Source organism: Hydra vulgaris, chromosome 13 (assembly GCF_038396675.1).
Source record: "Hydra vulgaris chromosome 13, alternate assembly HydraT2T_AEP".
In the NCBI taxonomy this organism is placed as follows: domain Eukaryota; kingdom Metazoa; phylum Cnidaria; class Hydrozoa; order Anthoathecata; family Hydridae; genus Hydra; species Hydra vulgaris.
In genome coordinates, this window is record NC_088932.1 from 24,215,508 (window position 1) to 24,287,596 (window position 72,089).

At 27.7% G+C, this 72,089-nt stretch overlaps 1 protein-coding gene across 2 annotated transcripts; it reads right to left on the reverse strand.

Moving 5' to 3' along the window:
- Positions 1–21,346: 21,346 nt before the first annotated feature.
- On the reverse strand, positions 21,347–49,601 carry LOC100199224 (proto-oncogene tyrosine-protein kinase receptor Ret). 2 transcript variants are annotated; one of them, XM_065816874.1, is made up of 12 exons: positions 49,354–49,601; positions 48,466–48,535; positions 37,636–37,705; positions 33,740–33,866; positions 32,684–32,895; positions 32,121–32,305; positions 30,800–30,859; positions 30,603–30,695; positions 30,310–30,524; positions 22,455–22,495; positions 22,264–22,360; positions 21,347–22,182 (listed from the first exon to the last, which is right to left on the reverse strand). In XM_065816874.1, exons 2-12 carry the CDS (start codon positions 48,478–48,480, stop codon positions 21,957–21,959), a joined length of 1,341 nt encoding a protein of 446 aa, XP_065672946.1. In that variant the 5' UTR covers positions 48,481–48,535; positions 49,354–49,601; the 3' UTR covers positions 21,347–21,956. The 2 variants fall into 2 exon arrangements, with proteins under 2 accessions (XP_065672946.1, XP_065672947.1); XM_065816875.1 differs by lacking the exons at positions 37,636–37,705; positions 49,354–49,601.
- Between the last annotated feature and the right edge of the window lie 22,488 nt (positions 49,602–72,089).

The window sequence follows — 72,089 nt, forward strand, 5'->3', positions numbered from 1 at the left end:
GACCAGAGTTAAGAAAATGAAACAAACCAAAAAAGTTGCACTTGTTTTGTCCGCTGCAAAATGACACTTGTTAACGAAATTCTGCCTGTGTGCTGATTGCTCTGTCTGATTGACCTGTCAGCTGATTGCTCATGTCATAGCATGCTATGACTCCAGACTCCTGAACTGTTTGCTGTGGTAGTATAGTTCGTTTCGTTTTTAAGACATGTAAAATTAGGAACACTTTTTAGCATTGTTCGATGTTGGTTTCAAATGTTTTGTCCAATACTGTATATTATAAATTAATTTTAAAAATTATATCTGGAAACCTAAAGTTAAAAAATGACAGAATTGACATATTATTAAAAGAAGCAAATAATTCAAAAGAAAAATGCGATTTGTTAGAAAAGGAAAATGGAAAGTTAAAAGCCGAATTTAAAATATTATGTGAACGAATGAAAATCTTGGAAAATGTTAATAAAGATATAGAAGAAAGTTTAACGGTCATTCAAGAAAAATAAGTAACTGAACACAGGACATTCAAGAAAAATAAGTAACTGAGCTGGAAAAAAAAATTAATAATAAAAATAGCCTTAGTGGAGGTGAAAATATAAAGTTAAGGCAATTGGAAGACAGGCTTAGGAGAAACAATCTGCGAATTGATGGAATTACCGAAAACGAAAATGAAAATTGGGACGACACTGAAAAAAAAGTAATAAGTTTATTTGAAAACAATCTTTCTCTAAGTAATATAAATATAGAAAGAGCTCATAGAACAGGTAAAAAGGATGGTAACAAATCGAGGACAATAGTCGTTAAATTACTTCATTATAAGGACAAAGTTAAAGTGTTGCATGCTGCTAATAAGCTTAAAGGTTCCGGAACGTACATCAATGAAGATTTCTCTTTCGAAACAAATGAAATAAGAAAAAAATTAGTGGACGAAATGAAGTTACACCGAAAGAATGGTAAATATTCAATTATTATTTATGACAAACTTATTGTTAAAGAATTTAAAAATAAGCAACCCAGCTATTAAAAACTATATTCTATATTTTAATATTACTCTTATTTAAAATGGCTGACGATCCTCCTTTAAAAAACTTTGAACTTAATTCATTACTAATTAAAAAATCAATACTTTTAAAAAAACATTCTGACCCGGATATTAATTTTTTTAACAACGATTTAATAAAAAATATTAACCCATTGTATTATAACGTAAATTCGAAAAATATAATTGAAGGAATGGAGAACGACTCGTTCTCTATTCTTCATGTTAATATTAGAAGTCTACAAAAAAATTTTGATTCATTAAAACAATTTTTGTATAAAGTTAATATGATTTTTCAAATTATTTGTCTCAACGAGACATGGTGTGATGATAAAAATATCGAGAAGAATTATAATTTCCATTTACCAAATTATAAAGTGATTCACCAAATTAGGACCTCGGGCAAGGTAGGCGGGGGTTTGTGTATTTTTATTAAAAACTCATTATTGTACAAAGTTAAGTCAGATTTAAGTTCAACCACTAATGATTATGAGCCATTGTGCATTGAACTCGTTAATAAAACCTCCAAAAATATAACAATCCTTGCTTTATACAGACCACCTTCAGGTTCTATTAAAGTGTTCGAAGACCACATTAAAAACGTCATTAAAAATAATTATATTAAAAAAAAAACTGTTTACATGGTTGGTGACCTAAACCTCAATATTTTGGATTATGACTCAAATAAAAACATTAAACAATTTTTTAACGTCATTTTTGAAAATAGCTACATTCCTGTTATGTAAAACCTACTCGCATAACCAACAAAAGTGAAACTTCGATAGATCAAATTATCACCAGGAATATTTAAAACAGATATTTCTGATTATTTTCCCATATTCATCGTTGTTCAAAAATATAATAGAAGTGGTTGCCAAAAATATAAAAAAATAAAAACAAGAATAATAAACGACTTTTCAGTTAACCATTTTCATGACCTTTTATCAAGTATTAAATGTGATGACTTGTTATTGAATCTAAACGCTGATAAAGCCTACGATATATTTATATCAGAATATTATAAATATTATAACAAAGCATTTCCTGAAATTACAAAACTAGTTAAATCAAAAACGTTATCAAATCCTTGGATAACTAAGGGTATCCTTCAGGGATGCGGAGTCCCTAAAAGGACTCCGGATTTGAAAGTCACAAAAAGATTATTTTAGCTTAGTTTATGGTATCCAGGAGGTCTAAAAATATAAATAAGTTTATGGACAACTAATAGAAAAAAAATTAAGAATTTTAGGTTAGTGGAACAAATGTTTTTTAAGCCCGGAGTCCTTAGGTATAATGGCGGCAAGGACTCCGGGACTCCAGGACTCCGGGCTTAAAAACAATAAGTTTCAAGTCATTAAATCTCATGAATTTTTTTATTATGGCAGATAATAAGTCAATAAACATATTTAGAGCTTCTGGACACTACAGACTTGGAAAAAGTATATAAGATATAAAGCCGGAGTCCTTTTGGGACTCCGCATCCCTGGTATCCTTAAATCTTCTAAAATAAAACAAAGATTATATAATAAATTTCTTAAAAAAAAAACCCTACTTAATTAAAGCAATTAAAAAAACAACACACGACTCTTTGAGTCAATTTAAAAAGATAAAAAAAAAACTATTATTCAGATCAACTAAAAAAGCATTCAAATGATCCTCAAAGTACTTGGCGCATAATTAACGAAGTTATTGGTAAAAATAATACAGAGAGAAATAATTTTCCGAAAATTCTTAAATTCAAAGACAACTATGTTATAGAAAAAGAATTAGTGGTTGAAGTACTTAATAAATTTTTTATTAGTATTGGTCCGTCTTTAGCATCAAAAATTGAATCCTCTACTTTGATCAACTTTGATGCATACTTAGTCTCTAATAAAACTAATATTATGCCAAATGATAATCTAACTGAAGAAGAATTACTATGCGCAGTTTCTTCGATTAAGCCCCAAAAAAGTATAGGTGTCGACAATATAAGTGGTAACATCATTATAAATTCAATAAAACTGATTACAATCCCGCTTTTGTGTATCTTTAACTTATCTTTAAAAGAGGGAGTTTTTCCAGAAAAAATAAAAATTGCTAGGGTGGTCCCTATTCTCAAATCAGGCGATCCTAGTGACGTTCTAATTATAGGCCGATATCTGTTCTTACATGTATTTCAAAAGTTGTTGAACGAATTATATATAATACTTATTATACTACGAATCATGTATAATAATTATGTATAATACTCTATTCTTTCTTAATCCAAAAGAATATTTTGTACAATAAACAATTTGGTTTTAAATCTGGTCCTTCTACTGATCACGCAATCTTACATCTTGTCCACGATATATTTAAAGGTTTCAATGAAAAAAAATATACTTTAGGTGTTTTCATAGATCTAAGTAAAGCCTTTGATACTGTCGATCATTTAATTCTTTTGTCCAAACTCGAGTTCTATGGCATCAAAAATTCTAACTTGGCTTGGTTTAAAAGTTACTTGTCTAATAGGAAGCAATATATTTCTTACGATGAAGGTAAAACGGATAATATGATTATTACATGCGGTGTTCCCCAGGGATCAATTCTAGGGCCCCTTTTGTTTCTAACTTATGTCAATGACTTATATAAACTTTCTAATATTTTAAACACAACTTTATTCGTCGATGATACGAATTTGTTTTATTCTTATGAAGACATTAATATTTTATTTTTAACAGTTAACAAAGAATTTGATAACCTAACCCAATGGTTTAAAGCCAATAAATTATCTTTAAACATTACTAAAACTAAATACACATTATTCCATCGTGTTCATAAAAAATAAAATATTCCACTTAAACTTCCAAATCTTTTTATTGATAAAAATATAATAAAAAAAGGGAAATACCTTTAACGTTTTTGGGCGTAATACTCGATGAAAATGTTACATGGAGAGAACATATAAGTGTTATTGAGAATAAGGTTTCTAAAAGTATTGGTATATTGTATAAAGCTAAACAGTTCTTAAACCAATCTTGTCTTAAATACATATACTTTTCATTTATACACTGTTACCTAAACTATGCTAACATTGCTTGGTGCAGCACCAATGTTATAAAGCTAAGTAAACTTCTATGTAAACAAAAACACGCCATTAGGATTATTACAAATGAAAATCGCTTCTCTCATTCAAAAATACTTTTTAGTAAACTTAATATTCTAAATGTTTATAAATTAAATCTCTATCATGTTCTTATATTTATGTTTAAACTTGATAAAAAAATGGCACCATATTTATTCAACTCTTTATTTAAAAAAATAAATCATATATACAGCACAAGATTTTCAAATAATAACTATACTCAATCCAAAACCTATTATTTTGCCACTAAATACTTAATCACAAACCGAGGACCTAAACTCTGGACCTAAACTCTGGAATACACTTTTAAATAATGATCTTAAAACACTTTCTTCGCTTAATCAATTTAAAACTAAACTTAAGCAAAATCTTTTACTAAACCACAATTAACTAAATTTCTTCTGAAGCGTTTAAAATGAGAGTACTATTATTAATAATTTAGTATTAATAATTGTTTATTACCAAGATTGTTTATTCAAATACATAAATATGATAAATAATCTTGTCTCTAGTCTGGTTTCTGTTTATTTTTTATTTTTTTGTTTGTCTTTTTTTTGTTTTTTTGTTTTTTTCTTCTTTATTGTTGGTCTTTTTAGTAAGTAAAGTAAACTTAAGCATTAATAAAAAAATAATTTATAGCATATGTAACTTTTACGGTTTTTATTAGCATTGTAATTTACGGTATATTTATTACGGGGCTTAGTGATAAGGCAACTATAGTCTTCTTTTTGCCCCGTTCATATATTGTTTTTATTCATGTACATTGTTATTGTAAATACTATTAACGACGAAATATATGTATATAAAAAAAAAAAAAAAAAATGTTAGTACATGATTTGCTATATAAGGATTGATATATATTTTCCAACTAGCAGCACAAAAGTACAGTATACATTATTAAATTATTGAAATTCAGCTTTTATATTTTTATTGATTATAGAAAATGCACCATTTACTAATTTTGAAGTGATTAATAAATTTTGTCTTTTTTGCAAATTTTAATATTGTAAGTATAACATCTTAAGAAAAATGTAAGAACTCTTTGTTGCAAATCACCACATTTATTTTTAGGAAAAAATAACTGATGGAACAATTCATTTAATAACAGTTCTATACGTGTAGCGAAATAACTATTAAGCAGTCTAATTGGCAGTGCAAAAAGCAGGAATTTTCTAAGTTTAAACCAGCAACATCTATTGTTTGAACATGACCCTTTTTGATGCTAATGGCAAATGCCAGACGCTCTGGCAGTTGTAATTGCTTGAAACCAAAGGAAGAGCTTGTTGAAATTATTTAAACTCGTGGTATCAGCATATCTTCTCCTCTAACCTTGCCGCTAATAATTGTAGCATGGATTAAATTTGGCGATGGTTCTTATACTACATGTCTCGTACCGTTGCAAAATTTCGGTGGATCTAAGTTGCGAATGAGCATCAACGGTAAACCAAATTTCAAATATAAGATAGTGGTGGAATTCCAAATGGTTCTAAAAAGTTTGGAAACTCTATAAGATAGTTAACAGCTTGTGTCTCATTTATAACTGTGTTAACGGATTTGTACTTGACAACTTTTTACAAGTTATACTTTTAATATGTAGATAGATAACAATTGAAATAATTTAAAATCGTAGATACCCGGGGTGTAGTACTACGCTTAAAAAAGAAAAAAAAAAACTTCTTTAGAGCCAAAATTGCTCTAAAATTGGAAAATCGGATGATTACTGTAGTTGCAGTCTTTGTCGTGATAGAATGCCGCCAACTCGCGACGTTAGAATTATCTTTATTCTAAGTCCATGTTTTTGCAAACTGAGAAAATCGTTGTCAAAGTTTGAGTTTGTTTGCCACTAAATTGTAAAAAAAAAATTTAGGAATTAAAATTCTGTTAGAATTAAAGTACTGTTGTTCATTTTTATATATAAAAAAAAACTTATAAAAATTACGCTAACGTCCTTATTTTCCCACCCTTGGCTTTTTGTAAAATAAAAAACTGTTATTGGGTCACATTTTATATATTAAATTTATTAATTACATTTTTAACAACAACATGTTAAAAGTTGATGAAATTTTGTTCTAGGTTGTCATTCTTCTTACACAGTTCTGTTGTTAGGCACCCCCACGCCCTTATTTTAGGATTGGTGGGGGCCCAGCGAATCTATGGGAACTCTTTTTAAAATAAAAGGAGTTTTTTTTGTAGTACCTAGAAATGGAAGCTTTGTTTATTTTTTTTGGGGCTCTAATGAGGTTTTTTTTTTTTGGAAGAGGAGGGGGGGGACCTCAGATCCACTAGCTACGGCACTGTTTATTTGACACCTGTTCGCGCCGGCTCTGAACAAGACTAACAAGTCTAATTTAAAACAGAACATTTCGCTACATAATAAGAAAGGGTAATATATTTAGGGTATAGAAAAGGGATATGCAGAAAAAAAAAAAAAAAGTTAAAGAAATAGCATTTTTAAAGTTTTCTATCAATTACACAGGTCAACAAAAACAACATTTTTTTCTGGTTCCGAGCAAACAATTTGTTTTTTGTATTGCATTTCTCATTTTGATTTCAAATGTGCAACTCATTTTTTACCATCACGTCAAGTTGTAAAGATATTTAGGTTCAAATCTTAAGTATTTAGGGTAAAGTCCCTAATATTGTCGAAAAAAAGTTGTTCAAAAGTATGTCAACCTGGGTCTCAAAAGAAGCGTATTTTCATAGGGAATTTAAAGATGTTATTTGTTTGTAATAAAAATAAGTATTTTTTGTATTATTGCTAAAAAATATTTTGTTAAAATTTTTTTAAGAGTCTTTAGCATTTTTTCAAATAATATTTTTGCCAAAAAATTTTAAGGAAAAATTTTTATGTTTTCTAAAATTTCTATGAAAATACGCTTTTTTTGAGATCCAGGTTGACATACTTTTGAACAACTTTTTTTTTGACAATATTAGGGACACCAAATACTAAAGATCTGAACCCAAATATCTTTACAACTTGACGTGATGGTAAAAAATGAGTTGCATATTTTAAATCAAAATGAGAAATGCAATACAAAAAACAAATTGTTAGCTCGGAACCAGAAAAAAAAAATTTCTGTGTTGACCTGTGCTATTTAAGTATTACAGATATTAACACAACAATTAAACTAATCTAATTACAAACACCATGCAAAATAAACTTGATTTTATTTTTCTTATACCTTTTAGAAAGGGAACTTTTTTAAAAACTTTTTTTAAAAAGTTCCCTCTCTAAAAGGCAAGTATATCCTTTCAAGTTTTCAAACCAAGTATTTATTTATGTTTTCCTAAAAATATGATATTATGATTATTATCATTATAAAAATTTATTATAATAAAATATTACTGTTATAATAAAAATTATTTATATTAATTAATTATATTAATTATTATAATAAAAGTAATATTACTAATACAAAAAGATGATAATATGATAAAAATATGATACTATAATTTTAAATTTACAAGTTATATATATATATAATTTAGTTTTTTAAGGCGTATTTTATGACGTTTTTTGTTTTGATTTGGCAAAAATCACAAATCAAAATTAACGAAAGTATTTTGCGTTTGTTTTGGTAAATTATGTGTTTTAAAATTTGTTGTTCATTCATCATTTTTGTTTGATTTCAAAGATTTTGAAAACAATGTTTAGGCTAAAATTTTGTTAAAATAAAAAAATCTTCTTATTTACATTTATTAAATCATTTATATTATATTCATATTCTTATTCTGAAAATGAAATTAAAAGTGAATTTTTTGAAATTTCAAGAAATTAAAATTAATAATTTAATTTTTTTATAGACATTCTCGCTACATTGTTAATCGAAACTGAAAGTTTGGTTCTAGGCTAGAATCTAGATATAGTAATTAAAGATTGGTCTTTTGTGGGTAAGTCCAACATGCCAGATTTTATCAAAAGCCTTTGATATCCAGAGCAATAGCATTTGCCTCACCGGCTCTATCTAATGCTATATAGAACCTTTCTGTTACGACAGTTAATAGGTTAGCTCAAAAATAAGACGATTGGAATCCATATGTTTTTTTTATGACACCAGCAAATAGAGTCACCTGTGAGCTTTTCAGAATGATTAAAAATGTTGATTATAAACAGTAAAGGGCTGATAATTTAAGTTAACCTTGTTAGCAACGTGGTATACTTAACACATCACTTAGTCATACTTGTAGGATTTGGCAGATTGATGCCACACGGTCTGTGTGTTTGTGATTGTGATGTTATAGTTGTGATGTTTTGAGTTGGTAGACAACTAGACTTACCTTCTCGCTGGTGCCTATCGTTAAAAATAGTTATTAGGTTGTTTTGTTACTGAAAATTTCTACTTCTAATCATTCACTAAAAACTAAGAATTATGTTTTAGAATAAAAACATTTTTTTATGTTACTTTCATTTTTTATCTTTGGCGTTCTTATAATAGTTCACATAAACAATCTCAAATTTTTTTATTTTATGCTAATTTAGTTTTTTTAAATTTATAACTTTTTTTATTTATGAATTTTTAAAACAAATTAACAGTATATATAACACATTGTGTATCTGTGTTTTCAATAATAATTTTATTCTATTTTTAGGCAGAGTTTCTGTTGTTATACATAGAATACATAACACATAGTGTATCCGTGCTTTCAATAATTTTTTCTTATTTTTAGGCAGAGTTCCTGTTGTTATACCTGCTAATGCTGTTATAAGTACTAAAAACCTCAGAAAGTTCATTTGCTGTAAATTATTTTCATTTAAAATTTAATTTTAACTTTATTAAAGCATCTTTAGTATGTTAAATAAGTAATTCCGAATAATTCCGACAGATTTCAATGCCCTTGCGCAGTAACTTATTGATCGGTCTGTAAGTTAAGCAATAATTTTACAATGTATTAATTAGGTTCCATGATTCCTTTATTTAAACAGAGGTTTTACAATATAACTCTAAACTTTACTTTCCAAAACTAGGTAATTAAGTAAAAACCCTTCAGTCTGTAAAATAAACGATTCTGGATAATCCAGACAGATTTAAAAAGATTATTGGATTTAATTTTCTAGATCATATAGTTTTTAGATCACTATGAAAAATTTCAAATCAAATGTAAAAACAGTTCAAAAATATCAAATATATTCAAAGTTGATACGCCCAATTTGTTTGTGCAGCCCTTTCGCAGTAATTTACTAACTCGTCTGTAAATTAGGCAATAGTTTCAAAATGATGTATTATTTGGATTCCATGGTTCCTATATGGACATTTTTATGGTGTAATTGTAATGTAACCCCAAATTTTATTTTTCAAAACTAAGTAAATAAGTAAAAATCCAGTCTTTAAACCAGAAGATTCTGGACAATCGCGACAGTTTTAAAGAAAAAATTGTGGTATTTTATTTTCTTATAGTTGTTGAATCACTATAAAAAATTTCAAGTCAAATTTTAACGGTTCAAAAGTTATTCAAAAATCAATACGACTCCAAAATACTCTCTTTTTTTGTGCCACAACCATGCAAATTTTCTATACTTAATTCCTATACCTTCTGTCAAAATATCATCAATTTTTGCACTACAAAAAAATTAAAAACTTTGGATCCGCTTAACTTCTAAGGCCGATTGACCCCTCTTATTTAAGTCTTCTCAAGTTCTATACAATGGTATATATAAATATTTGAACAAAAAAAAGTCCTCTGGAATGGCTAACATAGAAGCTATAATAATAAGACATTTTTCTTCTCGAATTTTCACCAGCAGCTGTCCGTGAAAATTCGAGAAGAAAAATGTAAAAATTTTTGGACCATGGTTGTCAATAGTATAACAACCATGGTCCAAAAATTCTAGCGAAGTACCCTAACTTGATATCAAAGTTTAAAAATAACACAAAAAACTCCAATAACAACAACACAATAAATTTTCTCACGGTAAATAAATAAGCTTAACAATCAATTAATGTTTCAATCGATATTTATTTATTTACTTCTACCATTAAGTCAATTATGATCCTAAAATAGGAATGTTCTGAAAATGAATTTTGTACAAAAAATATTTACATAAAAACTTTAGTCAACTCAAGTTAAAAAAAAAATGTTAACTTAAAAAATAAAAACAATGTTAACTACAATATAAACCGGGTTGCATAATTAAAAAAAAATTTTCTTGTACAGAAAATGTCGAAAATCCCTTTGTGAAAGAAGTCAATGTGCCCAGAGTTGTTAATAAGGCTAAAAGTTAAAAGGCCAATGACAAGGCCAAGGCCAAGAGTTTTAAGGTCAAAGCCAAGATTAAGAGTTTTAAGGCCAAGGCCTACGCAAACATTTTCAAGACCAAAGACTTCAATTTTTGCCTTACGTTAAGGCCAAGTATTAACAAAACTGTAAGTAGCAAGTGCTGTGACAATAAAATCAATTTTTGTAAAAATAGACCAAGGTTATGCGCAGAATTCAACAAAGTCAATAAGAAAATATGCATTTTTTTTTAAGGCCGAGACCAAAACATACAAGGCCAAGACCAAGGCCAAGGCCAACAGTTTCAAGGACAAGACCAAGTAGAAGGCTTTTAATTTTTGGCCTTAAGGCCAGGCCAAGGCCAAAAATTAACAACTCTGAATGTGTCTAACGAATTGTTTTAGTAGTCTAAAACCATCCTCGCATTATAGACTTTCTAATGAAACAAGTTTTAGATATGGGCAGATTAGTTGGATAGTTACAAAGTCTATAAACGTTGGCAAACAAATCTTTTTTAAACGCATCTACAACAAAGCAAATTTATCATCGTTTTGGGAGCAACTGTCATTGCTTCATTTGAAAACTATATACACTTCATCCCGTTAACTTAGCTTACAACCAATTCCTAATCTTTTTATGAAATTTATGGTGTAAACTTTCAAATGTAAAACCGCCATGGATTTCAAACAGTCTTCTAAAGTCAAACAAAAATTATACATCAAATATTTAAAAGCTAAAACAATTAAAAGTAAAACTATTTATGAGAATTATGTGAAAGTTTTTGGAAGACTTAGAAAGAATCTAAAAAAAGAAAATATTGTTCTAATTTACTTAAGCAAAACGAAAACCATTCCAAATGCACATGGTAAATTCTTAGAGAAATTACTGATAACACTAAATCCAAATTAAGCGCTTTAAAAAATGAAAATTCTCATAAAGCAGCAATTGAACTAAACAAATATTTTGTCTCAGTCGGACCTAATATAGCAAAAAAAATTCCAAATATATTAATAAACTGATATCTCGTGCATTGCAACAACTAATCTTTTGAATTAGGGTAGATTAGGGTTATATGAGCGCCTTGGTAATGTGAGCATACTTAAAGATTTCTTAGATAGAAGCAGTGAAGTTAAAGTTTCTTTGTATTTTTTGAATCGACTTTTTGTGGCGATAACAGGAATCAGTACAATTAGCGTAAATTTATATGCAGTTATTAGCGGCTATCATCTCATTATAACGCTGTTAAATTTTTTGCGTTGTTAAAATAATATCATCACGCATAAATAAATATGTGGCGCGAAATTTAGGTGCTAAAATAATAAAATTCATTTTTTCATAGTAAAAAATTTTAATATTTTATCAATGCTAAATGATTTTCTGTTATTTAAATTCAAAATATTTGAATTTTTATCGTTCAAAGGTTTGAGTTATAAAAATTGAAAAAATAATAACTAATTTTTTTTTTGTTGTGGAAAACAAAGTAGTGTTTTTTGCAACAAAAAGTGGCTTTAAATTTGATTTTTTAATGATAAGTTTTGTTAATCATTATATTCCAAAAATTACACGAATAATTATATTCTAAAAACTAGTTCTAATTGTCAGTTTGATATTTTTTCACTTAATTAATGTTATTTTTTTGAGCTAATTTAAAGTGCTCCTATCATCTAGTAGTCTGGGTATTATGAGCACTTTTGCTACTTTTTTAAAACCTCTGTGTTTTTAAGAAAAAATTTCGAGTGCCCAAATACCTAAGTGAATCATGTGTAGGAATCCTTAAAAGTAGTTTATTCGCAAAATTTTTGGATTTAGAGTAGTTATTTTTTTAAATATTCGAATTATCGTTTAAGGTGCTCATATTACCCTAATCTACTCTATCATTTAAGGAAATTGAAACTGCTGATGATATAAATAGCAATATAATTGAAAATTTAAACGGAAGCATTAAAGACATTTTTTTTAAGATTTTTTTATCTTCAATAAGACAAGGAGTTTTTCCTGATCAATTATAAATAGCAAAAGTTACACTGATGTTCAAATACAATTCAACTACACAATGACAATTTTACTAAGCAGCCATATTTTCAAACAAATTATAGTGAGTTTTGCATTACATTTCGCGGACCATTTTTATGAAACAAAATATTTTTGAAAATTTTTTTTCATGTTTTTATTGAGCAATGTAAACTATAACTTATTTAAACGAAAAATATAAGAATTAATTTATTATAATTGATGGTTGGTTATACTTTTTACTTTTTTTTTTACTTTTAACATTTTTTTTTATATATCCCTATTTTACCTTCTATAAATCAAAGAACTTTTAAAAATTTATATATATATATATATATATATATATATATATATATATATATATATATATATATATATATATATATATATATATATATATATATATATATATATATATATATATATATATACCAAGACTTTTTTGCGATTTTTTTTTCGGATATATAGTATATATAACAGATTTAAATACTTTCAACTGACTTTTCTGTAAAGAAAAAATGTTTAATTATCTTGTTCATGCTTTACCAATATTACGAGAATTATCACGTTTATGTGAGCGGTTCTCGATGAAAAGACCTAAAGGTCTTCTACGAGTCCCAGCGTTCTTTTATTTTTTAACGATCTATTTTTGTATTTTTTTATTGCCATTTACTTTTTTATTCTTATCTGGAAAACCTTATATTTTATAGCGAATTGTTGTTTAAAATGTAATAAAGAACACACACACAATATATATATATATATATATATATATATATATATATATATATATATATATATATATATATATATATATATACATATATATATATATATACATATATATATATATATATATATATATATATATATATATATACATATATATACACAAAACATTAGTAAAAATCACTGCCAAAGTCAATTAGTTTTGACGTTTCGTTGTTTGCTACTAAGAATAGTGAAGGGAATGAATAACTGGTTTGATCTGTATTGACAATGACGGCAGCTTTAAGTACCTGTGACTGTGGATATGCCACTACTAATAATACTTGTAATATTTTGTCCGTAAACTAACTCGACTTTGAGACTTTTCTTTATTACAATCTAATATGTTTAACTTTCTTTAAAAGTTTAAAAAAGAAGTAACTAAGATTTATAAAACAAAAACACTATTAATAAAAAGCATGGTAAAAATTTATTCTTATGGAAAACTAGTAAAAAAATGAGAAAATAATTATTCTCTACCAATATCTCATTGCGTGATGACCCTTTTTTTGCAGATGATTTACCTATATGTAATTATGTAACATTTATTTAATATGAAATCCACATTTTCGAAGAAATAAACTTCCGACAGACATTGGCTAAGATAAACTTGATCAGCATGTTTACAAATACTATAAAAATGAATTATTTTAAAGTCATTTCCAATGTAAAAACTTTTTAATGACAGTTTATTTTTTTTACATATGAATCGCCGTTGGTGTTAATTTTGTTTACCATATATTAAAGTTAATTTTGATAAATACTTTTTTTTATTATTATTAATTTTTTATTGGTAGTTTTCTTTTTTTTTTGAATACTGTACTGTTATAATCAATACCAGTCTTTAGTAAAATGAATTATCAAACTTTTTTATTTTATTTATGTAATATTTTAGGTATTAAATTATCTCATGGGAATATATATATATATATATATATATATATATATATATATATATATATATATATATATATATATATATATATATATATAAATAGAAGCTAACATCTTCATTTTCGTTTATTTACAAAGATTAGACGTGAAAGTGACAAAGTGTTGTTAGACGTGAAGATATAATCATCATTCGCAGTATTATCTACAACTTTTGTTGTTTGTTTATTTACAGTGATATCTAACTCGTTGAACTCTTGGTTTATTCAGACCGATTTGGAGGAGGCACCCTGATACTTGTTAATAAAAGATTCTCAAAGAAAATTGAACATATTGATCTACCTATTACAAATCATATAAAAGTGTTCATAACATTATTCTTACCATTGTCCGAACCTATCCAAAATTATCACCACATGGATACTCATCATGTTTATTAATCTGTGCATATATCCCAGTTTAATCAGTATCTGCACAGCAAGAAGCTTCTTTTCCCCTAATTTTTCTTGCGGTGACCTGAATAAATGCTCTACAGATTTTATTTCTCGTTTGCGTTAATTAATTAGCCTAAACACAAGCCCGACTCGAAAACTAGCATTTTTGGATATAATACTAAGTAACGCACCTAAATGTTACATTTCTCAAACTCTCCTTGGACACGGTAATTCTGATCACCTCGTCTTTTTATATCACTCATTATTTTATTTATGTAAAACATATCTACCCTCTCCATGTAAAACTATCTACCGCTCCGGTAAAATAGGAGGTACAGAAGCATTAGTTAGAGGCAATGACCTCGAAAACTTAATCGAGTCGCATCATGATATCCAAACCGCATGTACCAATTTATACAATACAATATTAGCTGCTTAAGGTTTGTGCCAACCTCTAAAACTTCAACACTTATTAACCCCAAATCTCGGATAACTCCCTATATTCAAAGTTTAATAAAATTACGTCAAAAATATTTCAAAGTTGGTTCGTATATTGAATGAAGGAAGGTAGCTGAAAAGATAAATAAACTAATCATCAAAAGAAAAATATTTTATAACAAACGTTACATATCTGGCAACACTGATTTTTGGAAAAAAGCAAAACAATTTAATAAGTCTGCAAATAAACCATCAATTTCTAAAAATCTTGCTAAAAAACTAAACGATCATTATCATAATGTTTGGAAAGATAAAAAAATTTATGATATCTCAATTTTTATTAACATAAATGCAGATCAACCTGCAAATCCCATCTTTACTTTCAATAACACTTTAACCCAACTAAGCAAAGTAAAGTCTAAATCACAAGACCCTGATAATCTGTCACCAGTTCTGTTAGGAATCCTAATAAACAAAAATCTTAACTGGGATGATCAATGGATATAAGTTCATAATACTATTAAGTCAGTACTCTACTTGCTAAGGTGCCTTAGAAAAATTGGTCACACTCAATTAAACCTACTTCAAATTTATAGATCCTACGCACTATAACCTAAGATCCTTTCTCACATTCTGTAAAGCGCCCCTATACTCTCGTCTTGCAGTATTGCAGCAAAAAAAGAGCTACAACTGTTCCACAAACAATCACTCAAAGTTATTGAGATCAATGTCATAAAATCACACCAATTCAATAACTGTTACAGTATCGAAGAACTACTTGATAAAACAAATATAAAATTACTTAAGAAGTTCCTATCAAACCCAACACATGCAATAACTTCAAAACTATTTCAAACCACAGGCAGAAACCCTAACAGATTATTATATAAAACCAATAATGCTAACACTACCTTGTATCAAAAAACGTTTGTTCAGAAATATTTATGTATACTTCGAGATGGTATCAAAGACCTTCGTAAGTAATTCACTATCTGTACATCTCCCACTTATTATTTTTAACCTAAAAGAATAATACTCCAGATACATTATAAAGAAAAAATTATAAAATTCATTTATGTGCTATGCAATTTTAAATACTTATTGAATTAAAATAAATAAAAAATATATATACAGTGTCCTCAATAAAAAATGAGACAGCATGATTTTTTTAAAAAAAGCAAAAAAAATTAATTTTTTCTTGAATATTTTTTAGCTTTATTTAAAATATGTCAAATAATAATTTTTATTACACAATATTTGTCATTAAAGATAAATAAAAAATTTAATAAAACAGTTAGACTTATAACAAAACTAGTAAAAATCATATGGAATTAGTAAAAATCAACTAAAACAGGAAAAACTTTTTTAAAAAAGAATGGTAAAATTGAGCATATTTTCTAATTTTTTACATCTTTGTTGTTTAATATAGAATGTTTAATGCAATTACATTTTCCCTTGATACAACGAAATAGAAATTCAATCAGTTTTAAGTATAATATTCATTTTCAATACTTGGTCGCATAACCTTTTGCATCAATAACCACTTGGCATCTGTGGGGCATGCTTTCAACTAGTTTTGTTAACAAGCTAACTTCCAGTGAATTCCAACCTTTTGAAAGTGTGAAAAATAATTCATCTTCATTACAAGGTTTACTGTCTTTTAGTTTAGAATTTAATATAGACCACATGTTCTCAATTGGATTAAGATCAGGTGATTGTGCCGGCCATTCAAAGGTAAGTTTACCAGTCTCTTGTATATACTTTTTTTTTTTTTTGCTGTATGCTTTGAGTCATTGTCTTGCTGAAATATATAGTTTCCATTTGGAAATAGATGTGTTATACTTGGTTTTATTTGGTGAACTAAAATATAATGGTATTTATGTTGGTCCATAGTTCCTTTAACTCTGTACAGGTTTCCCGCTCCATGAGCAGCAAATGCATGGTTTATTTGTCATGTTTTACTGTGGCACGTGTGCACTCTGGGTTATATGGTTCACCTTTTTTTTTAGATTCTTTCTCGATTACCATATTGTAGCACAAAAGGTGACTCATCTGTCCATATGATACGTTTCCATTGATCAGAAGTCCAGCCTAAATTATCTCTGCACCATTTTTATCTCTTAACACGATTTTTCTTGTTTATAAAAGGCTTTTTTGTTTGCCACCCTGAAATAAACTCTTCACCTTTCTTTATTCTTGCAACAATTGTATTGCTACATAAGTGTTCAAGGTTTAAATTTTGCTTTATCTGATTCCTATGATTCTTCATCACTTCCCTCACAATCAATCGATCTTCTCTCTCTGTCGTTTTTCACTTTCTTCCTGACCCTGACTTTCTGCTAATTGAATTTTGAGAAACAAATCTGGGCATAACTCTTTGAACTGTAGATTTACCACATCTAACTTCTTTGGAAATATTACGCAAAGATCAATCTGCATTATGCATTTGAATTATTCTATCTTTATCAAAGTCTGAAACGTATTTTTTCCTAAATTGGTAAATATGAATTTTAACTGATAAACAAATGATATAGCTTAAACTAAATGCTAAAATACTATAAGTATGAATTTCTCATACCTATTTAATGGTTGAATTTTTGTAGTAGTAGAATCAAAAGCATCTAACTTTGCCATTATTGCCATTTAATTATATTTTCTCTATATATAAAATTGCTTAAAAAATTAATTTAAATAAAATAATATAAATTTCTTTGAGTCATGAAGATATGAAAAGTAAAAAATAACTTTACTTTGCAAAAAAACAATATAAAATCACACTTTATAATGAGGAAAACTTTAATGGTAAATATAAAATATAATGTTAAAGATATCCTTTTTTACCTGTTTTAAATATGAGGGTCCACCTCCTTTTTTTTCAATTTCTTTTCATTTTAAATATTACAATGGTGTAAATATATTAAGTATCTAATATAGAAAACCAAAAGTTTTTAAAACTTTTATAGTACAATCAACTTTACTTTATCATAAAAAATGTATAAAATTTTTTCATTTATTTTAGTTTTCTAACAACTCTGGAGTTTAGTTGAACTTCAAAAGTTTAACCAACTTTTTTTGTTTTTTATTAAATAGTACTGTTCATTATTTGTTCTAATTTTATAATTAAGAAAAAAAATAATTAAAATAAGTGATACAACATTGATTTTTTTGACTTTTAACAAAAAAGTCTTAATTCTAATTGCTTTAAGTCTTATGTTTTGCTATAATAGCAATCCACTGCCAGATAAAAATATAATAAGAAAAATTTTAATAAGGGAAAAATAACAACTGTTGTATTAATTATATTAATCTTCGTTTTATAAAAATGAGCACATAGATGATAGAGCAAACAAACAAAAAGTTTTAATAATTTGATTATTCTCATTTCTGATAAGTCTTTATTGATAAAACACAGTGTTAAATGGTATAAGTTTGATAAGTGACTTTCTACTAACTTATTTAAATTATTATTTCTCTGTTCTTTTGAGCAGGCTTGTGGAGCTGAAAGTTTTTTTTACAGCTCAACTCCGGCTTCTAAAAAATAAAGTATTAAAAAATATCTTCCAAAATTAAACAAAAATTATATATTAAGTACTTGAAATCCGAATCAGTTGAAAATAAAGCCATTTACAAAAATTATGCTAGAGAATTCGAAAGATAAAATAAAAATAAAACACTAAATTTCATTTTTCTTAAAATGAGAAAAATGTGACCTCAGTGATTTTACCCGTATGGTCTACATATATATATATATATATATATATATATATATATATATATATATATATATATATATATATATATATATATATATATATATATATATATATATATATATATATATATATATATATATATATATATGGTGTGAATATAATTGTTTTAAATTTCAGGTATTTAATATACAGTTTTTGTTTTATCTTCGAGGATTTTCTTAAATCTTATGTAATCCAGGGTGATTTTATATTTTTATTTGTTTTACAAATCTCGCATTTTGGAAAATTTACATCGTAAATTTCATAAAATATTAAAAAAAATGAGCTTTACATATTGTTTGTTTCAAAATGTTTTTTTGTATGTAATAATAATAATGATTTTTTCAGTCTCATCATTTTTTTTACAAGCTAGCATGGTTTGAAGACCAATGTTTTGGTCTCCAAAACAAATTTGTAAACAAGCTTCAAAAATATTTTAATTAAAAATACACACTATAATTTCCACATGCATCAACACCTATTGGAAATAAAAGTGGTACAAAATATATGATACCACTTTTCTAAAGTAACAATTTTAAAAATAATATAAACAAGCCAAATATAAACTTAGTTACGTAACTGACCCTTGTTGTTGCAAACAAAATGTTTACAGCTTTAACTTCATGATATGGCTAAATATTTGTCGGGGAAACATGAGGGATAAAGTCATAAGGCGGTATTTTGCATAGGCAAAATAATATATTAAAATACCATTTAATATAATTTAAAAAATTATTTAAAGTAAAAGTTACACTTAATGAACAAATTTGTTCTTTGTCAGCCATAAGGTAAGAAGTAAAATAATAGTATGATGATCTGTGACACCAAATTCATTTTTTAAACAAGCAATTAGCAGGTTGTGATTGATTGTATCTAATGTTACAGATATGTCCTGAGAGAAGAGAATGGTGGTTAAAGCATCATCAATGTTCAACTGGATGTCATTGCATATCTTTAGGGGTGCTGTGTCTGTTTAGTGATTAGACCTAAAACCAGATTGAAAAGGATTGAAGTTTACAGTTAAAGTTACATGTGGAAGAAGCCAAGTTAAAGCAAGCTTTTCAAGAATTTTGGATATTGTATTGAGATTTGTTTTTTTTAAAAGATCACCCACCAATAAAAAACAAAAATATTTTTAATCATTAAAACAATATTGTTTTTGTATTTGCCGTTTTTATTTAATTTTCTTTTTTTTACACCTTGACAATAGACAAAATAAATTTTAAAGTTTCTCAGAGTTTATACGTTGAGGCTGACTAAATATTGAGACTCCTGTTGAGCACTCTTCTCAACTCATGAAAAAATGGAGAAAATTAACCTTAATTATTCAATAAAAAATATACCTATACTATACCTATAATATCAAATAAAGATTACAAATTGTGATCGCTTGAAAAAACTGAGATATTGATTAAAGAATGAGATGGAAGGCTTTTTTCTTCATAAATAACCAGTCTATTGGTACAAATTATACTAATATTATATAGTAATAATTATTACTTTTAATTCTTATGGTATTAAATTCTAAGCTCTCTCTCTCTCTCTCTCTCTCTCTCTCTCTCTCTCTCTCTCTCTCTCTCTCTCTCTCTCTCTATATATATATATATATATATATATATATATATATATATATATATATATATATATATATATATATATATATATATATATATATGTATATATATATACAAGGTGTCAACAAAGTCTTTTTACCATTTCAAATATTTATTACCAATGCAATTGATTACATATTTTATTCAGGTTTGTTCTATTATATTTAGCGTTTATTAAAGTTTGTTTTACATATTTTCATACTCTTCTACATGGGCACCTTTAGTTGCACGAAGCACATCAAGACGGTACTCATTTTCTTGCCATGTTCGCTTTAGCATAGCCTCATGAGTTGTGGCAATGACATCAGTAATCCTTTGCTTTAGGTTATTAATGTCTTTAGCTGTGTTCGATACACAATATCTTTAACATAGCCCCATAGAAAGAAGTCCAAGGGAATGATATCTGGTGAACGTGGCGGCTAAGGAACTGGCCGATCCCTTCCAATCTACTGGTCTGAAAATGTTTAATCGAGGATCCCACGAACATGCAACTCCCAATGTGGTGATGCCATCTTGCTGAAAAATGATGGTTGTTTGAAGGTCATTTATTAAAAGAAAAATGAACCAACTATTCGATTGTACATGATCTTACACCACACATTCACCTGGCTATTACACTTAGTTTCTCTAGCCATGTGGGGGTGTTCTGATCCTTAGATTCTCTCATTGTGTTTGTTCAGTTTCCCTGAAACATTAAACGATGCCTCATCACTAAAACAAACTTGTCTGAGGAATGTTTCATCCTAGGAAATTCAGTTAACTGCAAGTTATTTATGTTAACTGCAAGCTCTTTTCGTCTTGGTTTATCATTTGGCTCGAGTGCCTGTAAGAGTTGCACTTTGCAAGCATACAATCGCAAGTTCTTGTGTAGGACCTTGCGCACTGTTGTGCTTTTCCGACATTTTTTACTAATATTATTTTAATGTTACACACGTTTTAATAATATTTATGATCTCTATATAACAATATAGATATTCTTCGCAAAATATTTTTTCAAAATCTGTTCACTATTGGTTTTATTGTTTTTAAGAACTTGTTCACTTTATGTGATACCCGACCCAAAACACATCGTCTCAAAACCACCAAGGTTAAACAATATTTCTATAATTCTATATGATAATAAATGTTACATTAAATAGTTCTGCATTTAAATAGCATAAAGTTAAAAAAATAAATAAGTACAAACAGTAAAAAAAATCGAGGTATACACAAAATAAATATGTACAAACAGTAAAAAAAATCGAGGTATACACAAAATAAATATGTACAAACAGTAAAAAAAATTAAGGTATACACAAAATAAATATGTACAAACAGTAAAAAAAATCGAGGTATACACAAAATAAATATGTACAAACAGTAAAAAAAATCGAGGTATACACAAAATAAATATGTACAAACAGTAAAAAATCAAAATATACACAAAATAAGTACAAACATTAAAAATTGAGGTATTCACAAAATATATATTCGAAAAATTTAACTGATTAGTAAGAAATAGTCAAAAAGAAAGATTATAAAAATTGTTGATAAAAAATTAAATGACGTTTTAAAAATATTTAAATAAGTTTGTATTATATTGATATATTAAACTTAAAATCTAAGTTTAATATATATATATATAAAAAATTAAACTAAAAACATTGAACATCTTAAAGATTCGAATCTTCACAAACAACTGTCTTTGTTGTAAACTTCCTAAATAGATGTTTCTACGCCAGGCGCTTTAAATAATTCTTTTTTCAAAATATCACTTGTTTCAGACGACATGCTGTGTACCTTGTAATAACTATTTTCTTCGTCGATATCAAAACTTATGTAACTGTCACCTCGAGAAATTATTTCCTCAAAAAGCTTGCGCAACTCAGTAAAAGTTGGTCGCTGTAAAGGTGCTTCATTCCAACACTGTACTATTACGTCATACCTAAAAATGAAAAAAATCTGATGTTTTTGCAATGAAAATCATTTTCAAGGGTAATAAAAAAAAAATTAAAAAAAAAATTACATAGGTTGAGAGCAATTTTTTGGTCGATCCATCCTGTAGCCAGACTTTAAAAGTGGTAGTAGTTCACAATCACTTACTGTAGGATAAGGCGATCCTCCTGTATACCAAAAATTAACACAAAACTTATAAAATTTTAAATAGCATATAACAAATTGACAAATTTTACAGCATAGCTTTTTGCTTAAACGTACCTAGTGTAACAATTTCAAACAAAACAATTCCAAATGCCCACCTAAAATAAATTTTGAAACCATTTTATTATTAAAACAATACACACAAACACGTAAAAAACCAAGACACAAACACACGCACACACACGTACAAATATGTATGGGTATTATGGTATATTTCATTTTGAAAACTTAAATTCAGAGATTTTTAAAAAAGAATAAAGTATAACGAAATTTTTTATAACGTAGAAGATGACCTTCATAGTAGATATGAATAAGTTAACTCACAATCTCAGTGGATCTATGTATATATATATCTATGATCACTCCTTCAAAAAACTAGATAAAAGAGAAATATTTACCATATAACTATCAAAAATGGAACAAAGACATTTGCCAACAGAAATTCCCTAGAATTCTCTTGTTTTAAATTTCATTTAAAACAGGAGAATTACAATTCTGTTGCTTTAGGTTAGATCAGAAACTTTGTATTAATAAATGAAATAAACTTGCGATAACAAACGATACAAAGCGTTAAGAAACAATAATCTCATTTAAAAAATCTGGAATCCCTACCATTAGGTATTAGAAGTCATTAAATTTAAAAGATTTTGAATAATAACAGAAAACTAGTTTTAATTTAAAAAAGAAAAACGATCATAACCGATCTAGAGCAACAGAATTAAAATACTTTGTTTAACTTACTTCTCGGCGCAGCGCCTTGTTCGTCAAGGTTCGTTATTCAGAGTTATAGAGTTGAGAGAGGGTTGTAACCAAAATTACAGTAGCCTCCTCAACTGTAATGACCTTCTATGCCTTAAAGAGGTAAATTAACTTTAAAAAAAAAAAAAATTCTGTAAAATAATGTAAAAACTTGATTTTTTTAACTAGTTTTTAGATGTTTCAAACGTTGAACTGATTTTATAAGAAAAAGTTTACCTAAAGCCAAAAATAAAGATTTTATAAGAGATTAAAAAGGAGCATTTTATGATTATTTAATTTTCTTTCAAATTTATTTTATACAGGGTTTCTTAGCCCAATTTGACCATGGGTGCATTTTGACATTGTATCATTGTATTTTGAAAGTGAGTCACTAATTTTTCATTAAATTTCATTGATTTATGAAAATATTTTTAAATAAATTTTGATTACTTTATCAATCAAAAATTTCTTCGCAATTGAGACATCTTGGAATATAAGACCACATATTGCGAACTAGTGCAGTCTGTGACAAGACTTAAATTGAGGACATTAACTTAGCCTCATTTCATGGATCTGTTTGTTTAGTAATTTCTCTTCTTTTGTTAAACTTTCAATAGGATCAAGAAATGATGAGTTTGATGGTAAATACAACAAGTTCAATTGCCCATCTGTAATTACATTTTTAACGCTTAACATTTAATGAATACAGACATTGTCCATGACAAATATAGTATTATGAATACCTACTTTTTAGATATTCACTTTCATTTCAATATGAAAACAACTGCTATAGTCATTGCTCCAATTTAAGAAACAAAAAATGCAGTTAAGCATTTAACCAGAAAGTTGAAAACTCTTTCTTTTAGCAATGTTTACCAACGTTTATTGGGCTACAGCCAACATCAAACCTCAAACCTCTTGTTTCTTAGTCAGAACTCTAACCATTGCTCCATGGCTGCTCTAAATGAGCTTTAAGTTTAATGGCATAACCTCTTTGTGTCTCATTGATGTCTTTAGTATTTTGAAACTCAGGATTAATTTAAAAAAATTAAATTAATCCTGAATTTCAAAATACCAAAGACACCAATTAATCAAAGAGTAAAGTCATTATTGTGCAATAGTGGAAAATTGAATCTTGATTCTGAAATCAAGATTCAATACCTTTGATTATCTTACTAGGGATTCTGTTCAAGGAAGTTATACAATCTACATCAACCAAGATTTGATTATTTTAACTTGTTGTTTTAGAAGCTTTAATTTTAAAATAGAACCTCAACAATTTTCCAAAATTAAAATTGCTTTGGTAAATTGACAATTATTTCATAAACAATTGTACATTTGATGCCAAAAACTTAAGATATTTTTTAATATCTTTTGGCTTTCATATCATCACTCTTTCTCAATTAAAATTTTTTACTTTTTTTTTCAGCACTTAAATTTTGTGGATATTAAATCTTGTAAAAATGGAAAATACTTCCTGTATTTAAAGCTTTTAAAATCGAATAATCTGTATGAATAAATAATTATAATAATTTATTTGTAGCTTTAATGTGATTTAACAATTGAATAAATTAAAAAAATGTTGTCAAAGATCAATAATACATTGTCAAAACACAATGTCAAATTCAATACATAGTCAAATTAGTATTAGTAATTGCTGTAACTGGTGTAAGCCAATGAGTGTGGTATTAACAGACTATGACAGCTAATTTGCTTTAAAACTGATTGTGCGTTAACCAACTTGCTTAGCAAGCTATTTCACAATTATCAAATTTAATAAAAAATTTTAACAACATGCTTGCTTAGTGATTTCTTTAAGCTATTTAAAGCGCTGACATCTCGTTTGAGTTTGTTGAAGACTATTTTTTTAAATTGTTTCCAAATTGTTGAAACCGTTAAAGAATTTAAAAAGTTGTCTCCTCTTCGTCTTCTTTTTGCCAAGGTTGTCAATTCAAGAGGCGATTCTCATAGTTTTCTTGAATGATGGCATTAATTGAGTTGCACGATGTTGGATTCTTTCTATCAAATTAATTTCACCCTTTTGAATAACTAACAGTTATTGCACAAAAGAAGCATAAAGTATTTTCAGAAGTCTAATATCTAAACAAACAAGGCATTTTTTAATCTGAACCAACATTTGGTCGGCTTTTTCTATGCATTTTATTACATGATTTTTCCATTTCAGATTGCTTGAGAAGATTACTCCAAGATCACTTTCAGATTCTGTTATGTCTAACTTTTGTTTATTGAAAAAAAAGGGTGATTTTTTGTTATTCTGGCCAAAGTGCATGACCATACATTTAGAAATGCTCTTGAGTCCATTTAAAAGTTAAATCGAGATCTGATTGCAAAGAAAGTGCTGATGCACAGGAAAGTGTTTCATTCAAAATTTTGGTGTCATCTTTATACAGCTTGTTTATGTTTTTTAGAGTTTCAAGCAAATCATTCATAAATAGAACGAAAAAAATGGTCCAATTACTGAACCCTGTGACACACCACTGGTAATTTCTGCCCAAGAGGATATAATTTCACAAATCACAACTTTTTGTTTCCTTTCTTTTAAAAAGGCTTCAATCCATTGAATTGTTGACCAGATATTCCATAAGCTGATAGTTTAAGCAATTTTTTATGCGGTTTTACATTTCAGATGATCTAAATAGCACTGGCAGTTTTACATTTTTGCTGATCTAAATTGCACTGGTTTCAAATGACTCTTTGAAAATATATGTAAGTGGAATGGGGAAGGTTGATGCACAATTTTTAAAAATAGCTGAATGTAAATTATTAACACCACTTGATTTGTCTTCTTCCAAATTTTTTAACCTTAAAAGAGCATCTTCATATGCAAAATCTTTATTTATCAATATATATATATATATATATATATATATATATATATATATATATATATATATATATATATATATATATATATAAATATATAGTTCTATAAATTGTTGCATTTGGGAGAACGGAAGGTAAAAAATGATTCTTTTGTCAACAAATACGTCACTTTTAATTACTTTTGACTTTAGTCCAACATTTCCATATTGTCAGAAAGTTAAAACCATTAATTTATTTACAAATTATTTGTTTTTTAAAAAAACCGCAAAAACATAAATTTAATTGACCAGAATGTTTTTAAAAAATTCTTAATTTTTTTTAAAAAACAAACAATGTTTTTTTTTTTTTTTTTTTTTCATAAAATGTTTTTTTTTTTTTTTTTTTTTTAATAAAGTGTTTTAATAATTTAAATTTTTATTTTTTTTACTGTAAATCATGCACGGAGTGTTGCTACATCGACTATCTTATAGCCTGACTCGCAACGGAGTGCTGCTACATCGACTGACAAATAGCCTGACTCGCAACAGAGTGCTGCTACATCGACTATCTTTTAGCCTGACTCGCAATGGAGTTATGCTACATCGACTGAGGGTTTGGTTGGGGCAGGCAGTCTATCAAGTAATAAAAAAAAATTCTGGTCTTGCATTTTAATTTTTACTTTTTGTAAAGAAAATACGGAAAAAGTTTTTGACAATTAGTTAGGAGTTATATATATATATATACATACATACATATATATATATATATATATATATATATATATATATATATATATATATATATATATATATATATATACATATATATATATATATATATATATATATATATATATATATATACATACATACATATATACAAATAATTTTATACCGCATTTTTGCCGTATTGGGAATTTTTATTGTTGTTGTTGGAGAAAATGTTGGGAATTTTCAAGAAAAAGTCCGAAAAAACTAAAAAAAAACAACAAAGGTCATTGACTTTTAGGAATTTTAAGCCCATTGGGAATTCCGCGTTATACGTGGCACCATTGGGCTAGCTAACACCCTGTGTGTATATATATATATATATATATATATATATATATATATATATATATATATATATATATATATATATATATATATATATATATATATATATATATATACAGTAGTGTCCAAAAGTTTGCGGACAGGAAAAAATAATTTTACTTATTTATCAGCACAAACTTCACTAAAGCCAACATATTATATACCAATAAAAAAAAATGACAAAGGTCATTGACTTTTAGGAATTTTAAACCTATTGGGAATTCTGTGTTATATGTGGCACCATTGGGCTAGCTAACACCCTGTATATATATATATATATATATATATATATATATATATATATATATATATATATATATATATAGTAGCATCCAAAAGTTTGTGGACAGGAAAAAAAATAATTTTACTTATTTATCAGCACATACTTCACTAAAGCCAACATATTACACAGGTCAACAAAAAAATTTTTTTTTTCTGGTGCCGAGCAAACAATTTGTTTTTTGTATAGCATTTCTCATTTTGATTTCAAATATGTAACTCTTTTTTTACCATCACGTCAAGTTGTAAAGATATTTAGGTTCAAATCTTAAGTATTTAGGGTAAAGTCCCTAATATTGTCGAAAAAAAAGTTATTCAGAAGTATGTCAACCTGGGTCTCAAAAGAAGCGGATTTTCATAGAGATTTTAGAAAATATAAATATTTTCCTTAAAATTTATTGACAAAAAAATTATGTAAAAAAAATGCTAAAGACTCTTAAAAAAATTTCAACAGAATGTTATTCAGCGATAATACATAAAAACCCAGGTTGACATACTTTTGAATAACTTTTTTTTCCGGCAATATTAGGGACTTTACCCTAAATTCTTAAGGTTTGAACCTAAATATCTTTACAACTTGACGTGATGGTAAAAAAAGAGTTGCATATTTGAAATCAAAACGAGAAATGCTATACAAAAAACAAATTGTTTGCTCAGCACCGGAAAAAAATTTTTTTTTGTTGACCTGTGTTATATACCAATAAAAAGGTTTTCAAGTTTAGAATTATGTTTTGAACAAATAATGACTATCTAATTAAGATTTTAAAATTAGTATACAAATCAATAATTTTTGATAAGTTCAAAAATTTGCGGACAAAGCATTTTTTTATATATAGTAAAAATTTTTCAACAATATTTAATAAACAAATTTAAACAAAAGCAAAATCAAATTAGTATTTTGTAGGATATCCTTTAAAATCAAGAATAGCTTGGCATCTATTGGGCATAGAGTCAACTAAATGAATGCAAACATCAATGGAAATTAAGTCCCATATTTCCTTAATTTTATTAAATCAGCATAACTTGTAGGCTTGATTCCTTTTATTTGATTATCAACATGTTCCCATAGATATTCAATGGGATTTAAGTCAGGTGATTGGGATGGCCACTTCAAAACATTAACTTTACTCTTTTTGAAAAACTCTAAATTCGATTTGGCTGCATGTTTGGGATCATTATCCTGTTGGTATATCCATCCTCGAGGCATTTTATCCTTTCCATAAGGTAACATAATAGTTTTACATATATCTTGGTACTTTTCTTGGTTTTTTTTTTTTGTATAGCCTGCTTGACAATAAGAGACCAGTCACAGATAGAGTAAATATACAAATTAGGTTTGAAAATCTTGTATTTTATAATATATTTAATATATAAACAATAGAAATAAGGTAAACTTAAACATTTTACCAGTGCAACCAATTAACAAAAACAATAAAGCAGGAATTTTGTAAGTTGGATCACACAAAAGCAAATCAATTAAAAAGTCACTAAATGATGAAAGAATATTTGATGAAAAAGATGAAACTGATTTGATGAAAGAAGCAGCAAGTACTTTCGTAGTGATACTTTTCAATAATTCATTGAAGAAAACTAGTAAGGGACAGTAAAACTGTAAGCTATTAGTCTGTTAGAATAATATCTTGTATTAGTCCACAAACTAACAAAAATTTCGCAAAATAGTCCACAAACTAACAAAAATTCCGCAAAAATTGCCTTACTAATGTAATAACAGACCATGTGAATTAAAAAAAAAGATTAAAATCTTACTGTTATTTTGTGCAAATATATGATTCAACAGCTTTAACATTTGATTCTACAGCTTTAAATATTAATACAAAAAAGCAAGATTGAAACCAAATGAACATCAACAAAAACCTACTTTCCATTTCAAACTTCGCATAAAAAATGTATAGAAATTTATGTTATATTTAAAATTTAGGTTTTATTTAAAATTTAGGTTTTATTTAAAATTTAGGTTTTATTTAAAATTTAGGTTTTATTTAAAATTTAGGTTTTATTTAAAATTTAGGTTTTATTTAAAATTTAGGTTTTATTTAAAATTTAGGTTTTATTTAAAATTTACGCTTCAAACTTCCATTCAAAATGTATAGAAACATGATATAAACATAGATTAACATTTGAACCAAATTATTCTATTCAAAGGAATCAAAAATCTCCATAAACCCTGAACTGACCGTAAGGCATTAACATAATTTTAAAAATTCATTAAAAAATATTTAGCAAGGAAATTCTTACAAATATTTTTATCACCGTTTTAGTTTTAGTTTTAAAAAATACCCTAAAGAAACCAAACAAAAACTACAATGTTCTACTGCTTAAATTTTCAAAAAAGTTCAATACTACAAAAATTAAAAATAAAATTAGGTATTATCAATAACTAAATGGGGCTAATCTTATCAGCCTCATGTTGGTTTCAGATTAAAATAAAACATATTTTACATTTTGTTGTTATGTAGCCTAAAAAATAATTCCTACAAACTTATTTAATGCAATGACAAAATCAATTAAATTTTTATTTTTTTACTATAAACGCAATTGAACCTGAAAATTTTCTTTTGTAAACTAACTTGTTCACTATATTGCTTGTCCTCACAACAGAGTTGATATATATATTGATATATTGATATATATATTGATATATTGATATATATATTGATATATTGATATATATATTGATATATTGATATATTGATATATATATATATATATATATATATATATATATATATATATATATATATATATATATATATATATATATTAAAAGCATTTGTATATTTTCATTATTGTAGGTATATGTAGGTATAAAGCATTTGTATATTTTCCTTATTGTAGGTATATAGCACTTTGTATGTGTCAGGCAGCCTCCTCCTGACTATTAAACCTATGGATATGCTTCTAGCAACACATAGAAAAAATAAAAAATAATAAAGATTTGAAAATAGGAAAAAATTTACACATCACTGTATGATGTAAACATATGATCAAATAATGCTTCCACTGCCATCCACTTGACTGGTAAGCGACGACTTTTGCAACTTAGATAAGTTAAATTTTCATCAGATTTTCGAGTCAATCCAAAACCTGATATTTTTACATTTTTAGTAGCACCAACTAAGATATTTCTTGCAGCAAGATCACAGTGAACAAGTTTGATACTTGAAAGATACTCCTGAAAGAAGATTCTCATATAAAAAGCCAAGAAGAAATTGAATTAAAACAAATAAACAAAAACTTAAAACACTCATACCATTCCCGATGATATTTGCAATGCAAAATTAAGCAAATCATTAGGAGTAATTATTTCTGATGACAAAGATTCATTTTGTATTAATTTAACTGTCTATAAAATGTTTAAATGAAATAAGTTAATTTACATAATTAATAATAAATTATTAAATAGAAAATCAAAAATTAGATAATAAATAAATTGAACAAAAAAAAAACCTCAAGATTCTTTGGATTTTCTGTGCTCATAAAGCTTTGAGTTTCCTCTGTACTTCTGAGCTAAAAACCACATGCATGTTCTATTTTAATTAATATTAAATGACATTTCAACATTATCATTAAAAAAAGTAAAATAATGCAAAATAAGCTACATATAAACCAAGGATGATGTCGATGAGTCAAAGATCAAGGTTTTTTTTATTGTAAACTCAATTAATTAAGTTGAATGAGTTGGAAAAGTGCATTCATATTATAGCAAATTTATCAAAATAATATCAAAAATATAATGTTGATGAGTCAAACATATTCGGACCTGACCTGTTTGTAACATCAGCATAGGTGTTCTCCTGTTTTCTAAATCTTCCAAAATCCTTTCTTATCTTCTGCATTATCTGAAAGATTATAACTTATCTCAAAATTCAAAATTGCTCCTTCTCTGCCTTACAGGCAACATCTTTGGCTAATGATTGGTCAGGTCACAACTTACAGGTCACATCTTACAGGTGATCAGTTACAACTTACAGGTGATAGCAACAGAAATAGTTTCCCAAAATGTTTGTTTTACAGCTTTAACACAAATCCAAACTGAATCCAAAGTTCAAAAGTTTTTTAACTAGTCATTGAACATTTATCTTCAATGAAATATCAAATAAAAGAAATGTCTATATTTGGAGAAATAGATATTTTTCTCTATCAACATAACAACAAAATTTTGTTTAATATTTTCTAGATTAAACTGTTTTAATTTTATAAATCAATGTTCTGACAAATTATCTTAATTTAAACAAATTATGCAACTTATTGAGATTTCACACTTTTGAAATTCTAATTAATCTCAAAAAGCCTTAAAATAAAAAATTTGATCACGCAGGGTGAGTTGAGAACTGGAGGTAAAACACTCTTAAAAAAGCAGCCAGTAACCCCCAGTTGAGCGAAACTAATTTTAAAGAAAAAAAAAGTTTTAACTTTAATTGGATCGTAATATTTAAATTTTCAATTTTCATCCTAATATATTAATAAGTTTTAAGTTAATATAATAAGTTTTAATGCCCCTCATTTCTTGAACATTCTAGATTTTAAACATTTTGAAAAAAGCTTGAAGAAATCTAACTTGGTCTAATATAGCAATGGTTAGACAGGATGGTATTTTGAAATCTCTGAAAACCATCTTGTTATGTCAAACTGATGCTTTCACAGCTAATTGATGTTTTTAAATATTAAAAAAGTTAAAATTAATATAAAAAAAATTGAAATGCTTTTTTTTTTTATATTCAATATTATAATATCTTAAACTGGTAATAACAATTTAAAGAAAATTTACTTTATTGCGAGTATTTCTTAAGAAATGCAACAAATTTCCATTTTCCATATACTCAAGAACTAAACACAATGGCTTTTTGACTTTAGAATAACCAATCATGTTGACAATATATTTATGATATCCAATTCTTTTCATTAGATCTATTTCGTCACAAAAATTGTCAAACTCTGATTGATTTGCACCATCTACAAAAATTATTAAACAATAACAAATGCTTTAAGAAATAAAAAGTGTTGTAAATAAAAATAATAATAACATTAATTAAAAACGTTAATCAGAAACTTGAATTATAATAAAAATGTAACTTTTTTTATTATTTATATAATTATTTATATAATTTTAATTTTTTTTTAAATTTAATTTTGCTTATTTTGAGATTGAACATAAGATACTTTTATCTGACTTAAATCCAAGCAGTTTTTCGAAAGAAAAAAATCAAAAAACAGTTTTTTTCTGAAAAAAAATCTTTTAAGAGTAAAACTACTATTATTAGTTTGATATTTTTATTATTTTTTTTTTTTATATCTACTGATAAAAAAAAGAAGGTAAATAGAAAATAAAACCTTTTAAAAGTTTTACAGCAACAGTTAAATCATTTTTGACATCATCTGAAACAAACTGAGATTGTTTTGCATACATTGTTTTAGAAAGGACTTTTGCATTGATTTTTGCTATAAAGACATTTCCAAAAGCACCTTCACCAATTTTCTTATCGAAAACTATACTTTCAGGAAAAATCCAACATGGTGTTGATTTAGAACAATCAATGTTGTGTCTAAAAAATAACATAATGTTGTGTCTAGAAAATAACATTTTCGTTTAATGTCCAAGTTTAAAATGATTGAATGAGTTTATAATAATTTTTTTTTACATACTTTACAAAGAGCACCTTTTAGTAGCCTTGGGGTACATAAATTGTTTTTGTTTTAATGTCCATCAATAAAAAATTTAATTAGCATTGTTTCCCAATTATGACTTACTACCAGTGGGGAGCTGGAAGAAAAATTTATGGCTCCAGCTCAATTTTTTTTTTGAATATATGGCTCCGGCTCTGATTTTTTCAAGCCAATGGCTCTAGCTTCAATTTTATTAGAAATAATGGTTCCAGCTCTCAAGTTTTTTGCTCTAATTCTGACTTTAACAAAGTTAATGGTATTTGAAAAATTTTGATTACCAGTAATATATCCAAAAATTTTTTGGGCATACCGGATCTTACCTCCGCGGACACATTAAGGACCTATTTATTTTTTTAGTATACCACTTAACAATTGGTAGCGTCAACATTTCTGGATCTCAAGTACCAATTGGCATAAAAAACATTAAAACGCTACCAAAAACAGTCAAACGTAGCCTCTACACTTTTAAAAAAAACAAACTTATGTAAGTATTATATAAGTATTGAAATACTTCGAGCTGGAGTTGGGGCTAAAAATTTGGTTACCCATACTGGTATACCGGTGTCAAAATCAGCCTGAATACACCACTGATTACATATTTTATGTATTTTATGTACTTTATGTATTGTAAAAAATCAATTTTAGGAAAATGTACTACCTATATGTATAAAGGGAAAACCTTTACCAAATTTAAAAACTAATTAAAAAATAAATAACATTCACCCATAAATGTAAGAATCTGCATTCCACATTACTTGTCTTCTAAAATTTCTTACAACAACAACAACAGCAACAGAAATCATGATAACAATTATAATAGAAACAACCAATACTGGAATCGCAATTGCAGCTAGGTATAAATATATCAGTTTAAAAAACAGAATTTTTTTTTTTTTCAAATGATATTAAAAATAATAACTTTAAAGTTATATTAAATATAACTATGTTGTTATTACATGCAGTTATTGCCAAAAAATTTCTACACCTAATATTTATATAAAAAACATTTAAAATAAATTTTTGTGTTATATAGTATAACATTTATTACAAGAAAACATTTGAATTTATAAAAAAATACATGAATATTAGACAGATCATTTGCTGTATTGTATATGCTTTTATAAATGAAAGGAAAATTTTAAAAAACTAGATTTTACAAGAATGTGATTTCAGCGGAAACAAAGCCAAATTACAGTAAATACCAAGTTTTTATACATAATAGCTAATAAAAAAAAAAGTTTATATACATAAAATGCTAATAGTATCAGCATAGGTTGACATACTTTTGAAGATTTTTTTTTTTTTGATAACATTAGAAGCCCATCAATATATATAGTTGCATACATTGATGTATAATGATTTTTAATCAATATAGGGATGTCAGTATAAGATTTAAGAAATAAAAAAGTACATAAAGTAGTTTATTCAAGTAACAAAAAGTATATTATTCATGTTTCTGAATGTTTTAATTGTTATACTTAATATATATGTAAAAGTTTCCAGCCACATGATAAACATTAATGAATAAATAATGATAAACATCAGGGATGGGGAGTTCAAAAAAGGACCGCAGCCATTTGAAAGCCACAAAAAGATTACTTTATCCTAGTTTTTGGTATCCAGGAGCTGTAAAAATATAAATAAGTTTATAGACTACTAATTGTTGCTTTAATGTTTATTAAACATTAAAGCAGTACAACAATCAAAGACTTACAAATAATATATAAATAATAAAAAAGTGATAGATAAATGAATCTTGAACAATATTATTTTAAAACACTGTTGCAGATATGGTATGTAAATCAGAGATAAAGAAATTAGTGTTTCATGTGCATATGCACTTCTACTTTCAGCATTTTAATTTTAATTTTTTTGAAACATAATATAACTTGCGCTATTAGGTATACTTTTAAACTAAAAAAGCATTGTACTCAAAATGCTAAAAATTTTTTTTTTTTTAAACATCTTCGCTTCCAACAAGGCTGCAAGCAGCCACTAATTAAAGTTGAAAGTTACTGAAAGAGAAAAGATGAAGATTGTAGAGCAAGATAACGATTGACGGACAACTTAAAGGATTGCAAATTATATTAATCAGGAAAACAAGATGAAGGAAGCGAATTCCAAAGAGCCGATATTTGAGGAAAAAAACTAGACGAATAAGCGTTTTTGGAGCACCTAAGAACAGTCACAGAAAAAGGATGAGACTTAATTGAATAACGAGTAATACGAGAATGAATTTTAGTAGATGGCACAAGAGACGCTAGCTATTTAGAGCAGTGCCCATTATAGTATTTGTAGAAAAGAGAAAGAGAAGCAACATTACGACGATGTGATAATGGTTGGAGGTTGGCTGCAAGAGCAGGTCCAACTATATCACCAATGAATTTTTGCACCTTGTCTAAAAGAGAAAGGGCATCATAAGAAGATTCACACCAGATATCGCAACATTATTCCATACAAGGCCGGATTTGAGATTTATAGAGATAAAGAATAAAATCCGAAGTAAGAAAGTGTCGAGCTCGATAAAAAGATGCAACCTTAGCATATACTAATTTTGAAACTGATTTGATATATGGCTCCAAGAAAGATTGGATGTAAGAGTTAATCCTAGAAGATGAAGAATAGATGACTCATCGAGTACATCACCATTCATAAATATAGGAAGATCTAAATTATTGCGATAACGATTGGCTGAAAAAAATTGAGTTTTATCTGTATTGAAGTTCACCAGCCACTGTGAGCCCCATGCTGTAGCAGAAGTGAGATCCTTTTCAAGCTCAAATGCCCCCTCCAAGCAATCAGAGAGTGTTGGTTTCTTATCACGACAAGAATAAATGGTAGTATCATAGCAAACAATGTCACCTTAGATGTGTCAGTTATGTCATAAGATAGAGTATAGGTCTTTGAATCTTTTTTGGTGATTGTCTATATATAGAACCTCGTCAGTAAAAAGTTTCATAATTTATTTTAACTGTCTACGCTACTTTCTATGCCTACAAAGTGAATGTAATTTATCATATTTTTTAAAGTAATATTTTAACAGGCTGCTGCAAGTGCTAAAGTAACTTTTAACAAATAATTTTAATTTTTTCCACAAGTGGTTACTCTAAGTACACAAAAGTAACAAAAAATTGTCACGGCTTGTCTGTTGGTAGTGAACTGTAGCACACTAAAGTTTCCAAAAAATTTTCTAATATTGCATTATTTAGCAACTTTGAGGTACAAGAACTCAAAAATTGTTTAAAATCAGTAAAAAAACACCTGCAAAAATAGATTATTTGGGTTAAAACTATTAACATACACAATTTCAGGTGATCGGCTATTTTATTTACAAAGTTATGCTCTGTCAAAAATCAAAAAAAATCTACTGAAGGCTCCAGGTGCTTAAATTTTTCAGATTTTTGTCCATAATAAATCAATCATAACTTTTAAATGGTTTATATAGTCACAACAAATTTTAAAAAACATAGACATTAAAGAAGTTTCAGTATTAGTTTCAAAAATTTATTCATGAAATTAACCACCTAAATCAAATATTATCTTTAAATATATATCTATATAATAGTTTATATATATATATATATATATATATATATATATATATATATATTCATATATATATATATAACATATATATATATATATATATATATATATATATATATATATATATATATATATATATATATATATATATATATATATATATATATATATATGTATATAGATATATACATGAACTCATGATCCTTACATGAACTCATACCTTACCCATGTGCTATGAGACAAAAAGAGAAATTAAATATTAGAAAGAAAAATGTTTAAAAAAACAAATGATAGAGTTATTCATAAAGTATACAATAGCGTTTATTATTAATGAAACAAATACAAAAAGTCTAAAAAAAAAATAAAAAATGAATAAAAATCTTTAAAAGGTATAAAAAAAAATAAAATAAATAAAAATCTTCAAAAAGTATTAAAAAAAATAAAATAAAATAAAAATCTTTAAAAAAAGTAAACAAGAACAAAATAAAAGAATTCTTAAATGAAAGGAATTTCTTAAAACTCATAATGTTTACTTGATTTCCTGCTTTAAAAAATTTTTTAACACATAATTTTTTGATTATTTTTAATGCTAACCAGATATGAGTGGCATGATATTTTGTTTAAAATTTATTTAAAAAAATAGTTTTTGAATTTTTAATATTATAACATCTTTACTACTTCATATGCGTAGTGGTGTAGCGGTAGAACGCTTGCCTCATAAGTGAGAAGTTCTGAGTTTGATCCCCTCCAGATCTCTGGCAGTACCGCGCTTAAATTGTTTCTCTGCGCAGCGGCCTTGTTCCTCAAGGTTCATGTTCCAGAGTTATAGACTTGAGAGAGGATTGTAATCACAACTTTAGTAGCCTCCTTGACTGTAGTAGCCTTCATGGCCTTGGAGAGGTGAATTCAAATTTAAAAAAAAATCATTTAATACTTAATTTAAAAACGAAAAAAAAAGATCTAAACTAATGACATAAAATAAATTGATTTAAAATTATTGTTTTAAATAAATAATTAAAATCTTTTCATAAAAATTTTTTTAATATAAAATAAAAATATTTTGCATATCATACCAGTGGCAAAGACAAGTATAGCAACAAGTAACATAAAAATTAACTGAAAAATCCAATTTTGGTTGTTTACCTAAAACAGAAAATAGTTAGATTATACTAAATAAATTATTCCCCACAATCAAGAATTATAACTTTACTAGCATGAGTTACCCGGCGTTGCCCGGGCCAATATTTAAACTGGCTTACCTGATATCTGTACACAAAAATGGGCCCAAAAAATGGTCCCCTCTGATCCCGGGGTCAGGGGGCCCATTTTTGGGCCCCCTTGACCCCGGGGGTTGGGGTACGGGGTCAAAACCCAGCTAAGAACCTTCTCCTCCTCGAGGACTACCCCCATGCCAAATTTCATCGAGATCGGTCGGGCGGTTTGGATTTCTATACAGAACAAACAAACAAACACACACACACATTGCCCTTTATATATATAGAAGAGAAGACAAACAAACAAACACACACAAACACACATTGCCCTTTATATATATAGCTGGAGTTACCCGGCGTTGCCCGGGCCAATATTTAAACTGGCTTACCTGATATCTGTACACTAAAATGGGCCCAAAAATGGGCCTAAAAAATCGGCCCAAAAAATGGTCCCCCCTGACCCCGGGGTCAGGGGGGCCCATTTTTGGGCCCCCTTGACCCTGGGGATCGGGGTACGGGGTCAAAACCCAGCTAAGAACCTTCTCCCCCTCGAGGACTACCCCCATGCCAAATTTCATCGAGATCGGTCCGGCGGTTTGGATTTCTATAGAGAACAAACACACACACACATTGCCTTTTATATATATAGAAGATAATTTTTTTTTTACCCTTTATTAAATATGAAAATAAAATGAAAGTTTTGTTGTAGTGCAGTAGTAGGTTCTTGCTTTGTAAGTGAAAGTACCAAGTTCGATCTATACAACATCCCTAATAGTATTGCACTTAACTTTCTCCATGTAGAAACTTTTTTAACTAAGGTTTGCGTACCAGAATTGTTAAGAGAGGGTTGTAACAACAATAAAAAAAATCCTCCTTGATAGGGTTGTTAACATCCTTTTTTTCCATAGGAAAATAGAATCAAAATTAAAATTTAATAAGATAAGCGCTGCGCTCTCCTACAGAAAAAAAAAAGACAACCCAGCTTCTGACTGTAGTGGCCATATCAGCCATGAAGAGGTAAATACAGAAATAAAAGTGATTTTTTCTTATGAATGGTGTTGTTTTTACATGACTTCACAATAAATTTTCATAATGTTAAAATAACAATAATAGTAATAATAATAGGGTCAAATCATTATATTTCAACCAATTAAAAGAAAACTTTGTGGGTCACCATCTCTGATTTTCCTGATTTTTACATATTGTTATGTGCATCATGTAGATAGGTTAAATTTGAAATTTCAGACTTCCAAGTACAACGGTTCAGAAATTATAGCCTTAGAAACATGACACAGTGGTCCCCCTCAACTTACACATAGTCAAAACAGACTGTTTTAGAGCTGTATAACTTTTTTCTCACTTTTAACAAGTGTCTCATTTTTTCTAGAACTATTTTCTGGATAGTTTTCTCTTTAAAAAAGGGGTTTTTATTATCTTGTGTTAAATTAGAAAAAAATTATGATCTCCTCAACTTTGGACTTTTTAGACGAGTGGACATATTGCTTTTAGATATATTTAAGTTCTAAACTGCAACAAGCTGCCTATATTTTGCCCATTTATTGCAGACAGTAGTAGCTAATCAGAAAACCTATCTGTAAAGACTTGTGGATGAATAGAATAATGCTACAGTTAGTTTCATTTTGGCATATTTTAGCAATTTTATGATTTTTTCCAAAGTTAATGAGGTCATAATTTTTTTCTAATTTAACACAAGTTAATAAAAACCACATTTTAAAAGAGAACTATCCAGAAAATAGTTCTAGAAAAAATGAGACACTTGTTGCAAGTGAAAAACAGTTTATTTACATTAAGGCCATCCATAGAAACCTGAAGCATTTTTTCAGCATTTAAACCAGTCATGCTGGATTTAAACATATTTAGAATATCTGGGACTGCAGCTTTTCCCATGACAGGCCTTGTTAAGAAGCGTTACGCAGCTCGCATTTTGCTTGCGAAAAGGCAATTTGCCTACGCGTTCAGCAGTTTTGCGCTACGCAAAAACTTATATCTTTTAGAATATTTAAATTATCTTTTGATTGTTGTTAACGTAACGTTTAATCAGAAAAAATAAAGTCGTTAGTAAAAGCATTTTAACCGCAATTGTAAAGTAATAGATTTTTTGTTAAAGAAACAGTTTGTTTCATAATTTTTTTTTGTTGTTGTTAAAAATAAGTTGAAAAAAATAAAGTGTTTTAAGTTTTATCTTTAAGGAATTAAATATATAAATTCCTTTTAAATATAAAAATTATTTTTAGTCATAATAGTTTAAAAAATAACGTAAAGTTTTAATGACGTTCGTTTAATTTATGAAAATAAATTATGATCACGAATATGTTATCGTTAACTGATAAATAACAAAAAAAAAACTCTTTATTGTTTAAAAACATTATTAAAAAGTGTTCACAAATTAAATAAGAAAAATTTTATTAACAGTTAATAAAATAACCAAAAACCAACTGTAAAATCATAAGAAAATAAACAAACATTGTTTTACGTTTCATGAAAAAAATACTTTTTTTTTAAGATAAAATTTAGTTCATATTTGAAAAAAATAATAAAAATGATTTTTTAAATAAGAACTTAGATTTTATTTGTAACTTTTATTATAGTGAGAAAAAAACAAACTGTCTGTATGATTTTTAACGCGTTTATAAAATAACTTTAATTACAATGCGGTACTTGAAAAGACGTTAGTGACGCAATATAACTTCTAACAATGCAAAATATATTTGCTGAGTTGAGTTACTTAGAAATGCGTTACGCGTTTTCGCTACGCAGCGAAATCTCGTAACAAGGCCTGCCATGAACTCTGAAGTATAATATCTACAAACAGTATTCCTCTCTTCATTCCAATAGCGCACATGTAAGTCCATTTGACCTTTCTTTACAACTTTATTGTAAGACTCATCAAAAAGACATACAAAGTTATCCAGCAGGTTAAGATCTTTTATCAGAATTGTTTTAAAATAAGAGGCAAGACCATGAGTTACAATAAAGCCAGATTTTGTTTGATCACATGAAAAGTTGCTGGCAATTTTGCTATCTGGAAACATCAAAGCAAATTGTTTAGACTTATTCTCACTTGATCTAAAAAAGTATTTGCTTTGAACAATATTTAAACACTAAATTAATTCTGCTTTCAAAACTGCTTCCTTCTGAAGCATATCTGAAATTATACATTGATGAGGTAGGCTTCTGTGGTACTGATTGCAAACTTTCTTTGCACAAAACAACATAACCCTCTTTAGGCAATCACTATATGTGCTTTGCTCCTCTTGCACGTACATCAAGAGCCTTTATACCCATGCCTGCTAATGAGAGTGACTTAAAACAAACTTTGAGTCTTGCAAGGCTGGGATTTTTATCTTTCTGAAATCAAGAAGTGTAACTTTCATTATTTAACCAAATATTCCAGAAACTACTTTTATATTTAGGCATCTAAAGGTAATTAGTGAAAAACATATAACAATCTTTTTAATATAAAGTTTGTTCAATATCTAGCTAATGGTTTTTTCCCTAAAGTATATATATTTAGTTGTAATTAAGTATATATATATATATATATATATATATATATATATATATATATATATATATATATATATATATATATATATATCAGGCCTTGTTACGAGATTTCGCTGCGTAGCGAAAACACGTAACGCATTTCTTAGTAACTCAACTCATCAAATATATTTTGCATCGTTAGAAGTTATATTGAGTCACTCGCGCCTTTTCAAGTACCACATTGTAATTAAAGTTATTTTATTAACGCGTTAAAAATCATACAAACAGTTTTTTTTTTTGTCACTATAACAAAAGTTACAAATAAAATCTAAGTTCTTATTTAAAAAATCATTTTTATTATTTTTTTCAAATATGAACTAAATTTTATTTTGAAAAAAAATATTTTATTCATGAAACGTAAAATAATGTTTGTTTATTTTCTTATGATTTTACAGTTGGTTTTTGGTTATTTTATTAACTGTTAATAAATTTTTTCTTATTTAATTTGTGAACTCATTTTAATGTTTTTAAACAAGAAAGATTTTTTTTTGTTGTTTATCAGTTACCGATAACATATTTGTGATCATAATTTATTTTCATAAATTAAACGAACGTCATTAAAACTTTACGTTATTGAATTAACAATAAACAAAATATCTTATTAATAAAATATTTACATCAAAATAAATCGTGCATTTTTTAAACTATTACGACTAAAAATAAATTTTATATTTAAAAGGAATTTATATATTTAATTCCTTAAGATAAAACTTAAAACACTTAATTTTTTCCAACTAATTTTTAACAACAACAAAAAAATTATTTAACAAACTGTTTCTTTAACAAAAAATCTATTAGTTTACAATTGCGGTTAAATGCTTTTACTTACGACTTTATTTCTTCTGAATAAACGTCACGTTAACGACAATCAAAAGATAATTTAAATATTCTAAAAGATATAAGTTTTTGCGTAGTGCAAAACTGCTGAACGCATAGGCAAATCGCCTTTTCGCAAGCAAAATGCGAGCTGCGTAACGCTTCTTAACAAGGCCTGATATATATATATATATATATATATGTATATATATAGCTTTAATTGAAAAAGAGGGTCAATAAATACTCATCCCTTATAGCATGGTATTTACTTGTAAAGAAAACAAAGCAAAATTAAATAAAGAAAGTTAAAGTTAAATGCAAAAAGCCAAAAAAAAACCATTAAAAAACTTACTATAATACTTAGAGGGCTGATATGCTATATACATTTATGTATATACATATATGTATATATATAAATATATATATATATATATATATTTATATATATATATATATATATATATTTATATATATATATGTATATATATATATATATGTATATATATATATATATATATATATATATATATATATATATATATATATATGTATATATATATATATATATATATATATATATATATATGTATATAAATATATATATATATATATGTATATATATATATATATATATATATATATATATATATATATATATATATATATATATATATATATATATATATATATATAACAAGAGTATAGGATTTTAACTCATCGAAGATTTTAACTCTATAGATAAGTATAATCCATTTGCTTTAATAAAATTTCCTAGATGATAAAAAAACAGAAAGTAAGGAGAAATTAAGGAGAGCAATCGAATTTTAACTTTTTTTAAGGTTATTTAAGGACTTTTTATTTTTATTTTTTTATTTTGACTATTTAAGGAGTTTTTTTTTTTAAGGATATTTAAGGTTTTTAAATGTGGGAACCCTGTAATTACAACTAGAATAAACATATCAACCCTCCCCCCCCCCTCCAGCATTGTATGCAATTTGTTCCTTTTGTAATCTTTTTAAGATCGAACTACCTTTTTTTTATTGTTTGTTGAACTTTCCTTTGTTTTTTAACAGGTTGTTGAGAATTGTGTTCCATACATGTTAATTGCATAATATCCTATTTTTTGAATAATACTTTGTTTTCGCAGCTATCACAAAACTTCTCTGGCAGGGATGTGGAGTCCCAAAAGGACTCCGGCTTTATATCTCTACTTTTTCCAAGTCTGTAATGTTCAGAAGCTTTAGAGCTTCTGAACATTACAGACTTGGAAAAAGTACATATATGGAACATATATGGAAAAAGTAACATAGCAGATCATAAGTCAACATGTTTGTTGACTTATGATCTGCTATAAGAAAATAATTTATGAGATTTAATGACTTAAAACTTATTGTTTTTAAGCCCGGAGTCCTGGAGTCCCGGAGTCTTTGTCGCCATTATGCTTAAGGACTCCGGGTTCAAAAAATGATTGTTTCTCTAACCTTAAAGTATTTATTTTTTTCCTATTAGTAGTCTATAAACTTATTTATATTTTTAGAGCTCCTGGATACTAAAAACTAGGATAAAGTAATCTTTTTGTGACTTTCAAATCCGGATTCGTTTTTGGGACTCTGCATCCCTGTTCTCTGGTAACAAAATCTAATTATACTTTTGCTACACTTATAAATTAGGAAATTAATCAACTTACTATCAATTTTAAAACAAATTATTAACTTTCCAAACATTTCTACAATTAATATACCTTCATGTCTATTTTTTTACGGCCTAATGTATTGAAATAGGAGGTTGTCTCATGATAAAAAAATTTACCATGCACTCTTTATTAGGTGAAGAAAATACTGGCTAACATATCAGGTGTTTATTATATTATAGTAAAATGCTTATAAATTTACAATTTAGTCCAAATTTGAAATGACTTAATAATATAGTAATATGTTTTTATGATAAAAATATCAATATATAAATGTTTTTAGTTACTATATCTTTAATGAATTCTTTTACTTTTGATATGCCATTTAGAGACTAGAATGTTGACTTAAAAAGGAATAGAAAGAATTAAAAGGCAAAAATGTGGTTTTAAAAGAAGAAGATTTATTTAATAAAAAATAAAAAAACTTATTATCTTGAATAATAAAACACAAATTTTAAAAAGTAGATAAAATGTAAATTTTCTCAATGATCAGAAAGGATTGCATGTTCAAAAAATGTTGCGTGAAAAAAAATTTGCAAAATAGATAGTAAGAAAATAATTTAAAGGTTATAAGATTCCATTAGGAAACAAACAAAGATTGGTTAGTAAAAAATTTGAGGAGACAATAAAATGTTTAGATAATTGTGATAATGGAGATAATAAGATAGACAATATCTCCAGCCTTTTAGAAAATTTAAAAAGTATATTGTTCCTATTTTTATTGATTATCTAGTAATTAAATAAATTAGCTATAGAATTAGCTCGAACAGAAAAGCCTGCAAGTTATATAACAATTGAAGATTTTTTGGACCTGAAAACTGATTTTTCTTTGATTTGTTAAAAATGACATTACTTTAGACAGAATGACTGAAAATCAGTTCATCATACTGGAACTTATACTGCAGCAATGTGCTATGTGTATATATTGCTATATATTATATACTTATTTCCAGATTATAAAAGATTTTAAAAAATTTGTCACTGATCTGTTTGTTCTACATTACAGAGCAGAACATGTTTCTAATTTTAGTCAAGACCTTATTGAAACTTTTAGAAACAAAAGTAGACGGAGAAGTAAACTTAATAGTTGTAGCTTATCATTGTTTATAATTTAAAACAACTCATAAAATTTTTTGAATAAAAACCATAAAATAGTCTTTCTTTAAATAAAAAATGTAAAATTACAAAAACGTTTTATATATTTAAAATACACAAAAAAAAATTCAAAAGCCCACCCCCCAAATATACACATGATTGCAAATGGTTAAGATCAACTCTTCCCATCATTTTTATCAATAAAAAAAAACATAACCTAAAAGTAGATAGATCAAGCTTCAAAAATAACTCTCATTTTTGAAAGAAAGTAAATGAAAATAATATATATATATATATATATATATATATATATATATATATATATATATATATATATATATATATATACATACACACTCAAACCTCTTTTAATGTGGTCCTTTTTTATGCGATACTTTATTAGTGCATTTTGTTTTATGCGATTTTTTTTGTGCGATCTCATATAATTTAATTTTTAAACGAGCAATAATTTCAATCTCAACGATTAAAATGTGTAATATGTATGTACATACATCATTATATAGTTACTGTTATGAACATGCAACCGCAAGTTGCGTTACAAGTTAACTTTTAAATATTTTTTATATAAGAGTTAAATTGAATTTTTGTGTAGCAATGCAAAGAGTTTTTTTATGCTGTCCGTATCTAACCGCATAAAAAAAATGTTTTTAATATTGTTTTGGAAACTATTTTTTATAGGTACTCCTGAAGTTTTATGTGATTTTAATATTGTTTTGTAAACTTATTTTTATAGGTACTTCTATAAAAATAAGTTTACAAAACAATATTAAAATCTAGGCCTTGGCGGAAGTAAATGTGTGTGAGAGCGGAGAAAAGTTCTTCTAAAACAAATATGGCGAACCATGCAAGCTGCTCCTCTAAACAGCTTCTTACCAGAGCTTTTGGTTTTTGCACGAGCTATCTGTTTATTCATTTACAAAATTGTTTATTAAATACAAAATTTGCTTTTATACTTGTTACAAGAATGTTTGTAATGACACACAAATATATACATAACATGTCACAAGAATATATACATAACAAGCATCATTTATTGCGCTACAAAAAAATTCTTTAGGTGAGTGTTGTCTTTGGGTTTTCACACTAGCTATCCATATATTTATTAACAACATTAATCATTTGATAAAAAATTTGACAAAGAGCTATAAAATTTTTTATTTTTTTTAGAAAATGTTTTATATTTTCTTACTGTAATAGAATGCAGGCATTTTAAGAATTATTAGAACAAATAGTTTTAAATTTCATGCTAAATAAACATTAAACAGAAAAAAGGATATATATCTTGAGTAATGAAACTAGTTTAAATATTAAATTTTCAAACATTACAATCACTTCTCTACCTTCACCAGCATGTCACTAAACCAACCTTTATTCAGTCTAATTGATCTTCAAAAATTATTCTTGATCTCATAATCATTGAATCAGTCGGTTGAACTAATGAGATTATTATTGGTCCTCCTTTAGGAAATAGTATACAAAGTCCTGGTATTATCCAACTAATATTTGTTTTGAATAAAATTACTTTACCAATTAAAAATTTAATTATAAAAAAGGAAATTATATTCTTTTTAACAATTAACTGGCTGAACGGAACTGGGAAAATTAGCAGTATCTATTGTAAAGTCTGCAATGAGTTCATTCCATGCATCCCTTTTAAAAAAAAACAACAAGAAAAAGGCAAACTACCCTGGTTAGCCCAAGGACTTTTATTGCTAATGAAACAAAAAAAAAAGAGCTCTGGTTTTTTAACTAAAAAGCAAATGGAAAATAATCTCCCTGGCTAATAAAAACAAGATATTTGAAAACTTTTAAAAAAAGAAATTCCAGCTGTAATTCATTCTTTTAAGCACTTTTTAGCCAACAACAAAAATAATCAAAAAATACATTTTGCCTAACATTAATAGCAAACATATTGACAGTAATTATATTAACGCATTGCGCTCTATGTCTGTCAAGTCTGTAGTGATAGAATTTAGATTGTACTGAACAAATACTGATCTAGGTAAATCTGCCTTTGTTATTGAGCCATAAAAATCTCATTTCATTTGATTATAAATCTGTTCTAAAACACCTCGAACCATTTAACAGCTACAAATCTACTGGTGAAGATCAAATAAAAACTTACATGTCTAAACCATGCATCAATACAACAGGATCTCCATGCCATAACTTTTTAAATGTCGATGGAACAAGGAATAGTACCAAAGGCTTGGCTTGTAGTTAATGTAACTCAATTGTTTAAAAGTAGCTTCATGATTGACCCTAACATTTACATTAATATTTAATGCATTTAAATTAGTATTTTGATTATAAATATTAAAATGCTAAATTAATGCAAACAGTACAGAATAACACTCTTTACAAATGAATATTGTGTTTCAACTGAACTTTTAAGTTTAAAAAGTTCAAAAAATAATGCACATCAATATGATAATTTTAACTTCTAAAACATTTATTGTTCACTTTAAGATCAAGATTGTGAAACCCTAGAATGTTTTCTTTGTTGCTGTTGTTGTTATACAACAACACTAACTAATGGGACTATGCAATAACACTAAATAATAGTAACTATTGGGACAAATTGCAAAGTAAAAAATCATACATAAATATACATTATTGGTATTATATAAAATAAATAGGCCATTTTAAAAGTTAGGGTAATATGGCCAGTTATTGATTTGGTTAATAAATTTGTAAATTTTTTTTTTAATCAGTTGCACATAAAAACCAAAGTAAGGTTACGCCCACAGTAACTACCCAATAGAGCAACGGGACAAAGCTATGACAGCAATTGTTGCTGGTATTTTGGTTAAAAAAATGATATTCCTCTGAGACCTACAAAGTTTCTAGATCAACTTTTAGAAATTATCTATGTGATAAGATTTTTTTGTGGGAGATATATAATCTATGTAGTAAGATTTTTTTTGTGGTAAGATATTTGATAATCTAGTTATGTGATTTTCAACTTTTTTTTAATTTCATAAACATGTATTGCATTGTTTTGTTGTTTAAATTATGTTTTTTAGTTAAGTGGCCGAATTACCCCATTTATGGACTTTTCAAAAATGATTTTCATTATTAAGTTGTAGTTAAAGTTTTAAAGCTACATGGCTGATTTTCACATAAAATGTGCATCTTGTAGGAGTAATTTTTGAATAAAATCTAAAGGTTTATAGCTCTTGTGTTAAGCAAATTATTGAAAGCAAAAAAACAAACAGTAAAAGTATGGCCATATTACCCTATTTGACGGTATACAAATACTGGACAGGTTATGTTAATTTACCGTCCAGGTTATGAATTTTTATTGCATAATATTAAGTGTAAGACACACACCTATTTATAATTAAATTAATTAAAGATTGCTAATTTCTTTTAATATATTTTTAATAAATGTTTTTTTTCTAAAGGTAATCAAAATGCCTCAAAATCTGGTACAATCTTGAAAAAATTTATAAAGTTCAAACAACTTTGTTTATACTCTAAATATATTTTTTACTTACTTGACTATTGAACATTCCTCAGTTATATATCCTTTAATACTTGATCAATTTTTAATAAGCAATCCAAAATCTAATCAAAAACGTAAAATAACAGTATAAAAGAAGCTGGTATAAAAGCTAAATTTGTAAAAAAATTGTAATATCTAAAGTTAAGTATAAATTTTGTAGCACTTTTTTATTTATACAACATACAACATCATCTTAAAAAAAAAGGATTATTTCAACATTTTAACAAATTATTTTATATTTTAGTTTTGATGTTAATGAGTTTTTGATTTTTTCAAAAAGAGAATATTTATGTCATTTTCAACAATAATTTATGAAAACAAATTTTATGCAGTTCATCATTTATAATTATTCTGACATCAATTGTTACTATTTGTAACCTGTAGTGCAATAATGAGCAAGCATGGTTAACATGAAATTGCATAAAATTTGTTTGTCAAGAAAATATTTATTTTTGAAGATTAAGAAGAAACTTAAAGATCATGCTAAGATCAGGTTAAGATAATTAAAATATATAGAGTTGCTCCAAAAAACTAATAATGGGAAAGCTTGAAAATAGTAGCGCTGCAGTTAACTCGAATCCAATTTTAGTTATTTTGACAGCATGCTGAACTACTATCAACTTGTCCTATACTGAACTATTATCAATTCAACTATTATCAACATCCCTCGTAGTACCGCTCAACTAGAGTTGAGAGAGGGTTGTAACCACAAAAAAGGAGCCTCCTTGACTGTAGTTGTATATTATTTAAAAAAAAAATTTATTGCATAAGACTATAATAAAATATGGGCAAAAGTAAAACATTAACATTTAAATATAATGATAATGAAACTTCTACTAAAAATAGGATTCATATTAACTGCACCATATAAGAAACATACCAAGTTATAAGATGATAAAGATTAAATAATTAGTTTGCAGATTATTTTTAGTAGTTTTTTCTTTGTTGATTGTTGTTTTTCTTTGTTTGAAACGGTAAATTTTATCATGATTTTAGGCAGACTGAATGGTGAGTTCTGTTTAATTTTTTTTTGCACAAAATTTTTCAGAGAAGGGTATAGCTGGATACATATCTCTGCTCTCTATTCTTTTGGTCAGTGTTGTCTTTTCTTTAGTGACTTAAAATTAGATAAAATTAACTTAAAACTGATATCATCAAACTCAATAAAGCACAAAAATGTCTTAAAACAATAATTATTATACAATAAATGCTCTGCTGGTAATTGTATTTAATGCCTAAAAAAATGTTGCTACAACAAACCTTATAAAAAGAAATCTGGAAAAACTATTTTTATGTTTCACAGTAATAATAAGCTGTCAGGTTACTATTACAAGGCATTCTCAGTAAGTAATTCTTTACTTATCTTTATAGTTTACATATAGTGAATCACAAAGTTCAATGAAAATTTTTTACTGATAATGCTTTATCAGTAATAATACTAATAATAGTAATAACTAGCTGATAACTTATCAATAGTATCAGTATTGTTACTAAAAATACATTTTTATCAACTGAAGTTATATATCCAGTTTACTTTAATAACTTCGATCAGCCAGCACTAACAAATATCTCGACACCAACATTATTATGGCATCCTCACTATCCTCCAAAAATGATAAAACAGCACAATCAAAAAATTTTTTTATAGTAAACATATAGAGTAAACACTAAATTTAAAATAAGCAATTGAATTTAACTTTGATTTTTTCGTAAACCATATTTACCAATAAGTAATAGTAAAAAAGAGCTCAATTGCCAAAAAAAACATTTTCACAACCATTAGAAAATTTTTTTTTTTATTTATTTGATTGAAAAAATGTGTTTTATATATACTAGGGTAGATCAAAAAATTATTCTATTTATAATATTTATTGAGCAACTTAAACTTTGATTTATTTATATTTTAGAATCAAATCTAGGAAGGAAATACTCCTATTCAAACCTGGATCCGCGCCCCGCATTGCGAATAAATCTGTGATAATTTTACGTAATGTTTTTGTTGCGAACAGCGGGAGCGATTAATTCGATATCTTTATGCAGATAATTCTGCCAAGTGTTTAAGGCGTGGAGATGTAAACTTTATCTTTTTTTTTGAAAATTATGCAAGATCTAATGTGTGTATTTTTCTTATATATTTATAATTTTGAAAACAAAATTTTGTCTTTTTTTTTTAAAAACTAATCTTTTCGATTAGAATCATAACATATATTATACCAAGCTTAGGTTTCCATTGTGCTATTTTTTCCGAAAAAAAGGAGAATGCAATGAAAATATTAATTTTGATTAATTTTGCGCCCTGTTTTCCTTTGGAAAGATATTTTACTGATAAGACATTTATTCTCGTCTTGATAAGAAGCTAACACAATCTGATTGCTTGGAGGGGGCATTTGAGCTTGATAAGGATCTCACTTCTCAAAATTTTTGTGCTCACTGGAATATACTTTGAGCCTGCATTTAACTTTTTGCGTCCGATTTCAATTAAATTCTAATAAAAAAAATTCGTCGAAAATAAATTTATTCATTTATTAGATGTTTTAAGATCTTCAAAACATATAATAAACAAATAATCTTTATATTTAAAATATTTCTAAATATTAACTATATTTTACATATTTTAAACCTCTAAAACTTCTTACGGAGATTTCGAAATATAAAAACAAACTTTTATTTTTACAATTTTAGTTTGTGATATGTACTACATATCTCAAAATTATGTAGCTACAACTCGAATATAGTCGAGTACACATCTAGTACTATAGTAAAGTACACGCCTGCACGTAAAAACTAACATCGTTAACCAAAAAATCATTTTTATTTTTATGGTTTACAAAGTTTTTCTATACTTATATCTAAACTGTTACATAATTGGATTAGTTCAGCTATCGCTATGGTGCTAATGCCACTATTGTTGGGAACCACGTCTTCCAAACTGTTAGGAATTAATTAGCCTTTATACTGAAATAATGACTTCAGGTGTGTGCTGTGAATCACGTTTTCCAAGCCGCTAGGGAGTATATTGAAATAATGGCAATGACGCGGTTGAAAACTATATAAAAAGAGTTGATATTTATAAGTATTTTATTTGCAGTCAGAAGTAATACAACAATATCGAGATAAGAAAAAATAATGATTTCAATAGTGTCTTATCAAAAACTATAATTATATACTACTGATAAATAGCCATTGATGATAAAAAGGAACTAGGGCTATAATTTACTTAATAGCTGTACTTTTCTAAACTGCTCTATTTTCTTGATTTTTTTTTTAATTTTAAATTGAAACATAAAATTTTTTTTTTCTAAGTTAAGTCTAGCTTACCACAACAAAATCAAATCATTTGGAAAAACACTTTTTTGAACAATATTGCAATAGGACTACAAAGACTATAAAACCTTTTTTTTTCCTGTAGCATAAACAGGTACTAACGCCAAGCTCGTTGAACATTTCTTCATTTAATTTTCCATAGCAACAGTCGTAAATCTCCATATAAACTCATATAATGACATGTGACAAATTATATGCGCCTTAAAACGCAGGCAAATGTTTATGTCGTGATTTTTAAATAACATTTAAAACCAATCAAAACAAAATTAGGCCGCATTTTTTTTATTCCAGAGAAAAGGTCCACGATAAGATATACAAAATTGAGCTTGTTTACTTTTGCAAAAAGGTTCTTCTAAAATGCTATTATTACGTAGGTTATATTTGTTTTGGGGTTTAAATATTTAAAGGTTTACAAAAACAACGGGGGACAAAAGTTCTTTATATTTGATAAAATACAAAAAATTAAATTTATATTTTGATAAACATTTTCCATTTCTTTAAGAAGCGGTTCATAGTTCCAAAAAACGATTTTTAAAATTTATTATGCCAGCTGCGTGTTTCTAATGACGATAAAGAGATTTTAGTTTAGTTTTACGTTTATTTCCCTATACAATATTTGCGTAATTTATATGACAATGAATAAAAGAGTAATATAATTTTGTTAATTGGTTTTTGTTTAAAATAACTCTAGATTTGTATAGAATTCCAATGCTTTTTGCAACTTTATTAGAAATGATTTATTTCTTTTTAGCGATTAAAAAGCAATATAAAATTCCTCAGGCGTTAGGTTTGTAAATTGTAGAGAATTTGATGTTTGAAGTTCGCCTGATAATTTTTAACTTGTTAAAGGGAATTTGTTTGATAAATTTGCTCCTATTAGGGAAAAAGAATTCGTTAAATTCAGTCGCAATTTCATTAGTATAATTTTTAAGTTGCGTTTGTGCTAAAGATAAAACAATCGAGTTACGGTTTTCAAAATCGTACATTTTTTGTTCGATTTTGAATGCCGTCAGTTAGGCGAAGTTTCTTAAATTAATCAAAGTTGAAATCCGTTAAACTTCGAAAAAAAGTTAGTTAAACGGCCATGAAAGCCGTAAAAAGTTGTAGCTTTAACTTTTAATTGACTTTGAAAACCCCTAAAAGTTGTTAAAACTTAATTAAAACGATGTTGAAAGCCGCAAATGTTGTAAATCAAAATTTTACGGTTATGAAAATTGTATAAATTTGTTTACATTATACTTAACGAATTTAAAAAAACCTTATAACTTTGTGTATGTTATTTAACACGATTTAAACATTGTAAAACATCAAACAAATATGTCAAAGACCCATCGCTTGCTGGTTTGGCAGTACTTCCTGAAGGAATACAGGGAAGATAAGGCCTATGGTATGTGCAATATCTGCAAGAAGGATCTAAAAATGAATTCTAGGTCAACATAAACCCTAAGTGGTCACCTGTGATCCAACCATAAGGATGAGCACATACGAGATGAGGCAGAAGCTGCCAGGGAGGACAAAGTTTAATAGGCAGAAAATGAATTGGAAACAGTTGGCACTGGTAACTTAGATAAATAATGGGTGTCACGATGCGATGTAGCAAAGTTATACAACTTCATGTCAAGTGTAAAAAAGAAAATGGGTTCTAAAAGCCAGAAACAATCTGTGCTATCCAGCACAGAGCATCACTCAACTTCGTGGTGACATGGAGCTCATGATTTACTTTGCAACTGACAATCAACCTTTCTCCATGTGTGACTCTATCTTGTTCCAAAGACTGCTTGCCCACTTTGTCTCGAGGTTTAAGATTAAAATAATAAGGTTAATCTACGAAAAGAGATGCAGGTTGTCTCCAAAACTCACTGTGAAGTTGGTCAACAAGAACTTCGATTTGTTAAACTTTTTTGTACCAGTTTGGGAATACCGCTCCATGGAAGAGCAAATGGCGGCTAGACCTGCTCCAGACAGAAATTAAAATGATGATGATGACTCAGAATAGGATGATGATGATACCGTCACATTAAAAATGAAATCTCCAGTATTGTTGAACTGGAAAGGCAAGACAGACATCATTTGGGCTCCCAAGGCCAGGAACTAGCACAAAAAAATGAGTATGAAAGACTGGAAGCGGACTACTAAATATTATTTACTAGGTAGCTATTGTAGGGTAGCATGCTAGGATTATTTTAGATTAGATAATCGATAATATGCAAGTAATTTTTTCACATGTTTAAGGAATTGGGTTTTTGAAATCTAGAATGATTATTAAATGAATGCAAGGGTTTTAGCATATCTTTTGTATATTCTGTATTTCTGTAATGTTACTTTATTGTAATGTTACTTCAAATTTGTATAATTAAGAAATTAGAACTTTGAAAGGCAGATATTGCAAGCATATACCAAACCAGTTATCACTTCACTTTACTTTATATCAGTGTCTTTAAACCTAAACATAGGTAGCTTCTCGTCGATTGTAATTTTTTCCAAATCTAAGGGATAGAGTAGGAGTCTAGGAGAATAGAAGGGAAGAGCATAATAGTACTAGCACAGCCACATACAAGTTTGAAAGCCTTTAGAAATTTTAAACAATTTTAAAACACGCCATTTTCGAATTTACACAACTTCTTACGATTTTGAAAATCGCAAAAATATACTTTATTTGTACTAATACGATTTTGAAAACCGTCAAATTAAATTTCGTACAACTTTTTACAATTTTGAAAACCGCGAAAATATATTTTATTCGAAGTAATACGATTTTTAAAACCGTTTAATTAAATTTTATACAACTTTTAACGATTTCGAAACACGTTCACACACGACTTTTAGCGACGTTGAAGCTTCGACTTTGACTTCGAAATACACCAATCTTGATTGTTTTATCTCTAGTTTTTGCTGCATAAACAATTTAGAATAACTTTTTTTAGCATTTTTGCGGAGCTTTTTAAACAGATTTTGTAGTTTTTGTAATTTTGTTTATGGTTTTCGGATTTTGTTTTTAGGTATTTATTATACAACTTTTGTTTTAGTTTTGAAGACTTTTTAGTCACTTAGTTATCCAAGGAGATAATATCCCGGTGGGAAATGAGCTAGCGACTAGCTAGCTTTATAGCAGTTTTCAAGCAATTTCTATTTTCTTGTTTCATTTATTTCTAATGTTTTTAACATCTTTAAAAATTCGATTTTTAGTGTTGAATCTATTAAAACTATGAGATTAATTGAACTTTAAACATTGCAATTTTGTAGCAATGTGTCTCTAGCTCTATATCTTAGCTTTGTAGCTAGCTACAAAATATCTACAAATCTATAGCTGGATGATAGCTACATATCAAAATTTTTTAATCAAAGATTTTATTACGATATGACGCTAGCTACAAAAGCCAGTGGGTCTTTAGCTTATCAAGCCAGCTGTCCTCGTAGCCAAATTGCTGTCTTTACAAATATCGATAGCTTTTCGTTAACTTAAAAAAGCTAGCGATCCTCACGGCAAAATCGCTGTCTTTATCGTTACGATTATAGCTAAGTATTTGCTGATTTCCAACCGGGATGTCTCAAGCCTTGAGAATTATTTTACATATTGAAAAATTAACTTTAAAAAATTTAAAAAAAAATGTATTATAGATAATGTTTAGGTTATCATTAAAGTTAATGTGATTGCAATCCTGCTGTAAAATTTGATCTTTGAATGGTCATACCACTCTACGGTTTTCTTAGAACAATGGCAAGAAGCAAAATCAGAATAGAACCAACAGGGGACATCGTGATTTCAATAAAATGGCAAAAGTCTAGCCAGCAAGCATTGTTTGATGTAAACATCCAAGTTTAAAGTTGACGATGTGACTAAAGCTCGTGATAGCAGTCAGTGATTGCTTATCTGATCGGTATGGATATTTAATGGTTCGATAAGACTTGAAATTGTTAAATTTCTGGGAGAATCCATCTAAGAGAGACGAGAACGCATAAAGCAAATTGAGAAGTAACATGTTTATGACAAAAGAAATTAAACATTTCACATTTATCAATTTAAGTTGTACAGGCAAAACTAAATCAAGTCAGAAAACGTAAGATAAATATGTAAAACAAAGAAATACGATATATCGAATGAAGTTTTGACAAAAAATATGGTGAATGGCTCTGCAATAAGGACAAAAGATTGTATCATCTTCAGATTGAAAGCAAAAGATAGGTCGGGTATACAACTGGGAAGGTTTCTAGTTCAAAAACTATACATCCATCTAAAAAAGAAAAATGTCCTTAAAGTCTACTTCAACAACAGTAACGGCAACAAAAACAACGTCAACTTCGTCTACTCACAATATCAAGAGTTAGTAGAAGAGAAGAAAGAAGAACATTTCTCAAGTACCAAAAAAACTACAACAAAACCAAAAATGCAACCAAATTAGTAATATCATGAAAGTAAATCTTGTTGATATTCCGGGAATATCTCGAATATCAACAAGATTTTCTGGTGTTATTTCTTTGATCTAAATCATTAAACAGTTATTAAAAAAGCAATGCTATACTTGAGAGAAATTTGCTTTACATATTGGAAGATCGTCAACATTGAAAGATAAGTAAAATGCAGTTTCAAATACAATAGCATCATAATCATCTTTTTGTTGGGAAAACATCGAACAAATCCGCGTTAATAACCTGTTTTATATTGTACATAATAACAATAGTAATAAAAGTCATATAATATATATAATAATAATTTCATATAATTCAAATATATATATATATATATATATATATATATATATATATATATATATATATATATATATATATATATATATATATATATTAATCATATAATATTTAAATAATATAAAAAAATATATATATATATATTAATCATATAATATTTAAATAATATAAAAAAAAATAAATAAATAAGTATTAATCATTTTTAACAAGTAAAGCACGAGATCAAGATGTCATATTATAAAAAGATAAAGTATTTAATAATAATATATACATATATCAATAATAAATAACATAACACATTTGTTTATTGATATTATCATGGATAAATTCTTTAACCTTGTTGATAAAAACCAAATAAAGAAAGAAAATCTATTTTGGGTTTTTATCTAAACGACTCTTGAGTAATAATGTATGCAGAAGTTCTAGAGTCATTATTATTGCTCAAGAATAAAGAATAAGTTCTGCTAGAGCTTATAATTTGTCCATGTAGCTTACTTAATTTGAAATTAAATTTGTCATAACTTATTTTGTACTAAATTAAGTAAGCAAAATGGACAAATTCGCCAGTCTAAAATATTATATCATAAAGTAGAAAAAAAGCATACCTTGTATTTGAGTTTAATCTTATTTGTGTGGCAAATAGGGACGCTTGGTACTAATTTATTTAACTTAATTTGATATAATTTGGATATTAGATATTACAACTTAAAATATATTGTTCTTTTTAGTTCTGTTTTAAATGCATTGCGTTATAAGATATTTTATAGACCAATTTTTTTTTTTTAATTATGATAATACTACAATAAAAATTAATTATATTATTATAGCAGTAAATAATTATAACTAATATAATGAATACAAAAATTATACTATAAAAAAATAATTAATATAATAAAAAATATTATTTCACATTTCTTACGCCAGGTTTTTATTGAGAATAAAAAAAGTTCCGAAAGTCGAGATATTTTGGCACGTAACTTTCACGTAAAATAGTAACCTGGTAGTAAAATAGTAACTTCACGTAAAATAGTAACCTGGACGAAGTCACCTAAAATACACGTGATTGAAACGTGAATAAAACGTTGCGTGCCTACTGGGATGTACCTATACAAAATTCAAATTGTGCAAACACTACTACCGCAAGATCACCAACAACGACTACAATACGCTATTCATTTTACACAATTAGCCACACAAATTGGTTTTTTAAATAATGTTTTGATGTCGGATGAAGCGCAATTTTATTTAAATGGTCAACAAACAAAACTGTCGATTTTGGGGCTCTGAAAATCCAAAGGCAACACACCAGCATCAATTGCACTCATCTAAATGTACTGTTTGGTGCGGTGTTATAGGCCCATATTTCTTCGAAAATGAGGATGGAACGCCGGAATCGATTTCAGGAGCTTCTTACAGAACAATGATTAAAAAGTTTTTGCGGTCAATGGCGGAGCAGAATCCTAATTTGTGGTTTCAACAAGAAGGAGCAACTCCGCATACTGATAGACAAACTATGGACCTGCTGCGTGAAATTTTTGGCGAACGTCTGATTTCAAAAAAGTCAGATTTTCCTTGGCCACCTCGTTTGCCAGATTTGACTGCGCCCGACTATTTTTTATGGGGATATTTAAAAGATAAAGTGTATGTTAATAAACCAGAGACTATTAGACAGCTGAAGCAAAATATTTGAGACGAAATACTGAGCCTTCAACCAGAAACATTATGTGGTGTAATGGAAAATGCGTAAAACAGAGCCAATCTCTGTACCGAGAAAAACGGTGGACATTTGTCTGATGTCATATTTCACAATAATTTCTATAAAATATATTTAATGTATAAAAAAAATTAACCAAAACAAATGATTATTGCAAAAGTCTTTGTATTGTGCAATTCCTTGGTACTCAAGGATTAGTTAACGTTTTAGAAACATCTGGTTGACAGCTTGCTTATAGACGAGCTTTTAAAAAAAGGAGCATGCTTACAAAATATGCATGGCAAAGATTATGGTAATGGATTAGACATGAAGGGAAAGAATGTAGGCGCACAAAAAAGGATACTTGACCTTGACCCACGAGCTTTTTTTGTTTCTTGTGAAAGCCATTCACTAAAACTTGTTGTCAATGATGCGGCATTTTCCTGCACTCTAGCTGGTAACTTTTTCAGCAATATTTAGGAGATTTATAACTTTTTTTCTGGATCAACCCTTAAATGGAGTACATTAACAAATTATGTAAACAATTTGACTATTAATCCTCAGTGGAGGATTAATAGTCATTTGACTATTAATCCTTAGTGTATTCAGTGGAGGAAAGGAGTTTTTCTAAATTAACAATTTTAAAGAAATAATTATGTTTGTAAAACTTATTCTATTTCTATTTAAAAACATATAAAAATATAAATTCTCAAAAAAACTTTTCGAATATTTTTAAAGAATACACTTTTTTTATAATAGGTGCGCCAAATAACTTTTTTTGTTATATTGCATATAACAAAAAAAATTATTGAACCGGCTCTACTAGGATATTCCCATTTTTTATAAGTATCTGGAGTATTTCTTAAAGTAAATTTACCTAAATTAAATACTAAATTAAAGTGAAGATACCTAAATTAAATAATGCAAGATAGAATTCCCAAGCAATACTAGCACTTTTGGCATTTTTTCTACTCCCAGAGAGAAGATAATTTAGACTACTCAATCACTACTCGACATTGGTAGATTCATCTCTTACAGATTGGCAAACCATAGGTTTAGTGACCAAATGTACAATGCAGTTAATTATCGGCATTATTTATGATTATTATGATGATATTTATGATGATTATTTTTATAATTTATTTTTATGATATTTATGATTATTACTACGTAGCAGCTTCCACGGTCACGAAATAGCGTTAAACTCAATAAAAAAGTTTTGGAATCAGGAACTATTGAGAATGGAAATTCCCAGAACAAATAAGTGTGCAGAACAAGCAATCGAGTGTCTTCAAGGTCTTTTTGACATCTGTAAAAATATAGAATTGTATATTAATTTAGCTGAATACTACACAAAATTTTTTGAATGTATACAGTAGCTTTTTGTACTTGTAGAATTGCTATTTAAGTTTGTAACTTTATATTTATTTGTAATTTAGAGTGTTATGACGCAAGAATAAACTGTTAAATGCTTAAAAATTACATAATAACTCTCCGATTAAAAAAAACTAGAAACAAAACGATTATAAAATTGTTTTAAATTTTATCCATACGCACATATGGTAAACTCGAACTATATAATATATATATATATATATATATATATATATATATATATATATATATATATATATATATATATATATATATATATATATAAATATATATATATAATATATATATATATATATATATATATATATATATATATATATAATATATAATATATAATTCTTTTTTTTGGTGAGGAGTTTACTTCTAACGAAGAACTGGATAATGTTTGAGCTTAATTAGCCTACATCTAGTGGTAGTGGTTTAGTGGTAGTAGATTTAAATCAAAAGAATAAAAAAATATAGGGACAACCTAAGATATATTTTTTTGCTTAATTCTGATTTGAAGTAACTTTTGGTATAACGAGAATAGTATAAATAAGTTTAATAACCACCTATGGTATTTGGAAGGGCCAATGGGAGATGGAGTGGAAGAGGGAGTGAAAGAGGAAGGGCCAATGGAAGAGGGAGGGAGGGTAGGTCATATTTTTCACACAACTTAAGAATTTGATTTTTTCAGTTAGATAATTCGTTTTTGGTGAAATGGTGTTCCTGTTAAAAACTACTACAATAAAACTTGTTTGGTCTAAACTCCAAAAGAATCAGTCAAATTTTCTATTTAGCATATTTTTGGACTGATTTTAAATATATTGTAACGGTTCTATATACTAATTATGATAAACTTAATTTCAAATATATATTGTACGTGAAAAAAAAAAAATATGTCCGTAGAAACAAAGAAGACAGTATAATCTTGTCAACAAGCACCGTTTTTGTATATACAATAAAAAATATAAACTGTTCTTTTTTACAATAATCTTTATAAAATAAAGAGTTAAACAGACAGGGGCTCAATGAAGATGTAAATGACAATACGTCATCGCAATCTTTTCATACAGTCCCTTTATACATTTTAATAGAATATAGATATTAAATTAAAAACCCTAATGGGCATAAAACTGATGCGTTAATCAGTAAATCAAAAAAAGATCAAATAAAATAAATATTAAAATAATTAAATTTACTTGGTGATCCTTTTAGGCACAAATGATTCTCAAATTTTAAAAATTTCCTTTTTTATTAGAAACTTAAATCAACTTAATGACTTTACCATACATTTGAACTCTTTTTGATAACTATTCCACATGTTTGGTACTCGATATGCAATGCTATATTCAGCATATTTATTATAAGATAATAGTTTTCATTTATGTTTATTTCAAACTTGTTAATAAAGTTTGCAGGAGAGAGATTATTATTGAATCGATACATAAAAATTAAATGCTGATAGATATTTATTTCATAAACATCCAACATTTTCATATCTTTCATTATAGGTTTGCAGTGTTCACGCTTATTTTTAGAGTAAATGATTCTGCTGGCATGTTTTTGTAGAATATAAATTTTTATAAGTTTTGATGGTTGCGTACTTGTCCATGTTATGTTTGCATAGCTGATGAAGCAATGAATTAGTCCAAAATATATTAGTTTGAGACTTTGTTTATTGATATATGAGCGAACTCGATACATTATACCAATTATATTAGTGATTTTAGATTAAATATATCTTATTTGAGGAAGCCAGGATAAATTCTTATCAACAAAAACTCCTAAAAATCTAATACTAGCTTGTTTTTTAATTAAGTTATCATTTAAGATAAGGTCAGGCAACTTAAGAGGAAGGTTTTCTTCTTGTGTTTTTTTATGAAATAATATATAGTTTGTTTTCTCTGAGTTAAGTGAGAGTTTGTTAGCCGTAAACCAATTATTTACTTTATTTAGTTTAATATTCATATCTAAGTATACTTTCTTGATATCATTGTGTTAGTAAGAAATATATTTGTATCATCAGCAAACATGACTGAATTAAGTTTTAAAGATGCATTGCAAAAATTACTTATATAAACTAAAAATAGGAGTGGACCAAGGATAGATCCTCGGGGGACTCCACATAAAACATTTAAAACTCCAGATTGTATTTTACACATGTATTTTTTTCTATTGGTAAGATAACTTTTAATCCAATTGTAAGTTTTATTAATTATATCATAGTGCTTTAGTTTATCTAATAAGATGCAATGGTCAGCTGTGTCAAAAGCTTTTGATAAGTCAATAAATACTCCTAGAGTAAATTTGTTTTGTTTAAAATCATCAGTTATTTGATTAACTAATTCAATGATTGCATGCTCTGTTGAGAGGTTTTTTTGAAATCCAAACTGGTTTGGGTAAAATAATTTGTTTTTAGTAAAGTGATTATAGATTCTTTTATAAATTACACGTTCAAAAAGTTTTGAAAATAAAGAAAGTATTGATATAGGTCTATAATTGGTTATGTCTGAATGTTCATTGCATTTAAAAATAGGAATTACTTTTGCTAATTTAAGTACATCAGGGAAAATCCCAGATGTTAATGATAGCTTAAGTATATGGATCAGAGGTCTGCTTAGACTGATTTTATTGAAAATAACTATCAGGCAACCAAAAAAGTTCGTGCGGTTTTGCAGATTCATAAATAAATGCACATAAAAACAGTTTTAATAAAGTTTATTCTGAAAAATAGTCTCCTTCAGCAAGAATAACTTTCTCCCATCGTGATACAAGCTGGTATATTCCATTTTTATAAAAGTCTTGAGTTTGGTAGCTAAAAAATTTAATTAACTCATTTTCGAGATCATCTCTATTTCGAAACTGTCGATTCCTCATATGATTATCCAGGGCCAACAACAGGTGATAGTCGCTTGGCGCAAGGTCTGGTGAATACGGAGGTTGAGGTAGAGTCTCCCATTGTAAACGTGCTAGAGTTTCCCGCGTGATTTTTGCGGTCTGACGTTGTCCTGGTGGAATACAACACCTTTTCTGTTTGTCAAAACTGCTTGTTTTTGGTGAGCAACCGAAACTCTGTCCAATTGGGCTGAGTATATCTCAGCAATAATGGTTTGTCCACTTGGTAGCAACTCATAGTGAACGATACCTGCTGTAGTCCGCCATACACACAGTAAAACCTTTTGTTGGTGAATGCTTGGTTTAGGAGTCATCGGTACGGGATCGTTACTGGTTAGCCAATGATATGTTCGTTTTTTGTTGCAGTACATAATCCATTTTTCGTCGCACGTCAACATCCGGTCAAAAAATGGCACTAAATTGTGGCGGGAAAGCAATGAAGAACAAATGGTTAAGCGCTGTAGCTTGTTTGTTTCACTCAACTATAAGGTACCCATTTGCTCAACTTCCAACGTTTTCCAAGTTGGTGCAAATGTAAACGAATAGTTTCATTACTCACATTAAATCTTAAGGCAAGGTCCTGACATGTTTGACTGGAGTCCTGCTCGATTGCCAGCTTGATATCCTTGTTGTTTACGATTCTTCCCAAATTACCTACATAAGGGTTTTCGAGGTCGCTGATTAGGAATCTGAGGTCAGATTTAAAAAATTCAAAATGGCCGCTCCAATATGACGGCCAAAACTGTTTATACGTTGAAAATATGAAATCTCATGTAGTTTGGTTTTCAAAGTCATTGCTAATGATTCAGGAGTTAAATTAGAGCAAAAACATTGCAAAATTATTTTCGAATTTATACTATTAATAAAAAAATAGAAATTTGTAATTTTAATTCTATTTATTTTTTTTAGATTGGTAAAAGATTCACATATATGTAAAAAAAATGTTTCTTTAATCTTAGTAACAAAAATCACGCATGTCATATTCATCAATGTTCGAATCATTCGATTCGGAATCTGATGTTGAACCACTTGTATCTAAATCGAAATCGTTCCTTGTCTCTTGTCTGGTGACTTCAGGTTGTTTTAACAATTGTATAGCTTCTTGATGTAGAGATTTTACCGGTCTCTAGGGCAATTTCCTGATGCTCGAGAGAAATGGATCTGATGTTAATAAAAGCCTATTAAAAATGTCTCTCATATTCGATTCTCTTGAGCATTTTCTTGAATGATGTAATCTGAAGTTTTTAATGTCCTTATTTCGTGACTCTTGGGCATCTTCAGAAAGTTGTCCAATCGGTAAAAGGGCATACTTTACAATTTCTGCTCCATGGATCAGCAATTTATGTACAGATGTAGGCATGTAATACCACGGATATAAAGCAACAAATAAATGGGCGGTATTTACACAATAATCTTTGAATTTTTCATCATCTATATCAAACCCGCTCGAAATTACCTGCAAAATAACATGAAATCGGTGAATTATATTTTTCATCGACTCCTGTTATTTCAGCAGATATAGCAGCATTTTGAAAAAAGCGGCGCGCTGTATTTCCATCGTATGAGCTTCCATATCCTGGCTTTGGTCGATCAACGATAAGCCCCAGTTTTATCCTAAATTGAGTCTGTATTTCTTTCTTACGTATTTTCACATTCTTTTTATCTTCCTCTTGACGAGCTTGCCACTTTTCAGTTGTTAGCTTATACGACAGATGCAAACAGCACTCGAAAAAACAAATCCATGCATGCAATGTAGATACGCCAAATCTTAAATTATCTGTTGTAATGTCCATTTTTATAATGTTGTTGATGTCATTAAATTCTTTAGAGGAAGCTATGCACAGGAAGCAGCGTTGTGTAGAAGTGGTACCAGTTACTGCATTACAGACTTTACCGTCTATCATCGTAAATGACATACATTAAGTTACTGAAATGGATTTTCCATTTTGTTCATTAGCACTTGGTGCAAGACCCTCAATCTGCAGTTCAATATCGGTAACTTCTTTCAATGTTGACTGTACATCTACATGTGCAAACTGCAATCGTATTGGTCTGCAGAATCGCGGAGATGATGGTCTAGGATTTTTTCACACAATAGTTGCTTCACCCGTATCGTGGTTGTTGTGTATTAATTGTAAAGGTACAAGAGAAGTATAAAAAATGCTTTCATCAGATTTTCCAGTCTCAGTAAGTTTTTGTTTATAAACACTTTGACCGCTGCTTCCATCACATCCCCATTTACAGTAAAGTACTAATTTTTGCAGAATTTCCGCATTTAGAATATCAATGACATCAGCCTGAAGTTGTATAATTCTAGATGTGGTATTATCAAATAAAGCCTGTAGTTCAATCTGTGCGCACGACTCACTAACAGTTGTGTACACAACTGATGGATAACAACGTTTTTTTGCTTTTTCTACTTCAAGGTATGATGGGTATAATTTGCATTTATGTGCTCTAGCTACATTTCTTGATAGTTGATATGAGTGCTTTGATTCTCCCTTCTCGATTATTAAAGAAAGTGCTTCATCTGGGGTTAAAGGTACTTTATTTTGTGAACTAACAGCGGATATATATTTTGAGGCTCTTGTTGGGGTTGTTAATGTGACATCTTTAACAACTTGAGCAGCATGTAACAGAAAATTAGTCTGTGTTTGTAGTGTAGTTTCTTCACATAATGTGAAAGAAGATTTTGAAGATCTTGTAAAAAATTCGAATAGTTACGATTTCTTTATCGTAATAAGAATTTCTGAAAACATCGAACATTACGTTCTGAAAGTTTTGAAACCCACTTATTATTCTTTACGTTAACTACAATGTTTTCCTTTACATAAATCAGAACTCCTCCGACTTGTTTATTAGCTAGTCTCATCAACAATTTCTCTTAAAACTTGGAAGATGGAAAACATAATTATCTGAAAGGTCATTCAAAGAAATCCAAGTTTCAGTTGATGCAAATTATATATCAAAGGTTTAAAATTCTTCTTAAAAAGCTATTTCATTTTTCAAAAAAATCAAACAAACACATTTTCATTAACATTATCAGTAGACACGTTAGTTTTTCTCAACCGTATTTGGGACTTGTGAATAAGAAAACTTGAAACAAAATAAAGTTTTGATATAAGTAAAGAAGAACAACTTTAAACCAATAACATCATTGAAATCTAAGTTCCGATTAAGGTTGAAAAAAACTAACACGTCGACTGTTAATGTTAATGAAAATTTGGGAAAAAATAAATTTTATATAAAAGTTGTATCAGGAAAAAAAACAAAAAAATAAACATTTAATTTATATGGTTTTTTTTCCAGGTACAACTTTTATATAAAGTTTATTTTTCGCCGGTAAGCGCCCATTCGTTTGACGGGTACTTGGGCAAGCATTTTTACAATTTTCGACAGTCTTATCTAGGACTTATTTAATATCTTATTAATACATTTCATGTCTAGAATGTTCAGAACCACGAAATAATTGTTAAACAGGCCTAGGTCTATATGTTTTTTTGTGTTAAATAACAAATTTATTACCAATTGATTTAGATATAAATTAAATCAAATCTAAATCAATTTTTGAATTATTATATTTTTTTTAGATTTACAATGGACAAACCAAACTTTCACAAGTCGTTGCATGAAGCATATATAAAGGCGTTTCCCAACAAGCGTAAGCAAGACTGTCAAAGAAAGGTTACTGAAATTTAGAATAAATTGAAAAAAGAGGACTATTTGCCAAAAAAAATAGATTTGTTGTTGAATAGTTATTCCGCCTTAGCACAGAAAAATGAGGCAACATTGTTGACCTTTTGGGCAGGTCATTCAATGAAGGCTGGAAGTGTTCTTCCTAAAGAAGTAGCAACAAATGTAAAAATGTTACAATTTGTGAAACAACAAACACAAAGCATTCAACAAGACCACATAGAAATCGATTTTGAAGCTGGTCCATCTAGTACTACTTGTAATGAAAAATCTGTAAAATACAAAGCAAAAGCACAAGATGAATTACAGAGTCAGATAAGCATCTTCGAGAGCGATTTGATTGGCTTGTATAATCAAAAAGAATGTGGTGTTATAAGTTCAGATCAGGAAAAGGAACTAAAAGAAAAGAAATCTAAAGTTGATGAGCTTGAAAAAAAACTCAAAAGAAAAAAATAAGAACAAAAAAAGCAAAAGATATTTCAAAAAAAGAAAAAAGAAACTTTAGCTGAAATTTGTGCTAAAAATCCTGGCATCAGCAGTAAATTAAAGATCCGACAGACAGCTGGGCAACCAACAATCGAAGTAGATCAGCCGCTACTTTTAAAAACCATTGTTGACATTGCATTGTATGGGTCTGCTGCTCATGGGAAAAGATAAAGTGATGTGTATCGTAGTGTGAGAAACTTTGATGAATTGACAGAACAATTAAATATTAACGGTTTTCAAATAAGTAGAAATGCTGTTTATACTCGACTCCTGCCAAAACAAAGTTTATCATCGGAAGGCAAACGCCATGTAACAACTGTACCAGTGAAATTAATTCGAGCACGAAATGATTTACACTCAAAACACATTAATGATCGATTTTGTACAGCTACTTTGAATTACCTAGAGGAAGTGACTTCTTTGTTGGGACCTAAAGAAGTATGCTTCATCAGTCAAGCTGACAAAGCCAGAGTCCCCATAGGATTGACAGCAGCTAACAAGCAAGCTCCACTTTTAATGCACGTCAAATACCGCGTTACATTGCCTCATTACAACTGGGTTGTAGCATCTAGACACAAACTCATACCATCTGTTTATGCTGGCATTGAAAGCCAAAAAGACGGTTTAGGTAAACCGGAAGCTGTACTAATTTTTGGAATGTGACGATTCGTTTTTAATAAAACTTATCATTAAAAGATCAAATTTTGAACCACTTTTTGTTGAAACAATAATAACTTTTACCGCAAAAAAAAAAAAAAAAAAATTTTTAATTTTACTAACTCAAACCTTTGAGCGATAAAAATTCAAGTTTTTTGATTTTTTAAATTCATATTTTACTGAAAAGTATATAATATTGTTAAAATATTAAAATTTTTTACTATGTTTTGTTTTTATTTAAAAAGCAATTAAAACCACTGCTATTTTAGGACTTTAAACATGGTAATTTCAATGAAAATTACTGGGTAATTTGAGCATGCTCATATTGTATATATATACATATATATATATATATATATATATATATATATATATATATATATATATATATATATATATATATACTCTATATATATACTCTATATATATACTCTATATATATACTCTACATATATATATATATATATATATATATATATATATATATATATATATATATATATATATAGGGTATATATATATATATATATATATATATATATATATATATATATATATATATATATATATATATATGTATATATATATATATATATATATATATATATATATATATATATAGGGTATATATATATATATATATATAAAAAATAAAAGATCAAATTTTGAACCACTTTTTGTTGAAATTCATTTTTTCATAAAATATATATATAGCAACTATATATATATATTTATATATAAAGTTGCTACATAGGTATTTGATATACATAGGTATTTCTGAGCATAGCTTGATAAAATTTTATATTCAATATCTTTCACCACTATAAATATTTGTCTTTCTTTCTGCGGTTTTGGCTGCTAGATATTGATAAATATCTGAACTCAATTTAGCTTTTGTGATATTTTTTTTCTCTTTCCTGTGTCTTTCTTTATTTCATTGCATTTTTTATATTTAATCAAATCAGGCCTTTGTGACGCAGGTTTTAAAAACTTGCAAAGCAATTATTCAGATGTTCCATGGTTTGTGCAGTTCACAAACCAACATTTTAATAAATATTCTTTTGTTTTAGATGTTAATGGGAAATTAGCTCTTTGTACAAGAATTCTAATTCAGGTATTACTTCTTAGATTGTTAGTTACCGGCAGATAAAATTACTGAAATATTGTAAATATTTTCAAGAATTGGAAAGCTGTATTCTATTGTCTGCATTCTATATTAGTCTATATGTATACGACAGTTTTAGGAATAAATTCATTTCATCCCACCATAATAATGTGCGTAATATATATAAATTATGCATGTTATCATGGTGAATAGAAAATAATTTGTTCCTATAACCTTTTTAATTTGATACTTGTTACATATTTAGCATCAGATTTTTCTTTACATTACTTAAACAGAACCTAAATAGAATGTCATCATCTTAACTGAACTCTACTCCACATAAGGATATAGAAATTATAGTATCTAAATTTTCCCGTTCAGAAATACCTCCTCTCCCTATCGTTTAAATAAAATCTTAGATAATAGCCAAATATGTTAATAGCTAACGTGTTTATTTACCTTTGATTTGGGTGTTTTCCAGTTGATTTACTAATGAAATTCTTTCCACCATGATAACATTCATAATGTATCGTATAAAACTTCAAACTTCATAAATCTTTTAATCTCTCGCTTTTAAAATTAATTTTATTTAAACAATCAAATATTTTAGATCATATCAGTTTTATTATTTATTTTCTAATTAACGGGTAGTATTCGGACCAACGAGTGTTATTCGAACCAACTTTATCTGACTTTCAAATGCCACATGCTGAACCTTTTTTTTTCATGCCTAATATCCATTTTAAAGTCTATTTAATTTTCTCCAAGGTAGTTTACTCCTTTTAAAATGGTAGAAAAAATTAAAAAAAAGATGTTCAAACAAGAAAAAGTAAGAAAACGGATTTATGAGTTCTTTTAGAATAATAAATTGCAAGGTAAAAGGTTCACTGTAGATCACTTCAATGCTGAACAAACTCCAAAAAACACATATTATGATATAATCAAAAGTGCTGAGAACGATTCTAGACAAAAAAAAGTGCGAGAAAGTGGTCGTGAGGCCAAAATCATGACCCGAAGGTGATCAAACATTTAAAAACCATGTTTTACCACAGTGATCGTGTTTCACTGAGGTAAGCCAGTTAAAAATTAAGATGCAGTCATTCACATATCATTAAAACTCTTGCCGAGTACACTGACATAAAAAATATGCAAAACAGGGTCTGATTGACAATAGAGCCATAAAAAGCGAATCAAGACCGACATTGATTGCTTTATCGCAATTTTCAAGAAAAATTTGTCATCCTTATCGACGAGTCTTACTTCACACTTTCAGACACGTCGATTAACAAAAACAGTCTACAGCTCTAAAGAATTTACCGAGCATTAAATATTGCAAAAAAGCGTAAGTTCAAACCCAGGATGCTCGTCTGGGTGACCGCTTTTGAAAAGGTATTTCCATTTTTCGTTCTCAACGGCCTTGCAGTCAACAAAGTCATCTACGAAATGGATTGTAATTAGAGAAGATTAGTGTTGTTCATCAACGCTCATCATGCCGATGGTAATTAAGAGTTTCAGCCAGATCTAGCTTTATCGCATCACGCCAAAACCATGACTTGATTAAGCTCTTAACACCAATTATGCCAGCCGTATCTAAGTGTCGCCCAATTGAAGACTTTTAAAGTATTTTGAAAGGCAAAATGTATGAGGATAACTGGAAAGGTGTTAAACAACTTCAAACCAGAATAAAGCTTTGTCTGAAAAAAATTGACCGTTACCTTGTATATTTTACCTATTGGGTCAACTCGTCTTAGAGTTGGCCAAATCCGAAGAAACAGACTAATTGAAGACGAACTTAATTAAAATAAATAACTAGCTAAAAACTCTATTATTACTCTATTATATTTTTATTTATTCTCTGCCTTGAGAAATTATGAGAGTAATTGTCTTTGAAAGTCTGGATTTTAGAAAGTAAGTCTTGATTTTTGAAAGTAAGTCTGGATTTTTAGTAACCACCCGTTAAGATACAAAAAAAAGTTTAAAAAGCAAGATTTTAAAATAACAACATTATAAGGTTAAAATAAGGCATAACTTCTATTTTACTCACATTTTACAAGAAGCTGATATCAAAAATTTTCTAAACTATTTTGTTATGATCGCATTCTTCCCTTCTATGCTTTGCTTCATTGTTGTTCGAAAATCCTCAAATTAAACTAAAATTCGTAGCGTTAAACGCAAAAATCGGATGAAACGAGACAAAACAACAAGTAGTAGAGATTATTTAAAAAAGAGATATTTATTAGTTGTTTATTTATACTTATTATTGTTATTACTTATTATTATTTTTTATTAACTATTTATTTATTACTATTATTTATTTATTATAACTATTAATTTTTAGTTATTATTATAATGACAGTACAAATATCACCTAATGTTAACGCGTTACATTTTTTTTGTGAATATCTTCGCTTCCAACAAAGCCTGCAAGCAACCACTATTAGAGTTGGAAGTTACTGGAAGAAAAAAGATGAAGTTATAGAGCAAGATAATGATTTACTGATAACTTAAAATATTGCAAATTATATGAATCAGAAAAACAAGAAGAAGGATGCGAATTTCAAACAACTGATTTTTGAGGAAAAAAACTAGTCGAATAAGAGTTTTTGGAGCACTAACAGCAGTAACAGTCAAAGAAAAAGAATGAGACTTAATTGAATGACAAGTAACACGAGGATGAATTTTAGTAGATGGCACAAGAGACGCTTACATTACGACGATGCGATAATGGTTGGAGTTTGGTTGCAAGAGCAAGTGCAACTATGTTTACAACGCGTTTTTGCATCTTGTCTAAAAGAGAAAGGGCATCATTGGGAGACCCTCCGCAGCTATGGCAACGGTATTCCATACATGGACGGATTTGAGATTAATAGAGATAAAGAATAGAATCCGGATTAAGAAAGTGTCGAGGTCGATAAGTTTCCAGTAGCAGGATAATTTGACCTGACAGCTATAATATGCTATAATACATGGAACAAAATAAGTACAGTTTGTGCTAATGTCATAGAAAATTTCATTCTACCTGTCTTTATATTTTCAAAAGCAAGGTTTCATAAAATCATAATTAGAGAAAGACAATCCGGTTTTGTAGATTATGTAAACATTCCAATTAGTGGCTGGATAATTGGGCCAACTAGTCAAAAGTTCAAAAGACGATCCAATTTTAATTTTAATGGGCTATTGTAAAAGCTATTGTATATTATATGCCATCAATTAGTATTGTGAAAATGGAGTAGTAGTTTTAATATTTTCTTCAAACTGCACCCATTGTAGAAACTTTTTTTTTTTAATTATTTAGGCGCTCCAAGTAGTCCTTACCTGTCTTATTATAAAGCTCCGCGGAAATGCATTTAAGCAGGAATTTCATGCCTCCTTTCTTACCACCATTCGGACCGCCAGTTCTGAGGCCAGAACTCTAACCACTACACCACGGTACAACATTTTAAAAGTTTACTAAACAACATTAGGACGTGGCTGTAAACAATCCTTTTAAGAAAAAGTTATCTATGATTTAAAATGAATGGCTTTTATGCATGGGTAAATAATAAAAATACACGATTTAGTTAACATATTGATACAAGCAACAACAACAAATTTTACCAGAAAAACTATGGCTGGTTTTTTTTACCTGAAATATATCCTTTTTCATGAAATTTTTTCGTAAAAACGACTTATTATGTAT

Excerpts from the sequence above, each read along its gene's own strand:
- LOC100199224 (XM_065816874.1), bottom strand. Across the intron at positions 30,860-32,120 it reads TAAGAAATACTCGCAATAAA|CTCAGAAGTACAGAGGAAAC; the intron begins GTAAATTTTCTT and ends TGTGGTTTTTAG. Across the intron at positions 30,525-30,602 it reads TGCAAATATCATCGGGAATG|GAGTATCTTTCAAGTATCAA; the intron begins GTATGAGTGTTT and ends ATCTTCTTTCAG.